The sequence below is a fragment of the Mizuhopecten yessoensis genome, unplaced genomic scaffold, assembly GCF_002113885.1.
Source record: "Mizuhopecten yessoensis strain PY_sf001 unplaced genomic scaffold, ASM211388v2 scaffold9409, whole genome shotgun sequence".
Taxonomy (NCBI): Eukaryota; Metazoa; Mollusca; class Bivalvia; order Pectinida; family Pectinidae; genus Mizuhopecten; species Mizuhopecten yessoensis.
The window spans coordinates 179,678-251,766 of NW_018408033.1; the positions used below are offsets into that span (position 1 = coordinate 179,678).

A 72,089-nucleotide genomic window follows, 5' to 3' on the forward strand; every position below is an offset into this window, starting at 1 on the left:
CGTCTTTCTTCTTTATCTCTGAGGAAACAGATATCTTCTGCATCAGCACAAAATATTATTACTGGAAGTCATAACATTTCAAACATTGTAGCACATTTCACAACCTATCGCCCAACACAAGCAGCTGCATAATCGATTTATTCCGATTTATCAGCAATTAAAATATGTATTTAAATCACATTAAAAGCCATTTTCGCACGTTCAAAGGGATTTTTTCCTTTAATAAAGTACATATCTGTTGAACGTATCTATGTAAGAAATGCCTTTAAGTGGTGGTCAACAGTCTTCATGATATCCGGAACAAAATGTTCCGTCATCTCGTGTTTGATCATTAGATCTAGATCGCCACTTCCGATAGACTAAAGCTCGTATATAAAGTTACGATGTTTGAGCGCATGTGCTAATTTTTAATATCATCATTGCAAATAGCTTTGCTTTGCAGTATCATAATGATGTCTGTAACATATGCAGATTAATGTGAATATAAGCTGCTAACAACAGCCTACACATCAAACCATTACGTTTTTTTATATCTAGATTAGCTGATTACACATGTGTTAAGTATTTCTATATTTCTTACTAACTTTTTAAAATACAAATTCAACACTCTTCTCTTAACTGCTGTTGAAGTTTTATATTTTCATGGTGTTGAGAGAAGAGTATCAGTAGTTTGATCAAGGTATATAAATCAGTCCTGAAGATGTAAACGTTTGGCAAAGACGGACCGACGTTTTGTTAAAATCACGATGGAACTGAATTTGTAAACTGGGTGTTTCCTTGTCAAATAGCAAGAGAGATATTGAAAAGCAAGTAATAGGCAATTTACTGTAATTAATTCGGAGAACAGTTCATCGTTTGGGAAAACGGTATGATAAGTGTGGTTAAATTGAAAATATTAAGTTCAGTGTCAAAATACAAGAGGACCAAGGTCATACATTATTTGTTTCATGTGATATGCATTTGAATATTTAGATTACCATGTATTGTCACCTACTAAACTAGGTCACTGCCTCATCACCACAACCTACACACTGTATATATCTTATCTAACCGTATGTTCCTTTATAGCATCATTATACCTGAGATCCTACAATGTGTCAGACCCAACAATGTTCCCGTATAATGTCACTATATCTCAGACCCAACAATGTTCCCGTATAATGTCACTATATCTCAGACCCAACAATGTTCCCGTATAATGTCACTATATCTCAGACCCAACAACGTTCCCGTATAATGTCACTTCATATCAGAATTAACAACGTTCCCGTATAATGTCACTATATCTCAGACCCAACAACGTTCCCGTATAATGTCATTCTATCTCTGACCCAACAACGTTCCCGTCAAATGTCACTATATCTCGGACCCAACAATGTTCCCGTTTAATGTCACTATATCTCAGACCCAACAATGTTCCCATATAATGTCACTATATCTCAGACCCAACAACGTTCCCGTATAATTTCACTATATCTCAGACCCTACAACGTTCCCGTATTATGTCACTATATATCAGACCCAACAACGTTCCCGTATAATGTCACTATATCTCAGACCCAACAATGTTCCCGTTTAGTGTCACTATATCTCAGACCCAACAATGTTCCCGTATAATGTCACTATATCTCAGACCCAACAATGTTCCCGTATAATGTCACTATATCTCAGACCCAACAATGTTCCCGTATAATGTCACTATATCTCAGACCCAACAATGTTCCCGTATAATGTCACTATATCTCAGACCCAACAATGTTCCCGTATAATGTCACTATATCTCAGACCCAACAATGTTCCCGTATAATGTCACTATATCTCAGACCCAACAATGTTCCCGTATAATGTCACTATATCTCAGACCCAACAATGTTCCCTATAATGTCACTATATCTCAGACCCAACAATGTTCCCGTATAATGTCACTATATCTCAGACCCAAGAATGTTCTTGTATAATGTCAGTATATCTCAGACCCAACAATATTTCCGTATAATGTCACTATATCTCAGGCCCAACAATGTTCCCGTATAATGTCACTATATCTTAGACCCAACAATGTTCTCGTATAATGTCACTCTATCTCAGACCAAGCAATGTTCCCGTATAATGTCACTATATCTCAGACCAAACAATGTTCCCGTATAATGTCACTATATCTCAGACCCAACAATGTTCTCGTATAATGTCACTTTATCTCTGACCCAACAATGTTCTCGTATAATGTCACTATATCTCAGACCCAACAATGTTCCCATATATTGTCACTATATCTCAGACCCAACAATGTTCCCGTATAATGTCACTTCATATCAGAATTAATAACGTTCCCTTATAATGTCACTTCATATCAGAATAAACAACGTTCCCGTATAATGTCACTATATCTCAGACCCAACAATGTTCCTGTATACTGTCACTATATATCAGACCCAACAACGTTCTCGTATAATGTCACTATATCTCAGACCCAACAATGTTCCTGTATAATGTCACTATATCTCAGACCCAACAATGTTCCCGTATAATGTCACTATATCTTAGACCGAACAATGTTCTCGTATAATGTCACTAAATCTCAGACCCAACAATGTTCCCGTATAATGTCACTTCATATCAGATCCAACAATGTTCCCGTATAATGTCACTATATCTCAGACCCAATAATGTTCCCGTATAATGTCACTATATCTCAGACCCAACAATGTTCCCGTATAATATCACTATATCTCAGACCCAACAATGTTTTCGTTTAATGTCACTTCATATCAGATCCAACAATGTTCCCGTATAATGTCACTATATCTCAGACCCAACAACGGTCTCGTATAATGTCACTATATCTCAGACCCAATAATGTTCCCGTATAATGTCACTATATCTCAGACCCAACAATGTTCCCGTATAATGTCACTTTATCTCAGACCCAACAATGTTCTCGTATAATGTCACTAAATATCAGACCCAACAATGTTCTCGTATAATGTCACTTCATATCAGACCCAACAATGTTCCCGTATAATGTCAGTATATCACAGATCCTACAATAATCCCGTATAATGTCTCTATACCTCAGACCCAACAATATTCCCGTTTATTGTCACTTTATAACAGACCAAACAATATTCCTGTATAATGTCACATCATATCAGACCAAACAGTATTCCCGTATAATGTCAATATATCACAGACCTAGCAATGTTCCCGTATAATGTCAATATATCACAGACCTAGCAATGTTCCCGTATAATGTCAATATATCTGTGATCCAACGATGTTCCTGTATAATGTGTCTATTCCTCAATCCTGCTATGCTCCCCTATAGCAGCGCAACATGTCCCTCGTGGATGATTTAATACCCGACTACATAGCTAGGTTATATAACTTAATCCTACGACTAATTTCCTACCCCGGGGGGCTTCTAGTTCTCCCACGCCCATTCGCTTTACCCCCTCCCGCCTTCAAAAGTTATAGGCCTATTAATACAGTGTTATATTAACAGCCTGTGTGTCAAAAGCATCGTCAATGCAACTATCACTACCATCTGTTCTGTGAACAAACACTTTTGACTTTTAGTCAAATTAATAAATCCTGATTGTTTTACTATCAAAATACTGAGTCATTGAAATCCCGCTGGTGAGTTTAACAAATTCTGCTTGTCTTATAGACCCGCTTGTGATTGTTTACACACTGTAGGTTTAATTCCAATCCCTTATGACGGCATTGTGTTACTAACAAATCCCCTACCACTGCGCAGCTCTGCACGAGCACAGCACGCGCAACACGGGGAGCGCGGAAGAATCTCTCGGAACATGATGAGTGAGGCAGATAACACTCGTTGCACTTCTAACACCGCGGGGAACTTGACAATATCCGTATATTTCCACCTGCTTCCAAAATCTTGTCTGTATTTTATATGTCACAACTTCAAACAGAATCTCCACACTGTGTACGAGGAGTGAACAAATTATAGTTACGCTCCTGCCCGAACAGATGCGTCGAGACTGTTACATTTCGCCCGACAAGGTTGATATTTTACATCGTAATAGGTTTGAATATGCGCGTGGTTTTGCTTCAAAAGTGCTCAGATATTTGATTATCAGTTGCATAATTGAAGTATGCATCTGCCGTATGTGTTATCGTTGTCCATGTCAGGCGATGCAGTATCTTTATTAGGAAAAGGCCTCTCTGATCCCAAGCAAGTCGAAGTGTTTTAGGTTGTTACATAAAAATTATCTACATATTAATTTTACACAAAATATTTGATAGCTATCAGCTTTAAAGTACTACAAGGAACAAGGTAGCAAAGCTTAATGTTTGTTACAACTTTAAACTGCAATTTGATATGAGATAATTTACATATAACAAACAACTTGTATATCATAAGCACATGATGTCTTAGCTAAGTCTACATTGTTGTTTATATATTATACAATGTAACTCACAATACCATTGACATTATGAACAACCGTTGTGACTTAGATAAGATACATAATTAATAATGACAACAACTATTTGCACACAACATACAATTTATAGTTATTACATGTGAAGGGCGTAATTAACATTAGGAGAACATTGAATTTACTAGCCACGGGCGAACATTAGACTGGGCGACAGCTTCCTAGTAGACAGTATCGTACGTCACAACGTATGTTGATATTATAAAAAAAAAAATTAGTTTTTTTTTTAACTTGTGCGCACCCCTTCGTGTTGGCACTAGCACAAGTTTGAAACTGTAGTGTCTTGAAATAATTTCCGTATTTACCTGTTTTCTGTATTTATATTGATACATTCTGTACAGCATAAACAATGATAAGGGTGATTTCAGATTCTCTTACACAACGATAGCATCACGTGAACACACTCTTGCTCCCCCAACTTGACGATTTGGGGGAAATGCTAAAAAATTACGTCCTGTATTGTTACTTGGACAAATCATATCATAGCGTTTTCATGTAATTGTAATGCTATACAATTCCATCAACAGGAAATGCGTGTTGTAAAGTAGATTTAATGCTGCAAATATACGTAATTTTAAAGTAATTGTATTTTGTACATAGTGCATGTCAAGCAAATAGGTTTTGGTTATTTGGTAATGTTTTCTGAATAACAAATGCTGTTGAAAACACTTTTTGACTGGAGTTGCAGGTCATACAAACCTCTTGGTTATTGCGATATTTGCTGAAAAAATGGTTCCCGTTTTCGACTGGAGTGGCGGGTCGTACAAACCTCTCACAAAGCAGAGTGAGCAGTGACACTCTTATGTTGTTTATAGTTATTCTAAATATCTTTCTCGAAACAACGGCGTCCAAAACCATTAAAATAAATATGTTACACAACCTCAATATTAGGACTTCGTAATGGAACCTTTTGTTTCATAAAGGAAAAGATCAAATTAGAATGATTCACATTGATAATGGCGACAATTATAAGTCAATTTACGTCAGTGATGGGGGATGATAGATCGAACGACGCTCAGACTTCAAGCCAGGAAAACCAGCAATCAAAACACCCTACACAAATCACAACATCTTACTCGCCATCTTTGATTAAATGAAACTCAATATGACTGAGTTTGTTCTAGCTCGTCAGGGCGGTGTCGAGCCCTTCACTGCAGCGCACGTGTTTATGTCGAAGCCTAATTATAAATTATGGGAGTCATTAAAGATTTATTCGTTAACTATATACCGTTGTAAATTTAGATGCAAATAATGGGGTTCGTTGCCAAGTTAATGAATCGAATTCCAAGGAGTTTCGACACCCTCCGTCAAAGTGAATGACCGACTAGTAGCCCGCTATCATTGTTGAAGGTAATTTGACTAACTCATCTCTCAAATTGTAAATTGGCAGAAGTGATATGCACCCGGGGAAATATCGCCATTTTCTTTCAGTGAATTTAGTTTCGATTCCTCCCCTACAACAGGATGGATACGGTTTATTCTTTTCACAGCAGGGAGACCGCAGACGACACACATGCGCACGTGCAGCCTCGATTTGAGGTGTCGTCTGCTCCTCTCGGCGATTCCTACCTGTCTGGGTATGATGTATCACCCCTAGGGATACCGACAGGGCTTGTTCTCTGTCATTGTAGATAAGACCTCAGTCAGATCGATCGCCTTCTCCTCTCCTTTAATTTTTGATATTAGAGATGGGTCAGAGAGCAAAGGAGAAAATCGAACCCATACCATCCACACACAACGAAATAATCATACCGTCCACACACAACGAAATAATCATACCGTCCACACACAACGAAATAATCATACCGTCCACACACAACGAAATAATCAGACCTCAAAGTAGACTTAACAAAACGAAGACAAAATATTAGATACACCACAGTGTCAACACACAAGGACAAAATATACCATAGCATCAATACAAAAGGACAAAATATACCACAGCGTCATCATACCAGCACAATATATACCACAGTGGCAACACACAAGGACAAAATATACGACAGTGGTAACACACAAGGACATTATATACCACAGCGTCAACACACAAGGACAAAATACACCACAGCGTCAACACACAAGGACAATATATACCACAGCGTCATCATACCAGCACAATATATACCACAGTGGCAACACACAAGGACACAATATACCACAGTGGTAACACACAAGGACATTATATACCACAGTGTCAACACACAAGGACAATATATACCACAGCATCAATACACAAGGAAAATATATACCATAGCATCAATACACAAGGACAAAATATACCACAGCGTCAACACACAAGGACAAAATATACCATAGCATCAATACAAAAGGACAAAATATACCACAGCGTCATCATACCAGCACAATATATACCACAGTGGCAACACACAAGGACAAAATATACCACAGTGGTAACACACAAGGACATTATATACCACAGTGTCAACACACAAGGACAATATATACCACAGTGTCAACACACAAGGACAATATATACCACAGCGTCAACACACAAGGACAAAATACACCACAGCGTCAACACACAAGGACAAAATACACCACAGCGTCAACACACAAGGACAATATATACCACAGCGTCAACACACAAGGACAATATATACCACAGCGTCAACACACAAGGACAAAATATACCACAGTGTCAACACACAAGGACAATATATACCACAGCGTCAACACACAAGGACAAAATATACCACAGCGTCAACACACAAGGACAAAATACACCACAGCGTCAACACACAAGGACAAAATATACCACAGCGTCAACACACAAGGACAATATATACCACAGCGTCAACACACAAGGACAAAATATACCACAGCGTCAACACACAAGGACAAAATGCAATGAACGTTAACAATGACAAACTACATATCATCGTAAACAAACGAGATCAAATAATCACAGAATCAACACACGAGGACAAATAATCACAGAATCAACACATGAGGACAAAATACACCACATCGTTAACACACGACGACCAATAATCACAGAATCAACACATTATGACAAACTATACCACATCCATAACACCCGAGGACAAATAATCACAGAATCAACACATGAGGACAAAATACACCGCATCGTCAACAGACGAGGACAAATAATCACAGAATCAACACATTAGGACAACATACGGCACATCGTTAACACACGCGGACAAATAATCACAGAATCAATACATGAGGACAAAATACACCGCATCGTCAACACACAATGACAAATAATCACAGAATCAACACATTAGGACAAAATACACCACATCGTCAACACACAAAGTTAACAAAGTATATACCTCGTTTCTTACATTGAGGACTTTACATTAGTAGAAGTTTTAGATGTACATAGCGGGTGTTGTCGATTAAGCTGAAGGTTGTCGATTAAGCTGAAAATGCTAATATTTTTGGAACAGTTTTATTTTCCTTTTACGGTTTAAAATGTCCACGTGTGCAAAGTTCCTATGTTCATGTTTTGTCCCATACTCTCCGATTTGGAGTTCTGATAACTATTTTGCTTATATTTCAGTAATCTGTTGTGTTTTGTTTGCCAACGAACAAGGACAAAACCAGCTGTAATACTGGGAGCTTCGTTGCGTCACTGTTACACCTGTTAGACTAGTACTTATGTTCTGTCTGAAACACCAACGTGATGGTCGCTTTTCTGAAGTAATTCATTTAATCTGTAAATGTTGACCCTGTTTGTTTGGTCTCTAAAGGTTAGGTTCTTGGTTTGGTAAAATCTTTTTCAGTTCTATTTGCTAAGATTTCATGCTCTTCACAGGAATTACAAAAACTGAGCAGAGTATTATTTTTACAAGAACACAGTCGCGCCATCATCAGAGAAGTTAAGCGGAATGTAAAACGCATATAAGACGAAAATTAAACATATAAAAACTTATCAGAATTAGCTTTTCAACAAACAACAAATAAGGATTATACGAAACCGTGTCTGAACTAAACTAACGAACAGACAAGAGCAAATAAACTGTGGGAATGTCCACGTGACAGAAATCTGAGTCGCACAAGTGCTTTACGACACGGTTTACGTACTTTAAGATTATTTGTGGGGACTTCATAAAGAAAATACGGTGTTATAAAATATTGATATATAAACGATATTGTACATAATATTAACAGATGTTTGCTATTAAGTCAACTCTATGCTGCATATCCGATGAATCAAAAGAAAATTTCGATGATTACTGGATCAACAAAGCTATCCCGGGCAGCTGTTCTTTTAGCGTAATATTCCAGATTAAATTTTCTTTATCACTAACAATCAGCTATACTGGTTAGGACTGATAAGGAAAGTAAGAGCGGGCTGGTTTTGGGATTTTATGTCTGTATCGTTTGAGGTAAAAAGAGACGTCTTGGACTCTTGGTGATTTTATCGGCGTATATTTTCAAAAGAACATTTCTGAATATGATATGACGCGAAGATATGGTAGTCTTACTATGAAATTCAGTCTGTGTTTTCTCTGTTCCCGTATTTCTTTGAACACGTATGAAGAAATAGAAAAAAACCGAGATTTTGGTTTAAGTATATGTAATTTTGGTTTAGTATCACCACGTACAGGGTTTATGACAGTCAAGCTTGAGTTACGGACGGTGTTTATGGATCTCGGTCTGGTAAATCATTAAAGTACAGCTTAAGTATAGAGATGGTGCTCAAACAACGATCTGTTTGAAAGTAGTGTTTTATTATCGCTGAGTTGATATTTTCCGATTTTATTGGATTAAACAAATATGTTTCCTATTAAAGCTAAGACAGAGGATTTAAATCAAGTGAACGTTAAATGTGTACGAATTTACTAAATAAAAAAACGATTTTATTAGTTTATTGTTACTTTTTGTTGAAAATAACAGAAAAAAGGAAAAATTACAGAACGGTTTTTAAACATTAAAAATATGTCTGCAGAATATGAAATTATATTATTGAACCATATAGTTGGAAGTTACACACTCGTCCTTCGCTAATCATGACTTAAAACGTAAGCAATGTGTGCTAACGTTTCGCATTATAAGCACTTCTGTATATAAAGTATTATGATATTTCCATCGGTATGTTTCATGACAAGTTTGCCGACATTCTAACAAGCTATAGAGGTAAACAGTTGATCACTCTAAATAGTATCAGTGTAGCGGTCAGAAACCCTAAAACACATACTTGCTATAACATGGTGTAATAGTTAAATATCAAATATTCATACTATTTATTATGTAGAGGTTAAAATTTAATCATTCTTAATAAGACGCGGTGTAGAAGTAAAAGCGAAATGTTCTACGAATAGCGGCGAAGAAGCTAAAAGTCAATCAGTAGCGTTAACTCATTAACCCCTGAAATTTCATATTGAACTATTCCAACCTTTGAATTGGAGTAGTTTAAATGTGTCTTCAGGGGTGATTAAGTTAATATTGCAAGTTCAACATTCTAACAAATAGCGGTGTGGAGCTTACAAGCTAATCATTCTTACCATTAGCAATATAGAGGTGGAAGTTCTGAAAATCTAACTATATTATCGCTGTGAAGGTTTAAAGCGAAGTATTATAACTTAAGTGGCGGTGAAGATATTATATTATTCTAACTAGCATTTTACAGAGGATACAACTTAACTCTTTCACCACAATGGACCACAATGGACTCACCATGCTAAATGTATGGTAGAGTCTACTAAAGTTACCTAGGGGTGAAAGGGTTAAACATTCTAACTCCATTTGTATATGTAATGGCTGCGGTAAAGAGGTCGTTGTGCCTGAGACTACTGGGCCGTTCGTGTGGCCTTTATCCTCCAACTCAGTGCCGTCATCAAGCCCGTTCTGGACTCTTATCTTAATTCATTTATGAAGTTTATAAACCCCTGTTCCACTTCATCGACGAGATTCGGCGAGATTATCGCAGGACGAGATCTTGATCACCATCAGCTATCGTACAAAACATTATTCATTTAAATATCCGAAACGAAATGTACATTTTTTATATATCTGTATCAGCCGCGGATATCTGTTGTCATGTTTCGTCATTTGGCCACAAAGATTTTAACGGTAAAACCCGATTTCCTGTCCCGGAAACATGAGAGCTAGGTTTTAGTCTTATCAGTCATTTTCGTATTTCTTTCTCTTAATCCAAGGGGGATGTTTTCCATCCACGTTTCTTATAGAAGTTATACAACTGCACATAGCCGACATCGTTTCTACAAGTATTATAAACCGTGTACTTTAAGATTACAAATCATGTGCATTTATTACCAAAAATCTCTACATATCTTTTATATATATTTCTGATGTACGATTGTAAAATCCAATTTGACTTATCTGATTAGCTTACTCCCAGCGACTGTATCATTATAAAAAGTCACTTCGAATGTTATATAAACAAACTACGGCCACATCAGGTTACACGTATACAAGGCAAAAATCCTGACAGGGGGATGTTGATAAAGTGTGACAATTTGAATCATAAACATTTACACAGACCACTCTTTTACATGGCATGTTTTGTGTAAAAAGTTCTGTTTAAAGAACATTATCAGCTAATGGCAATTTGTATTCCACAAAAATCCGGTGTTTCCCCAACTTTGTGTTTATAGTTAACTATATTGTGTCAAGAACAAGAAATCGTACGGCATTACGTTTGGGTATATGTACATAGTACTTATACAATTTTGGGAAGAATGTTCAGAAACGCAGCTGCAGAACTGTACTTGGTGGAAATCACTTTAAGATAACGTCTCAAAACGAAAATAACATAATAGATTGAGTAAAGGTGATGAGTTCATTCTAGTTTGTAGGTGAAAATTGCAAAGGTTTTATGTCATTACCAGTATTATGACATTCATACTTTAAAAAATTGTCTTTTGATATACTCGTTTGTCTCTTCTTAGCATAACACTTTAACACGGTGCCTTTACCATAGTTGGGATAAGCAGTGCAAATGAAGGAGATACCGAAATGAACTGCAATCTGCGCATGTCATGAAGATCATTTGCAGATTGACCTGCGCGAATACAGGTGACTTAGCAGGTATGCAGGATGTAATTATAAGTTAAGCAAATTAATATTTTATTGGGAAATAATACATTTATTGATAAAATTAAATAAGAAAGCCCAATAAGAAAGTCGCATTTCCAGTACAAGTGTTTTTCTGAACTAGTTCATATTAAAATATTTCACTGTATCAAATATGTTAACAAATAGCAATAATTTAAAACACTTGTTTGCATGAGCCAATACTGTACCAGCATTTAATTGAAATTGCCATTCAAAAACAGTGATTTATTTTGTCTATTTTTAAAGCCGAATACAGACAGTTCCCCCATGCAAAAAAGGGCTTTGTTTTCCCAAAATGAAGAAAAAATCAGAAGTTTCTTCCAAATTCCAATACAAATAATGCTATATTTCCTGATTAATGACGGAACAGGCTGTTGTAACATTTATTCTAAAAACCACTGAAAAATAGACTTGATAGGCATTTTTACAATAGTCACAATTAATGCTGTTGAAATCTTGAACTAAATTGACATGAAAAAAGGTTAAATTTGGAAAAACTAAATTGATGTCTGAGTTGAGTATGTATTACTGTCGCCTTAGATGTCGCATCTTAGTTGGCCTGTTAATATAGTTGAGGTTAATGTTAATTTAAAAGAATAGTGCGGTATGCCCGGGTTTTATTGCAGAATGAAATACAGATGATTTTGCTAGAGAAAATCTGGAATCGGAATTCTGTAGTGAAATATTATAATTTTGTTTCCTAAAACTTATGGATCGTTTCTCGTACTGTTTGGGGTAATGTTTCGATAGATCATTATGAGACACATGCCTTTCATTTTGTATACTATTTTAATTGCGTTCTATCTGTTCGATCAGAAAGCAGTTAAAATCAACTTACCTAGCTGATGAAGGTGATCCTGTCATAATTCTAGCTGCTTCTTGTTGAGCCCGCTTTATGTTTTCTAAATCTACCAAAGAACAGCAATCCTAAAACTTGCATGGATAGTCTACAACTGGTGGACACCAGGACATCTCTCCTCTGATCCCCCTTTTCACCTTTTCCCTCTCTCCCTTCCTCTTTCTATTTTACATATCAATTATGAAGTACATCATATATTTTTGGCTTTTTTATAACGTGATATTTGTATTTGTTGTATATTGAATTGTTGGGAGAGGGCATAAAAGGTTGAATTTTTAATGTCAATAAAATATGTTTGAATGAATGAACAACTGGTGATATAAATATTTGGTACATTTTACTGGATCTTCACACTTTAACATACTATTATATTGTCTCCAAACATTTTTTAAAATAGCTTATTTAGAAATTTCATTGTCGTAATCTAACCACTTTGCAGCTGAATTTAAATGTGCCTCAAAGATGTCTTTGTGAATGGTACTGAAATTAAGTAAGTCTCCTTTTAAGATATTTGTTTACATAAAATTCGTTTGAATTTGATATAAAAACGATCTAACTTTTATTTGGATTGCAGTTGACAAGTAAGGTTTTTTCCTGACTGTTCAATTACTCCTAGTCCTGCTTAAAGCTGTTTCCCTTTCTGATCATGAAGAAGATTGGCGTGCTATAGATTCAAATAAAGAAAGGTCCGAATATTGAACCTTGTGGAAGTCCAGCCCCTTTAAAAAATATAACCAACAACACAGGTATTTATAAATACTTTCTTTTGACTGATGCTTAGAATAGTTTTATCCGGTACAATACGTCACATGTAATACACGTGACATATGATTTTACCTTTACAAATAGGCTTTGTATGCCAGACTCTGCCAAGCGCTCTAAAAATAACACAGTATACCATTCAAGAGTGTTTCCTTTCTTCCAAATCTTGACAAGTGTTGTGATATGTTTCAATAAATTGATACATTGTTGAACGAGTTGTAAATGTTTGCATATTCTAATCGTGTTTGATAAACTCTAAGTATTCGACTTAAAATTAGCAACATCGGTAAATCAAAGCGACCAACTCTAACAAACAGCCGTTTGCGCGGAGATATGATCAACGCGTTCAAGTTTATGAATGGACTATACGATCCGAATTTGGTGGAGGGATTGATCGATCTCGCTGCTTAAGGAAAAACTCGTGGACACAGTAACACAATACTCAAACAACATCGTCATTTAAATATTACAAAACACTACTTTACTCAAAGAATATTTGATATCTGGAATAGTCTCCCACAAGATGTTATTCATCTCGTAACGTGTTGGACTTTGAGAAAAAAATTAGACGAATACTGGAAAGATCTGGAGTTGAAGTACGATCATACAGCGCCTTATATTATAGGCTTATTTTATGTTTACCACAATGAATTAAAAACTATATTAATGTGGATATAGAGGCAGAAATGCCTGCGTCCACTAATGTCTTATTAAAAATCCTATTAATATTAAGGTAATAGGATTGTGTTACCATTTCTCAGTAGAATTTCTTCAAATTTTGTAGTTATATTGCTTCCTGTTTCCGTTTATTAATACACTCCAATGACCTTTACATCAGTATTGGTCATGCTGCATTAACCAATAAAAAGCTTTGCAAATGTAATACATAAATAATTAATAGTTTCTTAATGAATATTATTGTGATTTATGTTTAACTGGACAATGTTAAAAACGCCTCGATGTCAAAAGATTAAAAAAAAACATTTTAAAGTGTTTTACCTTTTTTTGTATTTTTAACATTAAGAGAATATTTTACACCACGGGTTATCAAATGTATACTTTATCTACTTTTTAAAAATGAAATCGAAGAACTCGCCCTACTCTATGAGATATATAAAGCTGAATGTATAAATTAAAAAAAACCAAAAGACAAAAAATCCTTTTTAAATGGGAGTACTGAACTTCTATAATATTCACCGAAGTAACTTCCTATCAAAAACACACTAATTAAAAGTAATTGTAGCACGCGATGTGTTGATGATACGCATACCGATGACACAGACACAATAATCATATAATTTAGCGGAAAATTTTTCAAGAGAAATATTGACGTTTTTATTTCGTATTTGCGTCGAAAGAAAAGCAAAGGAAATTTTGAACTACGGTTCAAGCATACTTGCCAACTTTTTGAAATTTCCATGGTGGGGATTTCTGCATGCTCAAAATGAAAACATAAATAAAATGTGTGTATACACCCCCTTGAGACAAAATAGCCATTTAAAATGAAATATTTTTAGTTATCCTTTCTGATGAAATAACAAGATTTCAGAATATAGAAACAGTTTAGGAAATTCACAGGTTGAGAACGCTAAATTTAAGGGTCCAAAATCGAGAGTCTACCTCCTGAATAGGGAGAGTTGGCAAGCATGGGATAAAGCCAATAAAATAAGTGACGTCATCAAATTAATCTCATTTTCTGGTATATCGGATGATTTTAACCGCGATAAGTAGGGAAATGTGTATGATGCTTTCGTTATAATGAAAAAAACCATGATAATCATGGTCTACCAACACTAAAGGGGGATAACTTCTGGTTAAACGACGTCCTAGCGCAGAATCATTGAGGAAGCGGGACTAGAGGACATAGATAAAGAGGGTGTATATAGATACAGATAGAAGGCGATCGATTTACGCACGTGTATTCTAATCCACACGTGCTTTCTAAGATAGCACCAAAGCACACGTGACATATTTCACAGCAGCCGCATAGCATTTAACGGAATACAATGTTGTCCATAGTCACTGTATTGTATACGTCCACTATTCAGGGGACCGACGTCGCGCAGGAAGGTGCTCAAGGGCTATATGCAATTGTGTTGAATAAATGTCATTCACAATTTTCCTGTCGAAACTACGATCTTGAGACTTTAAATCGATGTAAGCACGAAAATGCAGTCTATAAAACTCAAGCTCACTCCAAATAAATTGAATCGTTCATTTCGCTCCATTACCGCTATTCAGTCCACCGGCATCCCTTAGTGCCGTAATGTTCTCTTTATGTGCGAGAGGCGACGTTCTGCCTGGGTGATTTTTAAGGCGAAGATGAGATTATTCCCGGATGAATGACTTGTGGAAAATAGACTTTATTCGTTGCCTAATGAGACTTCAGAAACGATTGATATGAAGAGCTATCGATGGAAGTGTTCTTCCACATTTATGACATCCGCGCCGGAGTCATGTTTGCGTTTTCACACGATGTTTCAACTGTTTGGGGTATTTTAAATAACTCCGACAATGTGCTGAGTCTGCCCCAGGTTTTCTTCATCATTTACATAACACGATTTTCATATTCATGCTCGTGAAATGATTATTCCTATTATAAATAAAACGATAGTAAATTGTGACTTTGTGAGCTTTTTATCGTGACCTATTGCTTACTTCCGGTTGTTGATCCAGATCGAGCAGACGCTTCACTGATTCATGTTTGGGAGAGAAATGAATTCGGAGGTTGAGGGTGCCAGTGGGACATAAATTGTTTAATTATTCCCAGAAATGTCAACATAGGGTCGTTTTCGTAAGCCGTTGGCCATTGTTAGCGGTAAGTGACACTTGTGTCAGAAGGGGCTTTGTGGAATTTGTCTGATAAGAATAGTGTAAGATCAACATAAAATGAATAAAAGCATCACAATGAATGGACAAATCGTAAACTTCAGTACCTCGTAACGCACGGCTGTTAGCGAGAAGGCCGTTCGAAAGAATCAGACTACGAGGGACAGGAAACACAGTGTATTAAAGGTGCTCTCCCGCGAGGAACTATGTACAGGAGAGTGTTACAAAATAAACGATTTGTTCTGGTTGCCAAACATTTTATATCTTTAAACAAGATGTATTTTACTATGATTTTGTTTGGTCAGTCGCTGAAGAACTAGCAGGTGGGGCCGGTTTTTAATTGATTCCGCAAAAGGGTCCGTAAGATCTGTTTTGCTGGTCACGTATGCTCAAACAGGTCGTACACAGCTACAAGGTATAGATATAGGATAAACAGCACCGGGGTCGAGAGACTGAGAGGAGAATAACTGAAGGTTATTGTGATGGTTGAAGCAGATCAAGAAAATATACCTTCAACCCTCTGTATGAGGCGGGAACAAATTTTGTGTAAATTACAACAGAATCTATACTTATATTTTACTTTCCACAATGAAGAAGCAGTGATATAACAGAAAAACTATTTTACAAAAATCCAGCCTTGATATATCTTTTCACCATTTTTGGGGACAATGTGGCTACACAGTCTTTATCTTGCATGGGATATCTGCTTTTTTATTCAGATCTTTCCGATTATGACCGTTTGGTTTCTAACAACACACTAAAAGTTAAGCACTGACGGTTAGAAACAAAGATGTAACTCTGTAGACGACCTTACCTGGGGTTTTCGTTTTGGGATGGTTACTTAAAAAGTCGACTACCTGGACACTACTGTGACGGTTGAAGCAGACTAAATCACTAGATCCTGAAACTTTTGTAGGAGGCGAGACAATTTTTTTGTGATTTGGAATAAAATCTATATCTTTGAATAATTTACAAACCAGAGAAATCTAATTGAATAATTTATGAACCAGAAAAAATGTAGTCGAATAAATTGTTCAGTGGAGAAAACCAGTAGAAAAATTAACGAATAAGAGAAAAGTAGCCGAATATTACATTAAACTAGAGTAAACGAATAGAGTAATTTACAAACCAGAGAAAAATAGTCGAATGATCGACTAAAACTAATCGAACAATTTAAAGAAACCATTCGCCAGGTCTTGGATGGATATCAGTCTGAAATGAAAGAAAAATTATAATGTAATTCATTAGATAGTCTTCCTTAACCTTGTATTAAGCAGTAAGCATGGTGAGGAGAGGCAGACTAACAGTTTCACGAATACATGTAAATCAATTAAATTTAGATAAAAAAATGCATCCATACATTAGAAAGAATTTCTATACTATATGTTCCTTTGGTACAAGTTAAAGTTATACTTCATACCTGTTTTTTTACATCCTCATTTAGCGAACCAGCGATTTAAACTGGCCACGCCCACCGAAACCCTATGGAGTGGATATGAGTGAGAGATTACACAAAATTGAAACACCTTTGTCCCTCTTCACAAACTGAAAGCATAAAATCCTCGTAGAAATCAGATTTTACCATTTAACATATTTAACATCTGAATAATTAGCATTTGAAATTAAAAAACCAAAATAAAATAAAATCCTGTTTGTGTCAATAAAATCCGGGCGTGTACACATAGGAATATAGCATGTAAACTGTTACAAAATGTGTACCTAACGCGTCTATAGACACGACCGCCAGGGGGCGTGGCAAGTATCCCCCAACTCCAAATGGATCTTAAAAGTACAATAAACAGGACGGGTTTTGTTGTCTGAGGTTGTAAAACAGATTTCTATTCAGGCTTTTTACACGCTAAAGAGAGGAAGGTGCACTTTGTAAATATCTTTATCGCCGTGTCGGCCCGAACTTTGATGGGTGTTTACATCACGTATTATGTTTCGTAATTTTAAATTACTATCCGTAATTCATTACTATTCAATAAAGTGGTATGTGTCAGTTTGATAGATAAGTTGAAATGTGAGATTTATTTGTCCTTCAGGAAGAAACAAGACTAATGTTAATTGCTAATACGTTAATTGCCATGGTACAAAGCTACGAGGAGGAGGATAATATTCATGATTTTCCTTTGAGGTTAAACTTATTGAAAATGTTTCCAATGCATTTGATACAAATTTTTAAAAACCACATGCTTTTGATTTGATATAATTTTGAATTAGGTTTGTTTGCGCATTGTTTAAATACAAAGTTGTATCAGTCATATTAAGTTTATTGATTGCATTTATCATTTACGATTATTATAATATCAAACAAATTAAAATCTGCTCTTTGAAATTCAAATTAACGTATGCATGTATCGTGCAAGTTATTCAATAAATAAAACAAGCATCATCATTGATGGGCCAGTAGTATCCAACGTAATAATTATGACGTCATAATAATGATGACGTCAACACGTAGGCCGTGATATTTACCGTCTATATGAATGTCATCCAGATTTAATAGGGTTATATATTGACCAATGAAAAAAGCGTTTGGAAGGGGTTGGTCGTACGATAGATGCGTGCATTGGTTGATTGTCTATACATACCGAACTGTAAATACGGTCGTCAGTTATGTATAATCTTACAATTCCTGAAGAAAAAACAGAGAAAATGTGCATGATAACTTTTGCTTTCCTTTTGACTTAGAAGCCTATGTGGGGCAGTCGTTAGGTACTAGTCGCAGGTTGGTGGTCTTTCTCCTGGTACTCTTTTTCTCCATCACCAAAGCCTGGCACGTCCTTAAATACACAAACAAACCAAATATTTCAAGCGATGTTTTTTTAACAATTTGAGGTTGTACGAATTCTGACGGGCTCGATTAACGATAAAACTACCCATAAAGTTCTATATTTGTGACGTCACGTAATTAACAACATATGGTGGGATTACGTTAGTGTGAACATATAAGTCTTTCATTGCCGGAAAAAATGTGCAATTTAGATGTCTTGTTTTTGACATTGTTATTTATGGGTATAAGTAGTTGGTGATATGGCTTATAATGGGCTTCACGGCCAACGAGCGCATAGCATACCGTACAGGGTAAGCTTTAGATATAAATTGATTTTTACTTCACTAACACAACATTATATTTTGTTAACGCTTGCTGCCCATATGCATTGCGCTGTATTTAAAGTAAAATTCAAAATCGGGAAAAAATATGGAAATGATATTTTGGCAGAAAGAGACGATCTGAAGTATTATTTCAAACTGACAATTCATCTTCAGAAAAAAAACGCCAGATGTGCAGACGGTCCTAAATAGCCAAGATCCATCAAATTCAGAAATTATTTCAATGTCAGATGTTTTCATATTTTAATCACGAGAAATAATGAAAAACTGTCGTGGTACATAGGAGAACCCTTTTATTAGGAAAATATGCCCGCTGTACATGTAAAACATATGTGTCTATTTATAGACGTGGGGGAGGGATACGTTTCGACTTAATTAGATTTCAAAGGACATAATTGCTAGGGGAAGTAACTCAATTTGCATTCAGATTTCTTTCTTAAAGATTCCTGTCCTCCTGCAGGCAAATAACTAGCTAATTCCACTAGTTTTTTATACATGCTGTTTAACCCAAACTTAATCGGGACATGATTGCAGTTGCCAGACTGTGCCAGGGAACAATCGCTGTTACATGTAGTTAAGCGACCGCATTGTGATCGGAGGGCCAGTGTTCGAAACTAGGTCTTGCCTGCGATATTTTATACTCTCAGAACACTTTCATTGATACATCATTGTATTCATCTTAAGGTATTTTTTCTTGTGATTCCTTTCAGAATGAATTCATTAAAGGAATTGTCATGCCGATAAACAGTTTCCAATTCACAGCTACGGTTTCTGGTATAGCACGAGGATCCATGAAGGACCCGTCAGTCAGGAATACGAAGGAGTGAGCTTCCAGATGATTTGGTACTTTTCTCTAGCGGTTCAAAATGGATTTTGTTTTAAACGAATTTGATAAAGTTTGATGGATACAAGTTTGATTTTGTTATAGTCAAAGGCGAACAAGGGAACATAAAAGACAAATATTTATCTAATAAAGAAACACAAGAACTTGTTTGTCTTTGTTGCAAGTTCATGACGTCTTGTTATATTTTGTGACGTCACAGAAAGTGATTTTACGCACGTTACATGTACATTACATTGGATTTAATAATGTGGTTTGGTTTGGTTTAGTATTGTTTAACGTCCTATCAACAGCTAAGGCCATTTAAGCACGGCCTCCCCTGTGTGCAAAATGCATGCGTGTGGTGTATGCGTGTGTGTTTTGGGAGGCTGCGATATGTTCGTGTTTGTCTCCTTGTGATAGCGCGGAACTGATGCCGACATAATAGTGCTACCTTGCTAAAACATACTGCCGAAGACACACAGCAGGACACCCCACCCGGTCACATTATACTGACAACGGGCAAACCAGTCGTCCCACTTCTGAATTGCTGAGCGTTAAGCAGGAGTAGACACTACCATTTTTACAGACTGCTATGTCTCGGCCAGGAACAGAACCCAAAGCCTTCCTCACAGGGGCAAACGCTCAACTAAAGGCCAAAAGTGAGGCATTGTCAAGGAAGACATAAGGAAGAAAGTTGTTTAGATAGAAGAGAAAAGTAGGATCCCAAATTTAGTCGCCTCTTACGATCATGTAATAGTACAATTCTTACGCCCTACCTGCAGGGACTCAGTGTTTAGTATTAGACATTACTTTTCCATAGGGTAGTATCCCTTTAAACTAAAACCTCTCTATAACGACATTGACAGGGACTGAAATACATGGTCAGATAAGAATATAAGTCGGACAAGCCAGTCGCTCGAGGCCAAACATAAAGTAGGATATAATCAACGCAAAGTTTAGGTGAAAGTTACGTTTCACTTTATTAATCTAAGCATGATTTAAAAGTGGTATTTAAATAAAACTGTGTCAAGGTCATTTTCTAGTTTAAACTTATAACAATATGCTTTCATTTGTGTATGATAAAATAAAATAAAAAATTGGCAAATATTTGTCATCTTTTTTTTTGCATTTCATCAGCAGTGCGATGTTGGAGATGTAATGAAACTAACATTGTAACACTGATATTTCCAAGCGAAATTTAACTTGAGTTTCATATGAAGACAGATTCTATTTTTGAAAACGTATATCTTTTTTTCAATTGTACTGATTTAAAAAAAACACACTGCGTTACATGGTTGTTATACAGTAAATATGTGTTGTTTCGTTTTCCCAAGATAGAAACCTATTCGACATACATATTTTCAAAAATACAAAACTGATATACCTGTATCTTATGTTAATGGAAATGTAATCCATCACACCTGCCTTGCATAAAAAAAAATCGAACTTATGAAATTGACACCGCATCAATCATTTCGCGGGAAACCGACACCTTCGTGTTTATTAACCTCCTCGTTGAAGAGCTCCCTAACACCCAGCTGGGAGAGGATAGCTTATCAGGGAGCCCCCGGGCAGTTGTAATACCCGACGGACTAGCAAAACATACCCAGACAAAATTGGCTCGCTAAATATTTACGATAAAGCACGAATATACTCTGTGAAGTTAATCCTAAAATATTCTGAAACTCCGCGAAAACTTACTGAAGGGTTAAGGCAGGGTCGCGAGATTTCTCACTGATTGTTAAATTAAACTTCAAAGTGCCACTATTCGCGATGTGATATGTATTTTATACATAGATATGATATTTTATTTAATTTACCTAGAGGAAGTGTCAAGATCGGAATACGATACACATCAAAAGTCATCAGAAATATGTTTGTATACATTTAGAAATAACTAGTCTAGATGTATTTACTCAAAGCAAAGTAATTACGTCTCATTTGCGTAAAAGTAAGTAAACATAACATAAAACTCCAATTTGTTATAACCTTAAGGACGAGTTCAATTAATGTTGGCCAATATTCAATATCCATATGGACAACTTTCTAAGTAGTTATCATAAATGCTTATTGTTTGATATGTACACGTTTTCATACGAAGATCACATGAATTGTGGAACTTTGTCAAACCCGAATTTCTTTTTGTTCGATAAAAACACAAACAAGCACAAAAAGAAAACAAAAATACGACGGAAATTATGTGACTTTGAATTACATTTTTATAGTCGAAATGCAAAATTTCCAGAGTTTCCCGGGTACTATTCATTGTTGTTTAACTCTTTCTTAAAGACTGTGTTCGTGATTCTTGTGTAGCGAGTACAATGTAGTACGATGTGTTAACCGGGATGGGTTGGTTGTGGTTTTATATTGTTTAACGTCCTATGTACAGCTTAGGTCATTTAAAGACGTGTCTCCGTGTGTGTTGTATAAGCGTGCATGTGAGTATGTGTGCCGGAGACTGGGTACATTGGTGTAGTTGCCTCCTTGTGATAGCGCGATCTCACTCAACTACTATGCCGAACGCACCCAGGACAGCATTCCGCCCGGTCACATTATACTGACAACGGGTGAACCAGCTGTTGCCGTTCCCGTAAATGCTGGACGTTAAGCAGGGAATAACACCTACCGCTTTGGAGGACTTTGGTATGTCCTCGGCCTGGGGACAGAACCTATTGTCTTCCTCACCTGGTCTAATCGGGATGTGCATGAACCTGAACGGTCAGTTAGTTGGCATGCAATTGATGCATACCTTATACATGTATGTATTGGTTTGAACCAGGAATGCCATGCATTACATTTTTCAAACCCAAGTCCAGTGCCAAATTGATGTACATATCCATTGTATCTATCAAAAGAGATTTTGTACACTCAGATGAAATGGATTCTCAACCCCAATGTACTGATATTTTTAAATACAATGGTGATCGAAATTTAATATTACCTTTTGTCAACTTAGAAACTGTGCCAGTAACCTGAATTCAGATCTATTTGAATCTCACCTAAATGATACCCCTGCCTGCTTATGTAGTTCTCCTGTTGAGGATTGTGATCACTTCTTCTTCCATTGTACTCTGTATATTGATCAAAGGCAAATTCTCCTGAACTCCATTCCTGCTCTTAATGACATTATTTCATTAAATACTCAGACTTTTCTTTATGGATGTCGAAGACTCGATATCAATATGAATATAAGTATCTTGGAGATGGTTCAGAGATTCGTTAGAGATACAAGACGCTTTTACTAGATGACACTTACTTGTTTATCTTTTCACAAGACTTTGCTGTATGGAATGATACCAGTACATAATTGTACTATGTGCTGTCCACCAGCATAATTTTAATTGCCATTTTTTTTGTAAAATCTAGTTTTTGTACAAACATTATCAAACAAATTAATAATGACATGTAAATATCAAAATTCATGTACATAATATACATGTTTTATCATTACTTCAATTCAATATGATGTGTGTAAACTGTTTATAACTGTAAGGAGAGGGCTCACACAGGCTTTGCCTGTTGCCCAATTCCTTTGTATCTAAGACCTGAACAATAAATATTCTGAAATGAAAACATATCTATGACGTTATTGGCTGGGGTTATGGCATACAGGATTAATTTGTTTAAATTAATAGTAATATATCGGTACCTGTCTGAAACCATCTCCCTAAAAGTATGCCCAATCTCAAATAATCTGTTTAAAAAATTGCTTTTAAAAAGCGTACCTTTTTATGTAGATGCCTTTCCAATTCCAATAATATAATAATGTACATGTAAGTAAAACTGATACTTCCAATAATGATATGAATTTAATTATGTTGAATTCTATTACTATTGCAACATAAAACATAAATAATCCAAACGCTATCGTTAATGAGCCATGCAAATAAACATCTAGCTAGTTGACAAGATCAGCATCCGTTTGTGTGTACTACGGAACATCATCTTATTGTACCTCTGTGTACAGTAGAACACCTCTGTGTACAGTAGAACACCTCTGTGTACAGTAGAACTCTAGAAGGACGTACAATGTACTAGTTTGATTCTGCACGATGTAGTAACGTCAGTGTGGACACGTAGGATTCTGTGTTCTATGGGACCTCGTTGTTGTAAACACATGGTCTTTATGAAGAGTCGAACTTGATACGTCAGAATACTGTATACCGGGAAATTTTCGCCGCAGTTTAATTTTGCCTTTTTCGCCCTCCGTAATTAGGGCGACTTTATCAGAAAGGGAAAATAGGTACATATCATACTGAACATTGTAATGACATGTAACGGACGAAAATAACACTGCGCGGAAAGGGATTCTCCTAGTGAAGGGCGCGATTTAGACTGGGCGAAAGTTTCCCGGTTTACAGTAATATCTGACCTACATATACAATTGTACAATAGAACCTCATTAGAATGATAATGTCAACCCCTGTGTACAGTTGAACCCTATTCGTAAGAAGGATACTGACTTTGACCTCCGTATTCAGTTGAACTGCATTCCACATACTATTTTGACTTACATGTACATGTACAATTTAACCTCATCAGACAAGATAGTTTAGTGGTGTGTACAATAGATTGGCGTAAGTGTGGTTTCTTTAAATCTCTGTATATGGTGGAACTTCATGTCTTGACACATTGAATAACCTTTATAATACAATTTCGTTTTTCTAGATAAATTTAGATTACCTTATTGGTCTGGACACGTTTGTTCGTGTGTGGTATGGATTTGTCTGGTTACTACCATATATTTGTACGATGGAATTTGACTAGATTGAGAACTTTGGCTCTATGTGCAATAGTATTTCGTTACTCTGGACACCGTCGATCTCGAACGTTGGAAAAGCTACACGTAGCTATCCCTATTATATCAATATTTCTCCCTCATATTCCCTGACCTCTACACTGTTTCCCGCTCGGACAAGTTCCGTCCAGAGACTTGGAATGAGGACTCCCGTGGGTCCTCCCTGTGCACCAATTCACCTTCCCTAGCTATTGGAACAAGAGTACAACAGAGTCATGATGCTGCTACCAAATGTAACTTGCACGCACGCACGCACCCATCCGTCCACTAAGCACGCACGCACGCACGCACGCACCCATCCGTCCACTGAGCACGCACGACGTTGCTGAAAAACTGACGAGCCCGTTCCATAGTTATTGCATCTCCAGAAAAGATGGCTGGTCAGTGAGGCAGTGTTTCCACCTCATATTCTTTGGCTATTACACCTCCACGGCTGAATATCCAATATTGCCATTTAAGAAGTCTTTTAAGAAACAAAAAAATAATAATAATATAAGAAATGCAGTTCGCTTAGCAGTTGATTTGAAAGATTTCTTCAAAGTGTTTTAGGACTCATGGAGAAAACTCCTGAAACAGAACATGAACACGTGTAACATAACAATTTTATTCTTCAATCTAACCCTGACAACCAAACAGTCTTTCGCAGTTGAAATGTTTGACTGCCAATGTAATTTTCCTAGGCAATGTTGACTTCCGGTTATCTTTGCTGGATTTGGGGATGCTGTATACCGCGGAGTTATCGCTGCTGTGCAGGGCGGAAGATCAGTGCAGGATGCAGGTTGCAAACCTGATCCGGGCAGTTCCGTTTTCATTCTCTGACATAGACGCGGGGTCCCAATATAAACTCTCTCGGATATACGACAAGTGACGAAACTAGAGCAAGACGATGTACCTGAAGTAGTGAAAAAAATCGCTACTGCCAGGTGAAAATTTGAGGTAATATTTTGATTTAAAAAAAAAGTCTCTGATGTCGCATTTTTATCAATGTACATACATTAACTTGAAACGTAACAGATCTGATACGATCGTCTACTCCCTCCTCATCAACGACCTTTCCTACTTCGTCAATCGATAAAAAGTTAAGAATGTGGTATCTTGGCACCCTGTCTAAAACCGTCTCTATAAGCGCTGGGTGAATTCTTGTAGGGATTTCCGAACCTGCGTTGTAAACAGTATGGTCTTCGGGGCAAAGTCTTAGAAAAAGGAGTGAGGAACGTAGTGAAACAGGAAGGATTGGCCGAGAGGTTAACACTTCGGCCTTCCACGCAGGCGGCCGGGGTTCGATCCCCGAAGTCGTCGTAAGCATGGAATATCAGAGAAAGTGTTTTTCTCCTGCCCACACAACTCCAACAACTCAGGTGGAGTATAAAATGGTCTGTGTGGATGTTGCGGTATCTGTGATGTAGCATTCAAGTGAGGTGGCACTATAAAAGATGCCGTTGGAAGCACGGTCCCACTATAAACAGAACACAATACAGTTCAGGCACACACGCAGGCATGCACAGGCGTACTGTAAAGCGCTTTAGAGTGGCGTATGCTAGCTAGATAGGGCGCTATATCAAATGTTGTATATTATTATTATAATTATAAACAAATCATTTTATTATAGGAATATTGCATTGTCATTGAATGCATGACGTTAAAACCTTCATGAAACAAACCACCTTGTGCTAAAAGTTGTAAGGTAGAAAGTGTGATGGATACCTCGACTACCTACTTACTGTGACATCGCGTGCAGCTGCTGCATCCAAACATTAGCCATGTCTATAAACGATTGCCTTTGACAAAAAATATAAAAGTACATCATTTAGTTTGCTTGCTGTTCTGTCAATTTAGCGAGTCTCCAACACGTACTGTTAAGCTGATATTTTACTTGCCCACATAAATACATTGTTTTTGTTCAGCTACTGTTTATTTGTAGGTTTTAATCAGATGCTGCCTTTTATGATGAATTTCAATTAATGTTTATGTATATCGTACTTCCGTTACTTTAACGTCAATCTAACTATGCGCCGTTTAACGACTGTCCAGATGTTCCTTATGTCGTTATAACGCACACATTTCACTTTTGTTGACAATGAGTGTTATCTGAACTAACTTGTCCGAGTTCTTTGTGGTCGTAAGTGTTGCTTAGTCAAACGTGATACATTCTAAAACATATGATATTTTAAAAACACAGTAGCCCAACTAGATAAATGTCTGTTGTTAAACAAAAATGGAATCTAGTATCAATGCATATATAAAACGCCCGTACGGCTAGATCGGAAATTACCATTTGTAATTATTTTGTAGAACGTTCGTCCTGTGTTCATAAACACCAATCTCCATGTCTTTGGACGGTTTGTCTCGTTCAACCAGACGCTTGATTTCTTCTGTTCGGTGCAGCTTGCGCAGACATGAGTCAGATTGAACGAGGCTATTACTAGGTATGCACTGCCCGGAGAGTTGACTTCCGGTTTAACATTTCTCGAAGACATATCGGCTCTTACATTAACCGTGACTTCAATGAAAAGAAGAACTGACTTTTTTTTACCACTGCACAATGAAGATCTATCTCGTAGAGAAGAATTTGACAGTGTACGCTTTAGGAGATATCCAACAAGAAACATCTTACCATAAATATTTCTAAATGGCAACATCTAATGAGACAATTATAACGAGAAATATTGGATAAGAGAGATATTAAACGGAAAAATATAAAACGATAGGAATAACAAATGGAACGATTCCGGCCACGGAGATTTTCAACGTGAGAAACCATGACAGATATAATGAGAATTACCCAACAAGAGAGATATCCAATAAAAATATATAGAGACTATTTCGTACTGCTCTAGGCACACGTTGTTTTTACTATTGAACGAAATGGCTGTCGTGTATGTGGGGTAGTTGTGTTTGGCCAAAGTTGGACACTGTTTCAGTGATGCAGGTATTGTTTAAACAATGGCATTGTCTGAAAATCCAATGACCTTTTCTTTATCATGTTCATCAATCATTTTTCTCACCTGGTTTACCTTGGTACAGCTGTACCTCGTGACTAATCCATGTGACACCTGGAAACTGAGGTAGCTCCGAACAAATGAAATCACAGCTACAGTGCAAATGATAAAAACAAAACCAATATTTGATAACAATATTTTTTAATAACATCAATAACACATTTATAAAAGTAATTAATTAACATCTCATAGACAATGACGTCATTTCTGATTTATTGACTGAAACATTTTTTTTATATTATTGTAGTCATCACTGTTTTGTAATGGCTGCCGGACAGACAAAAGTTATAAAAACATAATCAAAATCTTAATTTGTAGTTTTGTGATATTTATTTAAATTTTAGCATGAATATCATGAATTTTACCTTGTCGATATCAATAATACAAAATGCTTTATTTCCCAACGTAATGAATGACCATTAAACAGCTAAATTAAATACTTTTAACATCCCTTGGGATTTCTTTCTTTACTTTTGAAACTAATTTGGGTCATGCTATATCTGCAAGTTCCATCAGGAAGAGTATGCTACATTTTGTCAAAAAGAATATGGCATTTAATACTCCAAGGAAGATCGCAAAATTATTAGATATATAGTATATATCCTTAAAGAATAAAACAAAATTGTCAAAGAGATAAATTAATTTATAATAGAAAAAAAATTAACGAATTAAAAATAACCCGTAATGTAATAGACATCTTTCAAGAAATTTTGTTTGTTAATTTAAAGATATCTACCACATCGTGTATCTCTTCTTCATTTAAAGAGTACATAATAAAAATAATTGACATCTTTAAAAGAACACTTATAGTAGAGATATCGCGTCTATTTAGGTGTACATTATATGTAGTTTTTTGTTTATAAGATATCTCAAATTAATCGAGATATCTCCTAAAATATATTAGATATCTTTATAAGGTATTCAACAAGAGTTTCCGACGAATTGTGACAACACAAGCTCCAACAACAATAATTCAAGTCCTCTTACACAGATTCCGTAAGTTCAATTGAAGAAATAAAATTGTACTGGCCATTTTAATTATGAACGTTCTGTTCGGACACCTGGACATGTACGTCATCATGAGTACTGTACAATAGACGGAGGCTGTAGACTCTGTAGGTGTCCGAGCGAATTAAACGCCTGCTGTTCGGACAGGTGTGACGATGTCAGATTGCCCAGTCCCGTAGACCCCTGACAAACGTACCACTCACTGAGATTAGGCGGATGGGAATGAGGCAAACAAGAAGTGATGCTAGGTGTCAAACCAGAAGTAGATAATGACGATGGTGTTGTGAATTGACCCCGACTTCCGGGGGAAGTTGAATTTTGTGATGACACACTAGTCTTCGATAATGGTGAACTATCCTGAATATCAATACCACACTTTTCATCATCAGAATATTTTTCCACGAATTCCGAACAATTTTCGTGAACTTTCATATGTTTTCTAAGTGAACTTGGATGAGTATAACTTTTTTCACATCCTTTTATCCGGCAGTTGTACGGCTTATCACTCGTGTGCACGTGACTGTGCTTCTTCCGGTCGGAACTGTTCGCAAATCTCCGGTCACATCCTTCGAATTCACACTTAAACGGCTTTTCCCCTGGAAGAGACAAAAACATATATATAAAACGTGTTAAAATATATTTAAAAAGACTTCAATAATACTGTGTATTAAACTGGACCGCGAAAGGAGACTACATGATATAAAAAATGACAGAACCGCGAATCTTATACAGCAAAATATGGTTTGCCAGTGGCGGATCCAGAGGGGTTTTTTGGGCTTCAGGAAAAAACCCCACCCTGAGAATTTTCTTTAAAAATCATGTATTTTCACCATTTTCCTCAATTTTTCCCTACATGGAAACCCCCCCAGGAAATTTGGAAACCCCCCCCAGATAGGTCTCTGGATCCGCCACTGGGTTTGCAAATCGCACAAATAAGGCGACGGGAAATCAAAGGATCGTTTATCTTAATACGGTATCTTTTGGAAAAACTCACTTAATGTGAATAAAAAGTAAATATAGTTAATGAATCGGACATTGCGAAATAAAACCTTTTGATTGATTGCATCAAAAATCATTCAAATTCAATATATATTATTTCTGTTCAAAATAGAAATTGAATAAAATCACATATTTGTGGCTGATAAACATTGTTTTGTTTAAAAAATGAAATATTTATTAATGGTTTATTCTAATTGCAATATTATTCTCGTGAACAAATTGTTTGTATTTATCACATAAACATTGTGCTACCTTACTTATTACTTATTAACGATTCATGACTTAGTTATTTTTTAGCATATAGTTTTACCTCGCATTAAACACACACTCCCATTTGATTGATTAAAATTATAATTATTTATAGAGAAACTGCCCGAATCAATTATGGCGGAGATCTCTATTCATGACTGCTTCGTAATCGATCATATTTTTCGCAGACGTATCTAATCATGGACCCGGATGGCGGTAATAACTGTCACGCGAAATCCGGATCACAGGTAATTCATAATATATGTATGCAGGTAGTAATTATAGATAACAGACGGATCGTACGTCCTGTAAAAGAAAATTAAATAATCTAATATATTAGACTGAATAATATATAAACGATTAGATTGTCATGATTAATCAAATTGTATAGGTGTCGATTTTCGGATTAATCCCAATAGTCATGCATTCACGCCATTATAATTCAACAGTCTCGATATCGAGTTTTGATCAGACAATTCACATTTTACGGACTTGTATAATCATGGGATTACCTTTTGATCTGAAAGTGTGATAATGGAATGAACAGAAGTATAGACATTCTTTTTTTTTTTGCGATAAAAGAAATTCCGACATCGGGTTAGTCCGGACTATTTAGTTTCCAAAGCATGCCTGAAAAGTATCTACCAAAATTTGAATTATGCGTTTAGTCGTCAACAATAAAAAAAGATGGTGAAACAGCACGTTTTTTCATAACTTGATAAGCTGAACCATTCTCCTGTTCAATTCCGTTTAAACTAAATTGGGAAAACAATCAATAGGTATTGTACAGTTGAACCGCGTTAATCCTAAAAGTCCAGTCCCCAAACAAAATACACGGATAACCGAACAATTGGATAAATGAAAACACGACAATGTATCTTTGATGTCCCAAACAAATATCTGGTGGTAAAATCTTGACTTTCAGTTCACCTGTGTTCTACACAATAATGTATAATGTAGATCACTGAAAATTTTATCAGACAATTTCACAAATCATCAGCAGTGAAATTTCACTGAAAAAAATGTCATTACGCTCAATATACAAACGATTCTTAATGACTTATCACGGCTGTTCGGCTAGCGCTTACTTATCCAAATTGATTTCGGGATGGTGATGTCTAATTATCATCATTGTTTATCATCGACGTCATCAATGATACCGTCAGAGTCTTACGAATAGCGACGTGTTCTCGTCTTCACTACTTACACTCGCGAGAATGTGCGAGAGTCCTTGAAGCTAATCGAACAATTAATTTGTTTGCAGAAGCTGACGGTGTCTTATTGGGGGTCCAAAAGGGGAATCTCGAATAACTATAAACAAGATATGTCATTTAATCACTATTTAACGATATTTTTTCGCAATTTATTAAAATCGTAAAAAGAATCGATTCGTGCAGTGACATGCTGTTGTTCTGTGTTACGATTAAGAAATTATCTGTCCGTGTACATCCCTATTAGACCCCAATCACCACAACAAACCATGCAGATTTGTGAGCACTAAGTGGCCCGAAGTGGTGAAACAATCGACTGCTTGGCATGTAAGCCAGTCATTTAGACCCTCAACAAGATTACATTTTCCCATCGAGTGTCACTCGTCGCCTCGGTTGATCTATTTCAGCATCACCCATAGACTCACAGCATTGTTAGTTTGGAAGGACTTTCCAAACTGGTGATATGCTGTTGTGTATACAAAACAATCCTTTATCTTGTCGTCAGGACCACATACATGTATGTACAGAAGCAACGCTCCTTAAACTTACTCTTCAGTCTGAACTAATTCATAAAACGTATGCCGGTCAACTTATCCGGAAGAAGATTACAACTAATAAAATGCCCCCCCCCCCCTTAAATATATACAACTGTATGTAGTGTAATTCAAAATCACAAAGTTACTCGTGATGTTGTCGTATCCCTAATGTAAGCTAGAAAGAAAAATGTTCGAGCAATTAATTACCTGTGTATAGCCGTTTTAATGAGATTTATTGCATTTGAACAATAAAACAATTAAGTTAAATACTAAATATAAAACAAGTGATAGTATTTAAATGTGTAAGAAAAATGTTGGTAAGGGTCGATTTAGAACGATTTCGCCCCTAAGATCTCTGCGGAAACGCGATATTTTCACAAACATTGTCAAATATGAACAGTTGTTATGGACTAAGTTTAAGGTACCGGCGACGACGAAGTTGAGCCCACGTCTACTTATCGACAGGGGATCAGAGGTTGTAAAGTCTTAGCTTCAAGTTACAGACGAACAGATTTACTGTAAAAGGGTGACTCCGCTCTGGCCATATTTGACCAATAAAATGTTTCCGAACAGACGAGACAGAGTATATAACAGATCATTTGACAAATGACTAAAGAGACCTTACTTTTATGGCCAACCTTTCGTTGTGTGTTATTGGCGTGATTTGAAGCTTATATAGAATATTCAATCTTGACCTACCGTTCTAGCAAACCAATGTTGATACACAATAACGTGTCTCATTAGACTTACAATGTTAATTAGTTTAATTTTGACATCATGATGGGACAATTGCGTAGTATGGATATCTTTCGCTAAAATGACAGTTAAATTGTAACTTTTTCAGGTAAATTAGTATCCTTGTTATTTTTATATGTTTATATATTATATGAAAATGTTTGGTTTGATTTTGTTTGACGTACTATTGACAGCTGAGGTAATTTAAGGACGTGCCTCCATGTGTGTTGTGTAAGCGTGTATGTGTACCGGAGACAGTATATGTTGGTGTTCTTGCCTCCTTGTGATAGCGCGGATTTGATGCCGAATTTATAGTGCTATCTCACTTAAATACCATGCCGAAGGCACCAGGCACAGAATTCAGCCCGGTCACATTATACTGACAATGGGTGAACCAGTTGCCATTACCCCAAATGCTGAACGTTAAGCAGGAAATAACAACTACCATTTTAAGGACTTTGGTATGTCCTGGCCAAGGGACAGAACCCATTGCCTTCCTCACCTGGGCGAATGTTCAACGTTAAAGCCAAAAGTGAGGTTTTTCCAAACAAGTCGGTATGAAATATAATGAAGTAAGAAGTAGAGAGAAACAACTATTGCAATTGGTGCAGCAGATTTATTTTGATCCCGTTTGTGTCCCCAAGAAAGCAAATCCAGGGGGTTCCAACATTACTCGCCTCTTACGATACAAGCTGTGGGTAACAGCAGGTATATTCTTATCTCAATCCCCGACCTGCAGGGTTGGTAACAAGATGGCTCTTTTGTGTACATAACTATGATTGCAGACGTAAATAACTATCGTTGATTGGGTGGCGCAGTGGATAGCGTACTCGCCTTTCACCATGACCACAGCCGGAGTTCGATTCTCCGTTTGGACGTGAAAACGTATGTGTCACCTGCCCGATCACGCGGGGTTTTCTCTGGTTTGCTTCGGTTGTTTCAACATTAAGACCTTTTGCTTGTGATTGATATTTATAAGTTGATAAAACTTGTTTCAAAATTGTTATAAGACATTTCTTTTCTATTTGAATATCTCGCCAAAGACCGGTGTCATACAAACACACGAATTGACGCCTAAATATGACGACGTAGATTATTTTAGTTTATTTTTCAACCCTAAGATTCAAACAGCTCTTAAGATGCTTTAGAAAGTATACAATAATAATAAACTGGAATTCTAGCCTATTCGATGACGTGTTTTTTTCTTATTTTATCTTCTTAAACCTCAATTTGATATAAAATTTCCAACAAGTATAAACACAATTGTTTAATCTCCACGATACTGATTAACGCAACACTATAAAAGGACAATGACAAAAACAACTTCACGAGAAGTCCAGATGATTGGTTTTGGAACCAGGATAACGCTCATACACATAAAATCTAGACAAAATATTTAATAAACGCAAATTTTAAAATTATGAAAAGCTACATGCATATGAGTGATGAATGCATTACTGCATAGCTAAGTCTATACATTAACATAGGCGGATGTGGAGAGGGCTAATTTGTGTCTCGGCATGTAATTATCATTGATAAGGCTGTATTAATGTTTAGACAGACTGCCTGCCATTACTTATCTCAATGTCTCGTCCGTCGGAGTGAACGATGCTATCTCTCTATCACTGCTCATCCGATATAGGACCAGTACTGCCTGACCGATAGGGGAGGGGTGGCAGGGAGGGGGATTATTGTAATTTAGGGGGGTAATGAGGGCAGTGCAGTCTGAAGGGCCGAGGACAGGATAAGCGATAATGGGGATGTATGGTATTCAAATGGACGTGTAAAGGACGAGGCACTCCGAAAGCATGAGTTTGTGCAAGGGATCCGATGGGAAAAGGGTTGGGTGAGGGATGGGGTGGGGGTATAGAGGGGGGTCGATAGCGTGGGATAAAGGACCGATTGGAAAAGGGGAACATAGGGAGGAGTGAGGAAGACATTTGTTAGTAGGGGCTGAATAAGAGTACGTTTTACTTTCTAAGCGAGTCTATTGTTTCGCTTAAGTTTTTAAAAGTTTTCTATATATGTCAGGAGAAACACGTGACCTTAAAGGAGGGACCAGCGCTTTATGGTCACGGTACACACTGTACACTAGTGAACTACTAGTATTGTGTCATCGGCTGTTAATCCCGTTTAGTTCACATGTTAGTAAGTCATATCGACTGTTCGAGAATGTTTTTAAAAAAATTGCAGATTATAACATAAATTGTTGCTCTGTACATACTTCTAGTAGTTGTGTGTGTCTTATTCGCGTTATAGATCGACGTCACCGTCTACATGTAATTCTCATATTTTTTCATTCCTGTTATTAATAATGATTTGCTATATATCCCTTGTATTATTTCGAAGAAAGAGGGCGTTGATAAGTAGCAATAATTTGTGTCTAATCTTTGTCCATTGCTACATGTATTACATTAGAACTATCACGCGTGAATATTTCATAATCGGATATAAATCGTGTCTTTCCGACATTCTGTTACATACTCAGGAACCAATCATATCTTGGCAGCGGACTTTAACGGAAATTCCCGAAGGGTCTTCGATGTTAGCTGCCAGACCAAAATGGTAACTATAGGAAAGCATGGCTGTGTTCCCACAAACTTGACTGACTAGTCCACCATTTGGTAAAATAGTTTGTTTGAAATGTATCACGCGCTTAATTTTCAAAGAAACCACACAGATATATATAAAAAAAAACACCATACATCATGGAAAATGTTTGTAAAACAACGGGCCAATATTTATGAAACTGGTCTCGTGCTCAAGCATGGATTCTGTGCACAAACTGATTTTTCTTATAAATCTCTTAAATCAGGTGACACAGTAAAAAAATCATTGATGAAATGTCAGTTTTCATTGATGTGTTGACAGTAGAAGGACTTTGACTTGAGCATAGAACCTGAGTTTGAGCGTTAGAATGGTTTCATGAATACGGGCCCTGGTTTATTGCAATCATAAATGTGAACAATATGCAATCAAACGCTTAAATTAAAAATAGGCTTAAAAATGTGTTACCTAAAGTACAAATATGTACGGCACTTTTATCGAGTTGCTCTCTTCACAAGCTCGGACTTTTGTTTCAAGCATGTTACCAACTCCATGATAAACGAGTACTAGTCATTAATCAATTCTGCAGTTCACTATATCAAGACAAATACATGAGGATCTACTTATTTTTTGGGGGTGAAAATTTAAATGACAAACTCGGGACGAATCTTGTTACATTTCCGATCTTTGATAATGTACCTTTGCAAACTAATGTTACCACCATATTGACTCAGCTCCTGCAGGGCGGACGCTAAAAGTACATTACCAGGCCAACTTCTTATAAAAGTACACACTTCATATCCGATATTTAAATAAAAAAAGATAAAATTGGAAAACGGTTCATTAAACTCCTGTAAAGTATCAAGCCTTTATTCTATGGGAATAACAAGTGCAAAATGTTAGCCACTGGGATACACATTAATGAAAAATTTTTTTTAGATAAAAACAAATATTTCATTGAAGACAGCACTGTAATTGTCATATCAAACATCACCTTTGTGTACTTACTTACGTTAAGGTGCGAGTTACACTCTGGAGTATTTACAATATTGTAGCACTTTTACATATTGTACGGGGTTGTATCCTTATCCAAAATGCAACGAATCAATGAAGAACAAGAAAGCTGACTCGCAGTTACGGAAAACGAAGGGAAATAATGGAAGATTCGAGAGGCTGGTTAAATCTTTCTTAGCCTAGAATTGATTGTGTTTAAAAACAGAAACATTCTAAATATACAAAACACCAAAAACTGTATTGTCACATACCCGTAATTATATCTGATAATCGAGAGAGTCAGGGCAAATTATGAACGAAGGAAAACTTGAGACCCTTAGAAAATGGAATAAGTAAGGTGTTCCGAAAGGGTGATCGTTTGAAAAGACGAAAGCTAATATACCTGAATCACCAATTCGAGAACATGTATACCAATCATAATACCAATATAACAATCACCATTATCAATACAGGAGTCACTAATTTATGAAGTACAAACTATAAATACCAATCAAAAATACCGATATACCAACTACAAAAATACCGATATACCAACTACAAAAATACCGATATACCAACTACAAAAATACCAACCACCAATACATATCACCTTTATAAATATATCAACTACTGTGTCAATACACATCACCCATACACATTTACTAACTACTGTGTCAGTACACATCACCCATATAAATATACCAACTACTNCCAACTACTGTGTCAATACACATCACCCATACAAATTTACTAACTACGGTAACAATACACATCACCCATACAAATTTACTAACTACTGTGTCAATACACATCACCCATACAAATTTACTAACTACTGTGTCAATACACATCACCCATACACATTTACTAACTACTGTAACAATACATATGACCCATACAAATATACCAACTACCAATACCAATATACAGTAAGTACCAACTGTCAATAAAATTCAAATATATCAATCACAAATTCAACTATACTGTACCATGCTTCAAAATAATGGTCCTCGGATTCAGCGGTTACGGTTTAATACTTTCACTTCCGGTTACAATAATCATTTTACACAACAGCTGCATACAGGCATGCGAACTATGTACTCCAGCTTTCTATAGTTAACTCTGCATAATCTGTACTTCGACTATATATAGTGAACCCTGTATAATTTGTAGTCCAACTATCTATAGCGAACCCTGTATAATCTGTAGTCCAACTAGCTATAGTGAACCCTGTATAATCTGTAGTCCAACTAGCTATAGTTAACCCTGTATAATCTGTAGTCCAACTAGCTATAGTTAACCCTGTATAATCTGTAGTCCAACTAGCTATAGTTAACCCTGTTTAATCTGTAGTCCAACTCGCTATAGTAAACCCTGTATAATCCGTAGTCCAACAAGCTATAATTAACCCTGTATAATCTGTAGTCCAACTGGCTATAGTAAACCATAGATAATCTGTAGTCCAACTAGCTATAATTAACCCTGTATAAGATGTAGTCCAACTAGCTGTAGCGAACCCTGTATAAGATGTAGTCCAACAAGCTATAGTTAACCCTGTATAATCTGTAGTCCAACTAGCTATAGTGACCCCTGTATAAGATGTAGTCCAACAAGCTATAGTTAACCCTGTATAATCTGTAGTCCAACTAGCTATAGTAAACCTTGTATAATCTGTATTCCAACTAGCTATAGTTAACCCTGTATAATCTGTAGTCCAACTAGCTATAGTTAACCCTGTATAATCTGTAGTCCAACTAGCTATAGTAAACCCTGTATAATCTGTAGTCCAACTAGCTATAGTAAACGCTGTATAATCTGTAGTCCAACTAGATATAGTGAACCCTGTATAATCTGTATTCCAACTAGCTATAGTTAACCCTGTATAATCTGTAGTCCAACTCGCTATAGTAAACCCTGTATAATCTGTAGTCCAACTCGCTATAGTAAACCCTGTATAATATGTAGTCCAACTAGCTATAGTAAACCCTGTATAATCTGTAGTCCAACTAGCTATAGTAAACCCTGTATAATCTGTAGTCCAACTCGCTATAGTAAACCCTGTATAATCCGTAGTCCAACAAGCTATAATTAACCCTGTATAATCTGTAGTCTAACTAGTTATAATCTAAAGATATAATCATAAACTAATCAATATTTAATAAGCTATTTAATGAAAAATAATCACACTAGTTTTATAACGCCTATTACCACCTACAAATCGGTGTATGCAATTGTAGTGAATGCCGTATCCTGCTTGCCGTATCCGATTTTATTATTAGTGACAACCCTGACAAGTGAGAGAGAATTCGTGATAGTTTATTTATTTTCTTAACGGTTAAATTGATCCAGTGCGGAGATCAAGTAGCTCAGCTTCGAAATTTCATATCAGTGCAGAATGGTTTTCATTAGCATTTAGGTTTCATTTGGATGTTCCTGAGCAAATTGAGCATAAACAAAGTGAAAGGCTAATCCACTATATATCTATCCGTACCCACAACCTGCCAGATCGCACGGGGGCAACAGTAGAGGAGTTTTTTTTATTTAGGGTCGCATGGACCACTATAAAATGTCTGATGACATCGCTTATGTCACACATAAAATCCTAATTGGTGCCATGTTGTTCTCCATGACTTTTTTGTTACCTGAATATGACAGCATTATTATTATTATTATTATCAGCAGGGTATTCATGTACATTAAGTGAGTATAATCCCTGTTTTTTTTTTTGCTTTTAAAACTATTTCACAGAACATATGCTATTGGGATCGTAAATATAAAGTTTGAGTAGACACTATGACTCGAACGGACATTTCTGACACTTTCGTAATTCTATTTCCGGTCCATATGTGGTCATTACTCTTGCATGTAGTTACAATCTGAAGTTATATTTTATATTGAAGCGAAATGATTGTCAGAATTTTTATAACATTTGTGTAACCTGAACGCAAACAACATTCCCAGAACATTTAAGAGTCATAAATATGTTTGCTTCTTACGATCGTCTCATGTTATTCGAGGCGGGAGGAGACGCGTCGAAATGACACTGATCTCGATGCATTCATAGTCCTGTGAATTAAATTCTTCTTGAAACTCCGTAAATGTAAAATAAATACACGATTAACACTGCAATTAACAAAATAGGGTAATTATGTATATTTCCGTGCACTCATAGGAAAGGAAAGCGGCAGAAACGAGGTGAAATTATTGTGCGAGATCTTAATACATATCACTTGCTACACCCAAACTTGTAATTTCAACTTAAGAAAACATCATGATCTGGACATGCGCACAAACAGTCCACACCAGTATCAGATGATTCGTCTGATGACACAGAAAGATAAACCATAATACATTGACGTTTGGTCTGTAAAATATATTTTATCTACAATATCAAATGCCGAGTTAGGAAGGATACGACTTAGTCTATTTGAAGTTTACACAGACAACAAATCGTACAATCTCACGTCGACTAGTCTTACTATCTACCGGTGATTATAACGCTGGAATTCTGTCGGGAAAGAAAAATGTTTTACGATTGGTCATCAAAGATGGAATATTCCACGAAACCTTTACCATAGACATACCTGGTACTAAAGTGTATATCTTCTGTTATCTTCAGAAGTACGCGAGTGTAGGATTCTGTTCATCAATGCGATAATGAGATTATATTTAATTGTAATTTATCCAATAGCTCAGCTCTTGATTCCATTTTTACGGGGACTATGATGTCATTTGAAGAAGATATAATCGAAGATATATTCACAATAGGAATATATATCTATACATGTCAAGTACAGAATGGTGGTCTTTTCCCATAAAACACCAATCCATTTAACGATTTCTTTAGGTTTTTTTTTGATTTTTTGGGTTTTACGTCCTATTAACAGTTATGGTCATTTAAGGACGTGCCAGGTTTTGATGGTGGTGGAAAGCCGGAGTTCCCGGAGAAAAAACCCACCGACATACGACCAGTACGTGGCGACTGTCTCACGTAGGTCTCGAACCCGCGATCCAGTGGTGGAGAGCTAGTGGTAGCAGAATGTCAGACGCCTCAACTACTTGGCCATCGCGGTATCCTAACGGGGTTTAACGTCCTCGTAACAGACAGGGTCATATGAGTACGGGTGCCGAGAAAAACACCGCCTAAAGAGAGAGTAGTTCGAAAAGAAGGCATGTAGAAAAAAAGGAAAACATAAAGACCGCAAGTACTTGTTGGAATGATGCAACAAAACAATTCTGTTCTATTCAATAACCCCTATTAAACACAAGAGAGGGGGATGAGATTAGTCGCCTCTTACGCATTTAAGGGTGTGATGCATCAGGTCTATTCTTGGTTGATCTAATGTCCAGTTGACAGAAGACACGGAAGAAAGCATCCTAGATTATGTAAGGACCACCATATCAGTCGGCTCCTACAATCATGTAGTGGAATATATCAGACATGTCCTTTCCAAAACCTGTACGGGCTAATTCACGATCACAACATGTCTTGCAGTTGAAGATATCTTAAGCAAATTAAAAATAGAAACCGTACAAGCTTCAGCAACATTGCAAACCTCGTGATGGCCTCGTTCTCAATTACTGAAGAAATAAAATGACTTAATTTAGAGGTTCAGACTCCCGAGATAAATGAACCATCCCTAAACGAAAGCAATCCAAAGAGATGTAAACATACAATGTAATATACACATTCTACAATGCAATGTACCCCTGAGGTTCATTAGCCCCGCCCATACGTCAATACATGTACAGTGTGTAAATGAGGTCTCGTCGAGGTTTTAATAACCGTGAGAATACAGGCGTTCGTGGGTGATGTATAGGTACATTATAGGGGATCGGTGTGGGCATGTTAAACCTGGTGCTCGGGTTTATGATGAGCCATAAACATATATTTGTGACTAGCATTAAGTTGTTTTATGTAAACATGTTCTCTCGCGCGCACTGGGGCTCCCTAGGGGGAGGGACTGACACAATTATTAGAGGCATTATTATTAAAACAAGACATGTTATACTATATCTTTTTTTATGAGAACTACCAGTTAATCTAAAGTTTTTCTGCTGTTTTTTCATCTAGGGACAAGAATAATTGCCCATTCTTATTGAAGACAATGAAAATGGAAATAAAGTTCACCTGAAATTACAAACAGGGTATGTTACTGGTAACAAAATCATGCTTTGCTTGTGCTATAACTGATATCAACAAGCATTGTTTTTCGTTATTTTGAGAGTGACAACTCTTGTGAAATTACAAATGACGTCACAGTTTAAAAACGTGCTTTGATTATGACGTCAGAGCCAAATGACCCGAAGCAACATTTTTGAAAATAAAATTTAAAAGTTTCAAAAAAAAATATGATATGTTTATTATTTTCAATTGATCACTAGTGTTAGCTTGCATGGAGGCGCAAAAGGGGTCTTAAATTGGGAGGAAACTGAAACATCTTTTAATGCAGAAAAAAGTCCGAGCTAGCCGCCGTGTGTGAGGGACGTGTGTATAGATTCGGGAAATTAAACTGGTACACATTTTTATCGGGACGACATTACCATGACGTTACGCCCAAGACCCCACTGGATAAACACCGGATTGTTTTTAGGATGCACTCATATTGCCTATGAAGGCCAACTGAAAGCAAAAGTAACGGAGTTAAGGTAGAAGTCTGCAAAATTAACAAAGCATCGCAAACGAGGCTAATCCATTTGCGTGCACAACAGTATATTGACAGCTTGTACCATAGACTTCATTGTAAGCTTGTACCATAGACTTCATTGTCAGCTTGTACCATAGACTTCATTGACAGTAACGTCGTACTCTATCAACTTCGTTCTCATTCTTTCATTACATGGATATTTTCTTTTTCCACAGACAGGCAAAAACAAATGGCTTCTTCAGAAGAGATCAGGAAGTCGTTCGGGTGTCATGGACTATAAATAGTAGACGGTGACCTTGACCTTGGTCGTAATACATTGTTCGAGATAAACCATACTTAAACACCAGTATGGTTAGGAGACTGACCAAAGTTCATTCAGAAAGGAAGTCGAGTTGTTTACTGGCTGCTCGAAAATGTTTTATTCAAATGAAGGCCGGATTTCTAAAACACCTAATTCACATGTTTTACATCTAACTGTCTTTTAAAGGAGGATTGTATCAGTAATCAGCCTCTATTTTCACGTTTAATATCAATTATTTATGTCGTCGAAATTGTTACCTGTTGTCTCTTTATCAAACAAGTCCGTTTCGTGCGTTTGTGTAAATTCAGTAGTTTTGTTTTTCTCTCATCCTTGTTTCAAAATGCTTATGTGCGCCGACCATTCTAAAATCTGATATACACATACGTATTTTGTTTTCTACTTACTATTCAAGCATTCAGTTATTTTACAAATGGTGATTTTATAAACATAAATATCTGGGTCATATGTTGCTAATTACTGTAAACAAAATAAAAGAGCATATACAACATATACATGTCTACGCTTTCAGTCAAACTCGGAACTCAAAAATCAGCGACGATTATCAGAGCTTATTTACAAATTACCGCCATCAGATACTCGTAGTTTCTGATCCCGCCTGAAGTGAACCGTTTGAAGCTGAGGATTTATTGATGTAAGCGGAATTTTGTCGAATTTAACTTATGAATTGGTGGATCTGACGTGTATTTGACTGTTCCTGACTACCTGTTAGAATTAAGGGGAGGGGCATTTGTTACATCAAAAACAGTTTGTTTTAGTTAATTATAAACAGAATCATGTAAAGATAATCATAGGCAGTATCATGTTAACATTTCATTAACTTTTGTAAAATAAAGATGTACACTGTATATCAGGGTTTTAAGGAATTTGTATCGAGCACAGCAATAAGTCAACCAGCGTTCATCTTTTACTCCGATGATCGAAAACGATTGTTATTATCATTATTAAATGTCGTCAGAACACCAGTGGCTTAATTCAGCGGATAATAAACTCTAATTTATAAAACATGATGTAACATTCATACAGACTATCGGTATTGTTTGCCCTGGAAAGCATTGCCCAAACATTTAATTGGCAAAATGTTGTCTTCTCAAATACATCCCTCTGTTCTGACTAGTTTTCAAAAGTTGTATTATTCAGGCTTCCAATTATTTGATTCGTGTTTTGCTCTCTTTTTATTTACGGCTTTTAAGGGGTTAACTCAATAACATTACTTCCAGATATATTAAAGTACAAGGTCATACTTCTACTACAAACAACACATGATTGATTTTTATTCAAAATGTATACGACTTGTCTGCCATACTACCACAGTGTAGAAAACCAGTAGATATAAAAATGAACCTTGGGACGGTTGCTCATATTACGTCATTTCCGGTTCACAGATTGACCATCCAGCGATGATCTGAGTTAGCTTCATATACCATGCCAGAAGTTTCATAAAGATCGAAATGGCAACAAGTTAAATATATTCTTTTGAAAAGATCCTGAGGTACTCATTTTGACAACCTCTATAAAACCAAAGGTTACTTGAGGTCAAAGTAACAACACTTAATTTTCTTGCCATTATTTAATTTCTCATATCTAATGTTTACAAGAGTTAGATATCAAAATTCAACGTTGATAAAAATTATCATTACCATCGTATTTTAGATGAGGTGATTATGCATTTTTCCAAAGATGGATTTCAAATTCTTTTTCTCCAATTATAATAAAAATATTCATCATTGTGACCCCCCCCCCCCCCCCCAATAAATTTCGTTGCAATAAGTTCGAGGTTTAAAGCTAAAATAACTGGACTATTATTTGTAACCATGTCACTACTGACTTCGCCCTGTATTGAGTACAGAGTTATCTCCCTTTTTTCTACTCCCACTCTTACACTTACACATCTGTCCCGCACATGCAAAAGTGCTTTGGAAACAAAAAGAAAAAAACCTCACACAAACACTGGTTGATTTGATTTCCGTACGTGTTAAGTGTATTTCCCGACCTTATATACCATATATTTCTCTGTAGTCTTCGGGCTATTACTCGCGGACGACTAGCACTCGGTCACAGATCACACTTCCCCAGCCGACTTCAGGCCACATTTACCACCGTGATGACGATGTAGCTTGGTTTTTTTTTACTTTAAACATATTCCATACGCTGGCCATCTTGTCAAACTATGTGTAGATCTTAGTCAAGTTTGACTTTAATGCATCACGTTCTTTATCATTTAAATTCTATCAGTTTCAGCGTGTTTTCATCAAGTGTGTGTGATGGTGGGGTGGGGAGGAGTGACGTACGTCCTAGGGAAGGGGGTTGGTGGGGTTTGGAGGAGTGACGTATACGTTCTAGGGAAGGGGTTGGGTTAAACGTAGACGTCATCAGGTACGTCGAAGTCGTACAGGGGCGAATGCGTGTGACGGGTGTGGTTAGGTAGTATAACTGGGGTGAACAGTGGAGTGAGAGTGGAATACATGGAATGGAAAAAAGTATGAAAAAGTGTTGTTGGGGTACCAGAAGGATTGTTATTAGGTTACCGGAGTTAGTGTTAGTGGGTTACCAGAGGGAGTGTTATGGGGTTACCAGCGGAAGTGTTATGGGGTCACCAAATGGATTGTTATTATAGGTTACCGGAGGGATTGTTATAGGGTTATCGGAGTTAGTGTTTTTGGGTTTCCGGATTTAGTGTTATTGGGTTAATGGAGGGAGTGCTATTAGGTTACCAGAGGAAGTGTTATTGGGTTATCAGAGGGAATGTTATAGGGTTATCGGAGTTAGTATTTTGGGGTTACCAGAGAGAGTGTTATTGGGTTACCAGAAGGAGTGTTATTGGGTTACCAGAGAGAGTGTTATTGAGTTATCAGAGAGAGTGTTATTGGGTTACCAGGGGGAGTGTTATTGGGTTACCAGAGAGAGTATTATTGGGTTACCAGGGGGAGTGTTATTGGGTTACCAGAGGGAGTGTTATTGGGTTACCAGAGAGGGTGTTATAGGGTTATCGGAGTTAGTGTTTTAGGGTTACCAAAGAGAGTGTTATTGGGTTACCAGAGAGAGTGTTATTGGGTTACCAGGGGGAGTGTTATCGGGTTACAAGGGAGAGGGCTATATCATAAGAAAGGGTGTGACAAGAAATCGTAACGAATTGGGTAACAGGAGAGACGGATGGAAGAAAAACCAAGAGGGAGGGGTGGGGTGTGTGCTAAGGAGATGGTCACGGAGAAGGGGGTGAACATGATTGCCATCAATTTCCCTGATTACTCTCAGATGACTTAGCAAGTCATCATCACGAATGTAAAACAAATGTTGCGGAGTTCTGTTTTAACGAGATGTGTCTTCAATTATCTTTAATGTCCATCACGCTGGATGTTCCTGTAAAACCATACAGTATGTGGTAACAAGTCATTATTAGTGTGTCATCTTTTGACGGAGTCCAATCTTATTTTTATCAGTGAAATATTGAACACGTGGTGTGTTTAGCTTGTAAGAAATTAAAGAGCTTATAGTATTAATTTTGATTTGTAAGCGCTGAGGTAACTCATTTACAAGTGATTATAAAGTTTATTGTGAAATAGGAGTAAACACTGTTATGTTAAAAGTCGTTTCGGTGACGTATGTATTTGTTGATATTTCATGATCCATATTGACACCAGTGAAGCAAAGTAGTGGTCAATATGGCACAGCCAAACTGACCAGTCAGTGATAAAGGCAACGCTACTCAATTACTTGACCACGAATTATCACCCGTGTCCAATTGAGGCATAATCAAAATGCCCAGAGTTCTTCTCGAGGTCAATTAGGCTACTAATTGATGAGTAGGATACAGGACCAAATTTCCGGATTCAATTAAATAGTGGTTACTGACATCTTTATCCGAGTTTAAATATTCGGCTAGGATATTTGTAATCTCTAATATTGCCACTTTAGGAGTCTTAATAGTAACTTATATATTGTTTTATTAGTAACTGTTGTATCTTACTAAGGTGATGCATACAGCCACAAGTCAGGTCATGCAGTGCAAGGCTCTCTATTTTACAAGATTTTGTTTTCTACGGAAGCCGGTACGGGCCACCGAGAAAACAATGTTGAGTCGTTATTGAGTCGTAATAACGACTCACTGTCTCGTAATAACGGCTTACTATCTTGTAATAACGACTAACTTTCTCGTAATAATGACATAGCTATGTCGTTATTACGAGATATTACATTGTAAGTCGTTATAACGACATAACATTTTTTTTTCTCGTTGACCCGAACTAGCTTCCGTAGTTCTCCCCTAGTAACCAAAAGTTGTGACGCACTGAACCAATCGACGAATGCAAACAACAATAGGTCCCGATTATTTCAGCGACATTTACGCTACAGTAAAGTGACGTCACTATTCCAACCTCGTTGTCGTTTTGATCGTCATTTCTGTAGTCAGTTCAAGTGTTCGTGCGCAAATTGAGCACTATTACGGGGAAATGATGAGAAATGTATTACAGAAAAATATGATATACTTATAAATGACAGTTATAAGCTTGTATTGAAATAATGGATATGTTTTACTCGGGCTAAGACCCTCATGAGACACCGACACATGCGCAATGCACTCGTGCAATCTGAAACATCATACGGAAAGAGGATATTTGGAGTTGGGCAAAGATATATGATAAAAATAAAATTGCAACAATAAATGAAAATATATTGACTTTATGTGTTTGAGGCTGCGTAACTGTCCCCGGAGTACCCGGAGAAGACCCACGTGGTCGGGCAGGTGACCCCAACCTTTTCACGTCCGATCGGGGAATCGAACACCGGCCGACTTGGTGAAAGACAAGTGTGAAAGGCAAGTGCGCTATCCACTGCACCACCCGATCACTTTTGTAATGGGAACAAACCCATTAACAGTACAGGGCCGGAAAACAATAGGTAAGGAAATCTGACGAACTGCAATATAATACGGGACTAATGGAAGTTGTAGACTGGTGTCATGAATTCAGGCCCGGATGTTTCTGCTGTTATACAGTTCCTAGAGTAACATTACAACACGGACAGGGTTTAAAACATCGGCAGTACTAAAACCACACACATAATTACCAAGTGCTAATGTGTAACCGGTACTAAAAAGCATGGCTGTCATTGAACCAATATTGCCGCATTATTATACATGGTGTATGTTTCGTTTTACGGTATATCATGTGTAATCGGGTAGTAGAAAGGGTTTTACCTAAACCAATACATATCATTAAAATACATAGTACTTTTTTAGCTGTATGTGAAGATTTCTTTTACCCTCGACTTTACTAGTATTATATGTATAACTCTACCTATCACACCTCTGCTTGGTTGGACAAAAACGTACATACTTTATATGAAAATAATGTACTCTTCCAAATACCCAGAGTTTATTATTTCATTTGCACAAATAAATCAATATTTACTCCTGCTCCAAACTGTTTTTTTGAGGGGACACAAAATCAATACAAATATCCGATATATGAATATTATAAATAGTACAAATATTTGATAAATCAATAGTTCATAAGGTATGGTTATACATTTCTGTATATCTTTCTTGCAAGGCTAGTACATTAATTCAATTTCAGTGAAAATATAGAAAAATATTGAACTAATGTCCTTCAAATATTATGGTTAAATTCGAAAATCATAATAATGATAATATATATATATTTAATCCTTTTTGTTATCTACAGCTATAACAGTATCAACTATGTTGTATCATTGTTATATAAGTTAGTCTCTCATTACACTTGAAATTCTGATAATATCTATGTTTAAAACTCATAAATCTTAATGAAATTCGCTCTCCTTCCTATCTTGTTTGCACACATTTATATCATCCCAAGTCTTATGTTGTAAATCATATATTATTTTGATGCCCTTAAAATACAAATTACATCATTTGAACGAGAGGTACCCCCGAGTCATCCTCAAGTGCGAGCACTTAGCGCCATGTTTGTAAACGTTATGTAAAACTAGCTAATGAGCAGATCACCTGCCCTCACGAGCTTGTAGCCATACTTCTAGGGTAGTTAACTCAGGCTAAAGAAGTACCAGAAACACCTTTTTTAATTGCTTACAGAAGAATCCTTAAGTGCGGACCCTCAAGCTCTTGTGTTCGATCCCACAGTTAATTTCCTCAAGTGTGAAAACTTGAATAGAAACGCTTGTCTGTATTGAAGATTAAACGTTTGACTTTTTATTGGGTGACAATCTTCCTAGCTAACATTTTTGACAGAATAAAAGAGCTGCACTTGAGATATAGCCGACGGCGGTTAGTTTTGGACTCGATTGTGACAACCTCCACTTTCTCTTTAAATACTTCTGTATTGACCCAATTCCATTATTCAATATGTGCTAAGGAAATAAAAAACGGATGTTAAATAAAAAGTTGTATCAACTTACGACTAGATATCCTATTTTTTGTGTCTAGCTATTAAGAAACTTCGCATAAATCATATAAACGTGATTTGTTGAAATTGGCTATCCGTCTGTATTTTTTTGTTTTTATTTAAGGGTGTTGTTTTGTACGATGTTAATATGGGGTCACTTTAGATAACCGGTGTTGAGGTTAGTTCACCAGTCCTGTTACAGTTGATGTTTAAATACAGTTAATTAAATAGGAAAGCAAACATTCGATACTATTTATCCTGGTATTGACCTCCTTATTAGTCATAAAACATCTCTGTTTATACAGCACAGAAAATACAACTCAGAGAATACAAACACAAAAGTACATTTACGGCTTAAATTATTTTCAATGAAGATATTTATGTGTTTATAAAGTAAAGTATTTATGATAGGTAATGAAAAAACGTTAACAGCCCAGCTTTGTTTTATTTGTAAGCATTGACTAAATCTAATATATATTTGAGATACCCACAGGTGTGTTTTTCCAATTAATGATTTTTCAAAAATGCTTTCCCCCATGTACCATACATAAGTATCTACATGTAAAGAAAACACATATAAATCAATTAGAGATTCTGATAATTCACAATACATGTTTACTCGTTATCTTGAATATTAAAATTATTGCCATATTTAAGCTACTTTCTTTTAGTTATAATACGACGCGCAGATTTTTGTTTTAATAGCAAAAAGTGAAGTAGTAAATATGTCGTTAGACGTCAGTAAATATTTATTTAAATATTAATCCAATCAACTTATTCTTTGTATATCGATGGGCAAAAGAAATAAATATTAAACGGGAGGGAAAACACGCATTAGAACTCCCGGCATGATAGATTAGTGTAATTCGGAACAGAGGAGAAATATAATTAGGATTTGCCGTGTACTGTGTTCAGTTGTTTCATACCCCATTTCAAACCATTTCCTTCTCCTCAAACGTGACTATTTGTTTTGACATGGAAAACTATACACTTGACATATTTAGACCTCTCATTTCTTTGAAAGAGTTATAAATAACAAATCACTTTTAATCGAAATCATGTTTTGCAGCTCTGAGAATTTATCTATAATTTCTTGTCATTAAGCAAGGTTTCAAGATTATATTTTAATTTGACACATTTAATTGTGTATGACTCCGATGTGCCTTAAGGATTCAATATTCAATATTCAAGGAAAACAATACACAGAATAAAATTTAGATATTATTACACTGATTTTTAGCACATTTATAAGTCCTACTCAAACCAACAATTACAATTTGTAGATGCAGTATTATAGAATATGCTGTTATAAATATAAGGTCACGCACATATTTGTTTACGTAATTCTAATGAACGTTTTTATTAGTAACGTTTAATTTTCATGTCATACCATTTTACTTACAGCAGTTAAATATTCAAAAACTAACAGTCACGAAGCATGTCAACCACCCTAAATCCCTTGGACATCTCTATCAAATTTCCATACCGACTTTTTCTAAACTTCTTATTTAGAAATTATTCATCTAAAATCGAGGATAATTATTGAACAAATGTCGCAGACAGACATGTAGCATGTGTTCTGTTAGGAAGGTAATTTTGTGATTATTTCGAAGGGACATGAATTGTCGCTACACGACGAACAGATTGTGGAAATTATACCAACCTGTATGGGTCCTCTTGTGGATCTTGAGATTCTCACTGCGGGCGAACACTTTACCACAGCCCGGGAATGGACAGGGAAACGGTTTCTCTCCAGTGTGGACACGGATATGGTTTACTAGTTTGTACTTGGCCTTGAAGGGCTTCCCCTCACGTGCACAGTTTTCCCAGGTACACATGTGCGTATTCTGTTCGGCACCCACGTGCTCTACTGTCAAGTGCGACACAATTTCGTGCATGGTACAGAAGATCTTGTTGCAGGGCTTTTTCGGGTCCGGTCCCTCAGGATCGATCCATAGACACGTGTGTTCCTGCTTTAAGGGGGGTCTCATGTACCTGAAAAACGCTCCGGGCCCGTGGGGGCCCATGTGGTTCATGGCGCCCATTGGGTTCACGTTGAAGGGTTGTGTGGTCCCAAAATGGTCCGCGCGTGGTCCTGTCATGTGATTAAACTGGTCCGCACGTGAGTACATATCTGTGGCCCCAAAACGCATGCCGCTGTTGACATGGTGACCGGGGTTGTGATGTGCCGCAGCATCATGGATACCTGGAAACAGCACGTGGTTGGAACTCGAGTCCGGATGATGAGCGGAGTGGAAATTTCCAGAGGACGGAACAAACATACCCGGATGTCCTGTGGTGCCGGACTCGGACAGTCCAATGTCCGGTCTCCGCAGAAGAAAATCCCGTGCAGCATAACTACTGACGTGGGAGTGAGGTAACCCGTACCCGTTAGACTGCGCCCCAAATTGGTGGCATGTCTGTCCATGAACTCCCCCACCCTCGGACATGGAGTGAGGGGGGCTAAGCTTGAGTGCCCCGGGTGGTAGGTGGGGGGCGTGTGGTACATCCATGAATGGGTTTATCATTGTCCAAATATCGGAATTCCAACAATAACAACATATACAAAATCCAATATCACTCTTGTTTGAAAAACCGTAAAACAGTTAATTGGGTTGCGTGACCTGTTTGTTGTCAGTAGGTATAAATAAGCTGGCACTGCCTTCAAGTTCCCGTCAGTGATAAGTCGTGTTATGGTTACATGTAGCGGTGATGAGTTTACAGCAGTCTGAATCCCGCGGTGCCCCTGCTAGGGAATTCCTTGGGGTCCTCCCTGCTTTCGTCTTGAGCTAGCCCTTCCCACAGTAGGACCGCCACATTTAATAAAAACCAGTTCCTCGACATAAAGGCAATCTCCTGTACAGTAGCGGCGAAATAAACATTACCCCCTTAGATTTCTAGTAAAAATCAGATTAAAAGTTTTTATTCCTTGCAGTATCTTCATTAGTAACCGTTCCAAAGAGTAGTGATGTCAGGAGAGAAACGCAGGACAGAAGGCGTGTCTCTGATTGGTTGATCGACGTAAATGTAGGCGGCGCCCAAATATGCATGAGTAGGCGTGGCCAATATTGACTGGGCGTGTCTCGTTATTTCCCCACTTGTGGTTTTGACAGCTTGACAGACAAACCCTCCGCTCATTTTGGTATTATTCAATGACTTTTGTTGACTTTGATTCCAAGCTGACAAAGAAACACATACTGTATCGAGGTGGCAGCGTTAGACGTTTATTTGTTTATTTAACAATAAAACTCTAACAGGGGTAGAATTCAGGATAAGTGTAAATATAAATTTTCTATTCATTTAAACAATAAATGTTCTCTCTCTGTAAAATAACGTTTACGTTTGTGTATTTAATTTAAGGTATTGGTAAACAATACAATATTGATTTAACAATGTTTTATCGACTTGAAATATCATATCAAAACAAAGCAAAAAAATATATACATGTTGACAATAAGCTACACGCCTGTATCAGTTTTTTAAAACATACAATTAGCAGACAGAGACATTGAGTTTTACTTCAATATTCATTAATGACCCGGGACACAGTTTTGAAGTAGTTATGGCAATATCAGTACGATGTATTTTATATAAGAAATACCAAAGTTAACGGAATTAATAACTGTTTTAGTATTTATGAAAATTAGAAAAAAAGAGCGGAAAAGTTCTTTTTACGTTGTAAAATGACTTCGTTAATTGATGTTTTGTATTTGGAAGTTCGCTGCGATGTGTCTGAATTAAATGATTGTTGATTGTTTAGTTAGTGTTCTAAAATTCTTAACATGTAACTTTTGGTTTACGGTTTATACAAATCAGAGAAAGGCTTCATACCATTATACCATCTGGAGCTATCCGTTGCTTTTACAATATGTAGGGAGAAGTATTACAAACGGTTGTACTTTATAAACCCTTCAGTTTCTTTTTGTTTACGATAGTTATGACGACGATGCACATTGCATTGTTTTTACTTCCCGGAGATATTTTCGGCAAGGTTTTCTGTGACTGAAAAAACTCACTAAAACATTTGTACTTTTCAGGGAATGTTTAAATATCGTCAGCATATGTTTCTTTAAATTGATGTTGGAACATTGAAGATTACGTTTTTAATTCCTTTTTGCCATCACATATACATGTACTACAATTGAATGCTTGCAACATTATTCTCTGAGCTGTAAGCTAAAGTTCATTTATCATAATTCAGTACAGTTACAGCCTCCAGTAAAAAAATCACCAACATAACAGGTTAAAGAATTATTTAGAACTGATTCTTTATAAGCTCAATATTAGAAATACTACGTATATAAAACTGTGTGAAATTGTCCAATTCATTATTGTTGTCAACCGTTCGAGTACGTATATATTTTATATAGTTAACGTTTTTATATATTTATCACAATCATAAAAATATCGAGAAGGCTTAATTGAACTCGATGACTGACAACAGCATACATGAAACATTTAATTCATTAAAAGTCAACAAGATTACAGAGAAACATGTAATATCTGTGGGTTTGTATTCAATATTGGACGAATTTCACTCTTATGTAGAAACTTCACGAAAGGGTGTGTATTTCATGGTATATGTACATTTCTGTACATTTTCAGGGAGAGATTCGGACTGTTAGTTCAGTGCAGTTTGGTAAACTTATTTGTCAGATTGGTACATTATGTTTGTCAGTTGGATACATTCTGAGTGTCAGTTGGGTACATTATGTTTGTCAGTTGTGTACATTATGTTTGTCAGTTGTGTACGTTATGTTTGTCAGTTGTGTACGTTATGTTTGTCAGTTGTGTACATTATGTTTGTCAGTTGTGTACATTATGTTTGTCAGTTGTGTACGTTATGTTTGTCAGTTGTGTACATTATGTTTGTCAGTTGTGTACATTATTTATGTCAATTGTGTACATTATGTTTGTCAGTTGTATACATTTTGTTTGTCAGTTGTGTACGTTATGTTTGTCAGTTGTGTACATTATTTATGTCAGTTGTGTCCATTATGTTTGTCAGTTGTGTACATTATGTTTGCCAGTTGTGTACATTATGTTTGTCAGTTGTGTACGTTATGTTTTTCAGTTGTGTACATTATGTTTGTCAGTTGTGTACATTATGTTTTGTCAGTTGGGTACATTATTTATGTCAGTTGTGTACGTTGTTTATGTCAGTTGTGTACGTTATTTACGTCAGCTGTGTACATTATGTTTGTCAGTTGTGTACGTTATTTTTGTCAGTTGTGAACATTATGTTTGTCAGTTGTGTACGTTATGTTTTTCAGTTGTGTACATTATGTTTGTCAGTTGTGTACGTTATGTTTTTCAGTTGTGTACATTATGTTTGTCAGTTGTGTACATTATTTATGTCAGTTGTGTCCATTATGTTTGTCAGTTGTGTACATTATGTTTGCCAGTTGTGTACATTATGTTTGTCAGTTGTGTACATTATGTTTTGTCAGTTGGGTACATTATTTATGTCAGTTGTGTACGTTGTTTATGTCAGTTGTGTACGTTATTTATGTCAGCTGTGTACATTATGTTTGTCAGTTGTGTACGTTATGTTTGTCAGTTGTGAACATTATGTTTGTCAGTTGTGTACGTTATGTTTGTCAGTTGTGAACATTATTTATGTCAGTTGTGTACATTATGTTTGTCTTTTGTGTACATTATGTTTGTCAGTTGTGTCCATTATTTATGTCAGTTGTGTACATTATGTTTGTCTTTTGTGTACATTATGTTTGTCAGTTGTGTCCATTATTTATGTCAGTTGTGTACATTATGTTTGTCAGTTGTTTACATTATGTTTGTCAGTTGTGTACATTATGTTTTGTCAGTTGTGTACATTATTTATGTCAGTTGTGTACGTTATGTTTGTCAGTTGTGAACATTATTTATGTCAGTTGTGTACATTATGTTTGTCAGTTGTTTACATTATGTTTGTCAGTTGTGTACATTATGTTTTGTCAGTTGTGTACATTATTTATGTCAGTTGTGTACGTTGTTTATGTCAGTTGTGTACGTTATTTATGTCAGCTGTGTACATTATGTTTGTCAGTTGTGTACGTTATGTTTGTCAGTTGTGTACGTTATGGTTGTCAGTTGTGTACATTATATGGGTCAGTTGTGTACATTATGTTTTGTCAGTTGGGTACATTATTTATGTCAGTTGTGTACATGATATGGGTCAGTTGTGTACACTATTTATGTCAGTTGTGCACATTATGTTTGTCAGTTGTGTTCATTATGTTTTGTCAGTTGTGTACATTCTGTCTGTCTGTTGGGTACATTATCTTTGTCAGTTGTGTACATTATGTTTGTCAGTTGTGTACGTTATGTTTGTCAGTTGTGTACATTATGTTTATCAGTTGTGTACATTCTGTGTGTCTGTTGGGTACATTATGTTTGTCAGTTGTGTACATTATGTTTGTCAGTTGTGTACATTCTGTGTGTCTGTTGGGTACATTATGTGTGTCTATTGGGTACATTCTGTGACAGTTGTATGCATTTTGTACATTAGTTGGGTGCATTCTATGTGTCAGTTGGGTACATTTTTTTTGTGTCAGTTGGGTACATTCTGTCTGTCAACTTGTTTTTTTTGTGTCAATTGGGAACATTCTGTCTGTCAGTTAGGTACATTATGTATGTCAGTTGGGTACATTATGTATGTCAGTTGGGTACATTCTATGCATGTTAGTTGTGTTCATTCTGTGTGTCAGTCGGGTACATTCTATGTGCAGTATCAGTTGGGTACATTTTTTTGTGTCAGTTGGGCACATTCTATGTGCATTATCAGTTGGGTACATTTTGTATGTCAGTTGGGTACATTCTATGTTTCAGTTGGGTACATTTCGTGTGTCAGTTGGATATATTTTGTGTGTTAGATTGGTACATTCTATGTTTGAGTTGGGTACATTTTGTGTGTCAGTTGGATATATTTTGTGTGTTAGTTGGGTACACTTTGTGTGTTAGTTTGGTACATTCTATGTTTCAGTTGGGTACATTCTGTGTGTCCCTTGGTTACATTTTGTGTGTTAGTTGGGCACACTTTGTGTGTTAGTTGGGCACACTTTGTGTGTTAGTTGGGTACATTCTATGTATCAGTTGGGTGTGTCAGCTGGGTAGAATTTGTGCACTATTTGTGTGTCTGATAAGTGATGTAAGTCAGGTGTTGTTTTTGCTCGTAATAAAATGTTTAAACAAATAAATGAGACGTCATGTTTCCGGAAAAATAGTAAACGGTTGTGACTGTGTTATTATACGATACAACAAACATGTTTACAGACAAATTACAGTATTTCGAGCATCATGAAGTAGGTTATTGTTTTGTGTACTCCATGTTAGACTTCACTTGTATAGCTACAGGTATAACGATTGTACGTGATACTTCCCTCAGTGACAGACCCAGTGCCCCCACTGCCCTCCAATACCCCCCCCCCCCCCCCCCCCCCCCAAACCCCCCCCCCCCCCTCCTCACCCCTAACACGCACCAACTGCATACAAATGTGAACCCCTCTCTCACCAGACTATTGTATGTATGTACACTTGACAGGCATTTATTTGTAAAGCAATAATACTAAAGAATCCCTGCAAAAATATCCATGCATATATATATATATATGATACCATCAGTTCTATCTTCTTGTAATATGATGTATATGTACATGTAACTGTTCTGTTTCACTGTGTCTTGATAAAGGAGCGGTCGCTCCGAAATTTGACAACCTAAACTTGTCCACACTGTTGGAATTACTTCTTTGCCCCATATCTATATATATGATACTAATACACCCAACATAGAAGCATCTGGGTCTCTTATAATTAGTCCCCCCACGGAAAATTTTGAACCCTTCGGATCCTTTCGAAGTTTACAGACCCATACCAATATAATCTTATATACCATACATTTTTATCTATTTTGTGCAATATTTTTATATTGTGACAAAGTAACCAAAAACTTCATGGAAAATACCAACACCGAGAAAAACCCGAGATAGGTAAGTACAAATCTGATGTAAAATATCGTGGGAAAATCGCCAATTAGTCCCAGTGGTTCGTCGCTAGCTCTAGTCTTCCTTCCAGCGCTTAAACACAATAGCGAGAGTCTTGACCACTGGAGAGAGTCTGAAAAGGAGGCATACTAGCCATTGTCCACTCCTAAATCCCTGTGGTCAATCTAAGAATGGCCGAAATGCTGACAGCTTTGTTACAGTGTTGAAAGCGAATTTGGTTGTGGTCAGCGACTAGGTCCAGTACTTATCGGGTATAGGACGAGGTGCTACACAGTCTAGCGAGAAAATCTCGTAATCGGCTCCTAAAGAAAACATTTTTGGAGATAATGACCTACCACTGGTATATTTGATATTGAGGCAAAGGTGGTAATTGTGGGACACTTATTGGATAGTCTTCATTAAATGGTCACTAAACTTTAAGCTTACACGACATTTCCTTATTTACAAACTGACAGGCCTCTCCAGTCGGTTGTAAATATCTTTATTTAGTAAAAGGCATACATGCCTTTGTGCATCATAACCAACATACATGATTGCATTTTAATAGTTACAAGTGGTACATTTTGAGTTCATGGACATTGTGACGTAGCCAATTTATCATTTATCTGGCTTGTTGTTGTTGTTGATACGGATTTAATTACAGTACCTGTATAATCAAATGTATTTTTTAAAATAATTTTGACGATTTTTTCATATAAAGAAATTAAAATCGGAAGACAAATTAAAACTTGTTCTGATATAAACGTGTCACATGAAATACAACAAGTAGTTTTATATGTAACATATCTTAACGTTAAATACTGTGAAAACGTAACGCCTTCCGGAAAATGTCAACGGTCGTGACTCCGGGTATTAGGACTGCCAACCATAAGCGGATTGCTACAGAAATCATTTATAGATACTTGGACAGATCCGTTATGTCTAGAAATTAAAGCGGATCGATGAATGAAACCGATTAGTACTGTAGAATACACTATATAGCCTTACGACAAAGGAGTAAGAGAAGTGTTTACTTTTGTTTACATGCGGATAACCTCGGACATAATAGAGAGACACCGTTTGTAGTCTAAATAGGCGTTTACAAATGATGTCATAATGCAGAGGCCTTAATGATTATTTTATGACGTAACACAAATACAGGGTATACAGACGACACACAGGGACCTGGGAATTTCTTATAGCTATGTTCAGAGTAATTGTATTCGTTTTAGGGGTTTATATAAAATTTCGGTAAAACCCCTAAAACGCGTATATGATCACTCTGAATACCGCAATTAAAGCCCAAATATAGCTGTGACAACTTCTCCGGTCCCTGTGCGACGACATACTGCAGATTTCTATTTTTCAATTGAATTTTCATTACAGTACACGTTGTAAACACAGCATCGCTAACCCGCCAATATTCTAAAAATAAATGTTACAAAACTTTTTCATCAATACAAAATAAACTTAGGAATTGTTTTCTGATTACAAAAGTATTTTTTGTGATAGCTTTCTTTGGAGACTCGGATAGGATTTTATAAGTGTTCTTACAGGCTATACAGAGTTCAAACTTTGTCATATGTTGTTATAAGCTATATGATTATTTGGACTATTTATTGTGTTCTGGTATCGACCGCTGTACAATTAACAATTTATTTATGAAGTAAATATATTAAATATCTATTTTGCATGATAATTTTGTTTCTTATACACCTGATTTGTAGATGAATTCGATGTCACTGACAAAGATTAATGATATTGATAACGAAAATTAGAAAATAATTTGCCTACTTTTAACTATGCAGTGAATTTAAAATTTATTCCGTGTTTATATATAAATATTTGATAAAAAGATGATAACTTTAATTAAAATGATCTTCCGCAATATACATAAATATAAACCTATGTAGGATATAAGGTTACTCGATATGAATTATGAAGTACCCGCCCAAACTCCGGCACAGCTGTTCGTGACCCCTATCTCCACGACAAAATACACTGTCGTCTTTGTCACGAGGAAATAACAAAAGAGCTCTAATTTATATCTGCGACATTCCGTCCTCCGTTCTAAAGAGTTCCATCTTGGTAATCACAGACTACAATTATTGAAATTAGACCCAAACAAACGGGACGATTTGGTGAAAGTTTTCCGCCGTTTGTCGCGTGTTTGTTTTCCACACAAGTAATTTACCATATTATGTATTTTCTCGCCCAAGTGCGCCCTAATTACCGAGAGTGTGAGAGTCTCAGTCGACAGAGGACACCCAAAAATTACTGGTATTTACCGTCCGGGTTGTTTTGCCCGAAACCGCTAATTGGTTTCCTTAATTACCTCCGGGACCGACAAGCGCTTGTCCCTAATGTTGATGCTGGGTGTTTTTTTATATAATTTATTCTGACAATTTGTGATTTTTTTTCGCTCTTTTAACCATACCCGATTTTTACATCTAAAGATTTTCGTTATATTTTCATACCAAACTTTATAATTTACCATCTTGTCACAAACTGTCGTCAACTAATATATATATGTGTAATCAGCCTAGAGGGACCCACTGTTGATGAACTTGCATACACACATGTACTAGTACATGTATATGTATCATCATATTAATTAATTTAAGAAGAATACATTTTGCAATTCAAAATAACAGAAACAACTTAAATAAATATTTTGATATATACGGGTAAAAGTATAAGAACGCTTACGTCCGTCTAAACTGATTATTTTGAATGGAATATTTTGTTTATTTAGATAACGAGATACAATGTACTAATTGCCATATCCGCTTCAATGTCAAGGGCGTCGACAGATACATATTATTTTGTTGAATCGACGCGTCGCGTGCTGTGACAAAGATAACTTTCCACATTTTGTACCAATACAGAAGGTATTTGAAAATCGACCCATTTTTTTAAACAAATACTAAAAATCGGGAATTATTTGGATAAGGAAAACAATAACGGACTGAAATTTCCACACATTTCTTCAATTACATTTCTATCCCTTTATATACACAAGACAAATGTTATGCATGTACAATACATTGATATACACTGAGTTTACATACAGTGTATACGAATTGATACCAATACACTGACGTTATAAACAAACTTTACAAAACATTGAAATCTACTGACATTCTAGACACATGTATAACTATTGATATTTAGAGAGACAGACTATTCTGACAGATAAAGTCAGACTTCAGTTTTTATATAAAACTTGAAAAGTATGACATCCTGAAATCTTTTTTTCATGAATGGGCTTAAACAGTTAAACAGCGTCTCTGTGTTAACCTAAGTATTAAGATGTATGATCTACTTAGGTCGTTTAATCCTAATCATTTTCGTAAAAGTTGCCGGTTTCCTTATGTGATGACCATAGCGATATAACGTACAGGAATAATTATATAAATTTGCCTGAGGAACGCGAGTTAGTGTCAAAATGAAAATAAAAATCTTGATTATCGCTTTGCCTCTTGTGCACTTTATTCATTATTTAATTACGCATCGGTTTACTTCTTTCCCTTACAATATGAATACATGATGGTATTTTAATTTAAGTTGATGAGTTAGCTCATTTTAAAAACATATATTTTTGCAATGAACAACTAATTTCTACACGAAACGAATGACGTTTTATATATACCGAGCGCGAGTTTTTCCGGTCGTAAAACTCGTTGATTGACAGTCTTTATCTACAAACAAAGTACACTAAAATGCATATGTTCTGTCGAAAAGTTGAGAGAATTTGGAAGAAACACAAATTTTAAACATAAATGCCAAGTCTTTTAAATTATTTTAATTAAATAATTCTGTCTGGAAAACAGACAGCTCAGAATAGCGGGATAGACTTTCATCCGTCCGGAAAATTTAGTTTCCCAATTCTTATTAAGTCATACAGACAATTTTTTCTGCAAAACATTTCCAATGAGTTGTATGGCAACACAAATGCAGTGATTATACTACTGTTTTAACGTTAGGAATCCTAAGGAACGCACTGTTAGAACCCCGACGTCGTTCCCTGGTCCTAATTTGTATTAACTAACAACACGACAACATCACTAACCTCTAAGGGCAGGTTAAACAGCACAACATAATAGCCGATGAACTGGAAAACTGCCAGGCTTTAGAATCCAAACAACATATTTACGTTAAATTCTTAAACAAAACCTTAACGATTTGTTTACGAAGAAAATGACTTTACTGAAATCTTCAATACGATGTGTATTTACTCAAAACAATTAAGCGTATCTGCTTATCACATTTTACGAAATGCGCATCAAATTAATTGCTCCTCCCTCTTTGCGGATAATGACTGCTCCCTGGAGAGCCCTGCCGAGCATCAGTATGTTACACAGTCCCCCCGTGGGGAGGGGCGGGAGACCACAGCTGAATCCCCGGGGATGAAATTATCTTCAAAGCCACCCCTACCATTTACGTATCGCTCGTTGTGTACGAGACTTGTAGATACGCCGTGTTTGTATGCTAGGATAAAACATACTATCCTCTCCGATAAAGATAGGTATCCGGAGCTTACGTAATAAACCAGGATGCCAGCCCTCCTATATCTGAGATTTATAGGGTTTTGTGCTTACAACATATTTGTAAACACCGCTTTTGTTGCACGAGATGTTCGTGAACGTATAAATAGTATTATCTCCCCTTAGCATGACACGCTCACAATCTACTAACGACTGGTTGGTATATTTTTTTAGACGTCGTTATAAGCGTTGCACCAATGCCAACAATTGTGTTATAGTCCTCATATTGCTTAACTAGTGTATATTTTTGTCTCGATATTATTTTTCATTGTAAAGGTCAGCAGTTCGAACTCTATCCAAGGACTCTCATTGTCCGACTTTCAATATGTTGCTTCACCATGTGTAGTTTCTCCACTGTTGCAACGATGTCCAGTTTTATGTTCAAATTTATATTCATGCTAAACTGTACAAACACACGTTATGAAACCTAAATGTATTAAAATACTGAAAAATATCAATGCGGCAAAGTAAAAACCTACCAACTCTCAGATGTTATACATACAGACACGCACACACTTGTATATTGATTCTCCGTGACATATTGTATTGTTATGAAGGGGAAGACTAATGCTAGAAAGAAAAGGTAATGGTAAAAGTAACTGATGGTGGAAGGATTGGCGTATGGGTGAAATCATCGAGAGTCGGACGAGTACTAGGGGTGTGTCGTTTCAACAGCCAACAAGATATGGCGTCATCAAACTTCCCAAACGTCACATATGATATACGATATATTCACGGTAGACACAGTGAATAAAGACCACCCGCCTGTTCATGTTGTCTGTGTTGTATCGAAATTCTTACAATAGAACATCGAATTATTTATGCACACATAGTCTTGTGTGTTATAAAATGTTGAATGGTGGACGCCAATCTGTTTTGTAGCTTTGAACAACACAAACACCACTACAAGAACGATAGCAACTACCGCAAACTACTAATCACCATCACCGCCGCCGCCGTCACCACAACAACACCAACCTCAACAACAACATCTCAAGAACGAGAGCAACCACTGCGAACAACCTACCACCGCCGTCGCTGCCACTAACACCACCACCACCAACAATACCACAATCATCATCATCATCATCATCATCATCATATCATCATCATCATCATCATCATCATCATCATCATCATCATAAGTATCATCATCAGCAGTAGCATCAGTAACAAAAATAACGCCATAACATCACAAGCAATATCGTTAAATGTGTGTTGTTGATAGAACAACAAAAATGGCCCGGTAATAAAGGATCCCGATTGTCAGATCCCAGAATAAAGTTCAAAAGCAGATTAAGACAACGAAAGCTTACACAGCTGGAAGTCGTTATGCCAGACTTACTGTACTCAGACAAACACTCGCGAGTGAATGATAGATTCAATTTCCGTGACAATCATCCAATATTTCAGAATTAAACATTTATACCACGAATCCAGCCCAACTATTGAACCGTATGTTCGTTCATATTGGATATCAGACATGATCATTTGCTTTTAATGTTGAAAAATGAACAATAATACTTTGAAAATTAGACCCTTTAAATCATTTACAATATCTTCTACTCAAGGAAGCTTAAAATCTAATTAGTGCCATATGATTGGTCAGCAATCAGCTACAGTGGTCAATTAGTCCTGCACCAAATGACGGCCGAAGCCAGAAGCATGTCATACTGATTAATGACCAACGGCCGCTGACCACCGGAAATGGCTGCCAAATATCGCGAGATTATCATATATATGACAGGAAATGACATCACATCAGTCATCACTGAACTAATTCAGCTAATCACGTGATTAATTCCGATATAAATCTATTACAGATATGCTAATAACAAAATTGAAATCAACATCTCGTCCTTCCTAATCTTAATTACATGATAACCGCGTATTCAGTTACCATGAGCATTCTGTAGGAACATATATCACTCCAACGGGCATATAGCACCGATGGGTTTTAATAAAACTACCATGCTGTCGGGCTTTGTGGCTAATTTCTACTCCGAAGGAAATCTCATTAACTTATAAATGTACAGAAAATGAACTATTTCAGTTAAAAAACCTACAATAAACCCAATACTGTTGAAGACATGGATAAATATGGAAATATTTACGTAAGAAAAAACCCCACTCACTTATTGATTTTTATTTGTATACACGTAGAACTACACATTCAATGTGATACTTTTTTGTTTGTTCTAAGCGGCTGATAAAACAAGTACCGAGAGGTAAGAGGCAAAACAAACGGTTAAGTGCATACTTAGGCCATTAAGCCAATCTACAATAGCCCTAGCACCAAACTAACGAAACGTAAGACAAAACTACGATGGCTGGAACACCAAAGTACATTACAACTATAGATAAAACATGTAGAATTATAGTAACGCCAAACTACACTAAAATAAGGATCAAAACAACTTCAAGTACAACGGTCGTAACGCCAAACTAACTAATGATCAAAACAACTTCAAGTACAACGGTCGTAACGCCAAACTACACTAAAGATCAAAACAACTACAAATACAACGGTCGTTACGCCAAACTTACTAAAGATCAAAACAACTACAAGTACAACGGTCGTAACGCCAAACCTCACTAAAGATCAAAACAACTACAAATACAACGGGCGTTACGCCAAACTAACTAAAGATCCAAACAACTACAAATACAACGGTCGTGACGCCAAACTAACTAAAGATCAACACAACTACAAGTACAACGGTCGTAACGCCAAACTACACTAAATATCAACACAACTACAAGTACAACGGTCGTAACGCCAAACTACACTAAATATCAACACAACTACAAGTACAACGGTCGTAACGCCAAACTACACTAATGACCAAAACAACTACAAGTACAACGGTCGTAACGCCAAACTAACTAAAGATCAACACAACTACAAGTACAACGGTCGTAACGCAAAACTACACTAAATATCAACACAACTACAAGTACAACGGTCGTAACGCAAAACTACACTAAATATCAACACAACTACAAGTACAACGGTCGTAACGCAAAACTACACTAAATATCAACACAACTACAAGTACCACGGTCGTAACGCCAAACTACACTAAAGATCAAAACAACTACAAGTACAACGGTCGCAACGCCAAACTAACTAAAGATCAAAACAACTACAAGTACAACGGTCGTAACGCCAAACTAACTAAAGATCAAAACAACTACAAGTACAACGTTGGTAACGCCAAACTAACTAAAGATCAAAACAACTACAAGTACAACAGTCGTAACGCCAAACTAAACTAAAGACCAAAACAACTACAAGGACAACGGACGTAACGCCAAACTACCCTAATGACCAAAACAACTACAAGTTACAACGGTCGTAACCCCAAACTACACTAAAGATCAGAACAGCTACAAGGACAACGGACGTAACGCCAAACTACCCTAATGACCAAAACAACTACAAGTAAAACGGTCGTAACGCCAATCCTAACTAAAGGGCAAAACAACTACAAGTTACAACGGTCGTAACCCCAAACTACACTAAAGCTCAAAACAACTACAAGGACAACGGACGTAACGCCAATCCTAACTAAAGGACAAAACAACTACAAGAACAACGATCGGAACGCCAAACTAACTAAGGATCAAAACAACTACAAATACAACGGTCGTAACCCCAAACTACACTAAAGATCAGAACAGCTACAAGGACAACGGACGTAACGCCAAACTAACTAAGGATCAAAACAACTACAAATACAACGGTCGTAACGCCAAACTAACTAAGGATCAACACAACTACAAGTACAACGATCGTAACGCCAAACTACACTAATGACCAAAACAACTACAAGTACAACGGTCGTAACGCCAAACTAAATGAAGAAAATGGAAAAAAGTCCGGATATTGACAACTAAGTCGCGTTCTGGTAATTTGCTTGAATGGTGTATATACCTCATATTTACAATTTAGGTTTTTGGAAACTGTTAAAACTATTATGCCAAGTCCATCCATATCATATTTCATGTATACATATACATAATGCATCATAAATGCTGTCACTTTCATTGGTATTACTGCGATACCTGTACGTACACGTGTTATAATAATACCGTTATTTGTGTTCTTGTAATTTAATTCTTACCAATTTTAATGTTTGTAAAATAAAATACGTTAAACCAAAACTAGTTAAGAATATTTATAATATCTGAGAAATATACCTGCATTAAATATTAATAAATCATATTAAAACGTCAACTATGTAAAATCGTAAAACGAACTGTTTCTGTACACATAACTATATATATTCGTTTCTTTTTTATCAAGGTGGCGTTTTTCCTGGCTACATTAGACCGTCTGGGCGCCCTATATTATATTCACGCCTGTCCTTGAAATCGACAATGTGATTAACATATATACACGTATATCGGATCAAAGGTTCCGACTCGTCTCGAATCATTAGCACATTCGCAACCTCTCTGCGTGATTGATCATAGCAATGCCTTCCTAACAACCTGGGTATATTCGTACATATTAACGCGCTTCGGAAACAAACCGGTCGGGGGTCGTCATACAAACCGTCCAAAAATGAGAAATATGAGCGACGTCTTTGTGAACAGGTATCCGGGTGTGATCAGGTATATTAAACATTCTCAATATATATACATTGTACCCTTACCGACTCTGTAACGTAATCGGTAGCGCGTCGGTTACGTAAACAGGAGGTCGCAAGTTAGTCGTGATATAGACCTGTTTCTATCAGAGTTATTTCCCCTTTGTTTATGTCTATCTCTGAATTGTACATCGTTGAAATGGAGACCCAGAACACTTTGACCTTTGGGTTTCCCCCACACTTTCCTCATGGCCTTGTTGGGTGCTATCCAATATAAAATCGCCAGCGAGAAGGTTGTAGGACAATACGTGAATATGGGAGTGCTGCAATAATAATTGTCATGTGCATTTAATACAGAATTTTAGAAAGGTCAAGAAAGAGTCTCTTTTTTATTTAAAATATGTTTTATTATAATTTATATACAATGGGAGTTGGACACACGTTTAACAACTTATATTTGGCACTTTCCATACACTCTATTAATATATATATTTTATTTCAAGATGGAATATACATTTGCTATGATTGAAAAGAAACAGAAACAGAAACAGAGAGAGAGATACTGGATTCGGTTTAGATTTATGTAAGTACATTTCGCTTAAATCCCATCCTCTAAAAGAAATTTTAGACGACAACAACTCTGGTCGTAACACCAAACAAAAACATCTAAAATAGTCTTTTGGGGCCATTCCTGGTGATACACGGGATCTATTTCCGGTTTTCTAAGGTACATATAACCACATATTCACCGAAATAAGAATCTCTATAATTGTTATAGAAGATGCTGAATAATGATTTTATGGTAAAAAAGGAGAGAATGTATGGAAACTGTGCCGAAGTAAAAACTTCATTTTGCCGAAAACATTGTGACGTCACAATTTTAATGACATGACGTCATTAAATGATTTTTAACCTGCTGTTCCTCAATATAGTAAGACCAAGGTAATATCACAAATTACTCGCAGTATTGTTTAGCAACCTGTCCTAGTGCAAATACTGTATAATATGTATATTATATACCGGAGAAAGTTGGAATATATAAAATTATTTTAAGTAAAATTTAATTGTTCAGATATCTTTTCTGATGAACATTGATTCGATACAATACAGCGTTTTATTGCCTATTAAGACATCCACCAAATTTAAGATAATTGTCTCCCCTCGTGAGAAGTCTTTTATGGAAACAGAAAAAAATACAAGGATCAATGCTTGTTTAACAAGAGAGTTACTGTCGTTTTTCATCTGTCTCTTTGGAGCTCTCAAATGTCAGGAGGCGTAATTATGATTTACGCGTCATCATGAATAATTTAACTTCGGCAAAATTAATCTCGTCCCAGTCGCTTACTTCATTTGTTTTGGTCGCGTGCAAATACAATACCATAACTTTTGTAGACAGTAAAAGGCTATTATCGCAAAGTGCCGTATGGTTTCCTTGTCCGGGGTTTTGTGACCGCACGCGGGTTTACTATTAGAAACAGTGAGTTTCCCGCGGTTTCACACACGAGAGTCCAATTTTTCACGTGAGCAGTTTTCAGTTGTATTTCCTAAACATAGGATAGTCATTCCTCGGTCAAATATTGACCACTACAATGGCTGGGCAGGAGTCAAACGGCCGAAGAGATTTAAACAATTATCTGTCACAAAGAACCATGAAATAAACATATTGAATTATTGAAATATCGTGTTATATTTTAAAATGAGATCACATTTTACACTCATTTTAAATTCATAACAAATTTTGATGATATTTTAATCCCTTTTGTAAATTCAATAGAGATACTGTAAATCACGTTAGCGGTTCTGTATAGCCGTAAGCAACTACGGAGGGAAATAACAGTCCGGGATAATGTAGTTCTATTGACAGCGCATTAACCATAATGGAACGGAATATTCCAGATATGAAATCTAACACTGGGCTTTAAGAAAACTCTCAGAAAACGAAATTGGCTATGATATATAGAATTGAGCGCGTATTATAATGTTTAATCCGTATAAAAGATCATTGAGCCGGTGTGTATGGGAGGGGTAAAGCGTGTTGCAGGGGGTCGTGAGTAGAGGACCGGGAGGGGAGTGTCAATTACCTATAACCGCTGGGTCACGACAGTGACTTTATTTTTATTTAAAAATGTACCAAACTGCGTTCAGTTGGCATTTAGTTATCTGAAATTAATTTAGAACCAGGCATATATAAATATGACCTGGTGCGTTTCGCTTGTTCCCCATAAACTATATTTTGGGTATTGCATTTCCATATTTTTGTTAGATCTAAAGAAGTGTAATTATATACCCAAACAAACATCATATACGTAGGGGCTCTGAAACTCGTTCAAATTACATAAGACTTTTAAAACAGACTTGAGCGAGTGTCATATGCCCAACCAAAGGATGCTAAATTAAATACTATGTGAATACAATGTATTCAGATTAGAAAACTATCAATGGAACTTTAGTCACTATTGTCACAATGTTACTTACCATAAAAGCTTGCAATTGAATCACGCTACATAACAACATACTTATTTGATAAATATAGAATGACACATGGATTCTACTTAACATGAAATTGATGGGAACATTGTGACGGTTTTCTAATATCTGATAAAACGATATTTTTTGTCACATGATCAGGAATTTCTATAATATTGTCATTTTTGAAATCTAAAAATCCGCCATCTTTTCCTATATTTACGGCGTGTCTCCATTGTGACGTCATGGTGTGACCTGAAGTATGTGACGTTATTTCTGTATTATTTTATGACGTCTTAATATGCTTAAGTACAGTAAATCATACTAATAATATTTTAAATAGATGACATGATCTTATTCACAAATGACATGGTAATCACGTGATCAATACAATTTCATAACCATTTTCGATATGAAACTATAATTATTTTGTTTGGTATTATTGGGTGTAATACCTTGTCAACAGTTAAGGTTATATAAGGCCAACCTGCCTTCCGATGTGCAATGCATATCATCGAGGCGGTATGTTGGTGAATTTGACTTCTTGCGATAGCGCGGATATGTGCCGATTGTTTCACTTTGTCACATTATACTGACGACAGGCTGACCAGTTACTAAACTTTTAACACTGAAGAACAACTACCAATGTTAAGGACTTTGGAGTGTCTTGTGACAGAACCCATTGCTTCCTCCGCCTTGGCAAACGTTCAACAGCCAAAGCCAGAAGTGAAGTATTCCCAAGCAAGGCACCAACATAACTAAATAGTTCGTAAGGAAATAGAGGGAAATATAGAGATCCAAAGTACAATGGATTGTTTATTCTATTATATGTTTATTTCCCGCTTTTGAGTAGCCGAGGTTGAGGACAAAAAAAAAATTCCCAAATTCTGCAGGATGTTCCACATTAGTCGCCTCTTACATATATATACAGTATTTGTTATCACTGCCAACCCTGGGCCTGTTAATACATCCACGTTAATTTAGACTTTTATTCAACACAAAATCATTATTTTAAAAATCACAAAAATACTAGTTGATTACTTTCCTTTCAAACGATTGATATGCTCATAATGAACAAGTTTATAATTTGTCTTTTTGTATAAATACAAAATTGACACATACGTAATTGTCATTTTTCTCACTAAATCATTGTATGGGACCAATACGGGGTGGTGGATGATCCAGAGCTTACCATCCCAGCATTACCTATCATACACTCTTGTAATTCCTGTTGAATTTCATCCAAACAAAAATCCATAAATGTTTCCAAATCTTTTTGACAGATCAGTAATAACATACAATTTGTCGTTACAAATTTTCCAATTTATCTAGATACATTTCGTATCTTTATTGAGTTATTACGTTTGTTCATTGTAACACGGGACGGAATCAATTTTCCAACTTTCACCAACAATATGCTTTTTTTTCCAGTGAAGTCAAGCACAGTTGGATATATTTTCGGTTAAACGTTTTCTCTACAGATCAAGTCAATATGGCAACTGTGTCCGTTAGACCATGTCAAACGTTTCAAAACAATGTTGTCCTTTTTATATTACGCGGTGTCTGATGGCAGTTGAGTCATTCAAAGACCTTTGTACAGAGAAGTACTAGAGTTTCACCGTGCTGAAATATTAGCACTTTAGAAGCACATGTGCGTGTTTTGTTAGAAGGGTCAGAAATACATACATAATACCTGGTAAAACCCCCGAATATAACTTTGATTATAACTGGATATGAGCCCGGATCTAGGGTACAGTACTTTCAGACATCAAAGCATATGGGTTTAATTTACAAATGTACAATGGTCAGTAAATTATATTCAAACACCATAAATATTGGTCTTATTGTAGACCGATACTTGTTGACGTATTTTGAATTTGCTGATATAGTACATGCTGTGTTCTAAAATGACAATATATAATTTTTTTTAATGTGAACCATGTTTTATTTTGATGGAATAATATCAATTATTCGTTAATTCATTTGAAAAAAACCCTAGAAATATAGAAAGATATGAAATAAATAACAAATGTAATAATATGGCAAACAGGGAATTTATTTATAAATAACATTTATATTTATTTTGTTACTTGTACGTATAATGTTATAGTGATAATATAACTGTTTGCAGGATTATGATTTGTTATTATTAGTTTTTTCTTAAACTTACAATTGTTCGGGAATGAGATATGCATGTGTTTGTCGTAAATCTGTATAATACCGTATAATACTGTTGTACGTTGTTTGTACTCTTTAATCTCTACACAACCAACTTAATATCTATGTAACAGCTATTGTCCCATTGTAATTACTTATTCATAAAACTTATAATGAGAAAGGAATTCCTAGATTTGTTTTCCATGTTTTCGACCTTTCAGATACAAATTTGCATTCGTGTTGATGATTCTGCTATACCTTCACCAAGGCCACCAGAATACTAGGACCATCAACTGCTGTGAAAAAGGACGTTATAATGGAGAAGGTACCCAGAGTATACACTATTGTAATAGCACCCATATGTATCTATACAGTTATACATTACTGATTATAATATTGCCATAACCGATTATTGTTATTAATCAAGTTTTACTTAAGTGTCACTTAGTACCAACAGATTGAATGTTATATTTAACAGAAAGTGCACAATCATGCAGCACATATTTTTTTGAAGCATCGATAATAAATAAATCACGGCGCTACGATAACACCTTCACTGCCAATCATAAATATGTACTAATTTATTATCTCGATAAAAGTGAGCTGAAGATTGATCGACAATTTCTATGGCCTTATAAAAGTGATGGAATCTTTCCATTTTGTTAATCTTTCATTATTTTCTTTTGTGGATACGTGAGCAATTTACGTTAAGTTTTCATGAAGAAGAGCTGATACAATAACCATATATTGTACTATCAGTCTAGGAGAAGAAAACCACATAACGATAACTGATTGAGAAATAGGTGTAGCTTCATGGTTTATGATTTTCATTTGAGGAGTGTAGAATTTCTTTTATTGAGACATATTCGGTACAAACACTCCCAGCTATTCGAAAGATATGTGAAAATATTGACGCCATATTCCTCATAAAACTGGTATTTCTTTATCTGTTTATCTCATATTTAAGGATTGGTCGCCATGGGAATTCCGGAGAAAATATGAAAATCCGTCGAGTGATTAGCTAAATCTTCACTTTGACGATTTCACATATGAATTCAATTTCCAAATCACTGTTATCAGATATACGGAGCGGTTTCATTTTGGCCAAATGCCCTATGACATTTGCAAATAGCCCGAGACGTATTTCAAAGAGTTTTGAGTTAATAAATACCACATCCATGAGGGCACATGTCAAATATAACATATTTTATATCCTCATGATCCGAAGTCGATGAAAACTTCAAAATGGTCTTATCAATTTTAGTAGCTGACCAGACGAATGTATCTCCCGCCATTTCTTATCGCGTGACTTATGACCATTCGTGTTTTCACACTACTGAAGAGAGACTTGCGGCCATTAAATGTCAGGTTTGATTCCGAGGGACAGGAATCAGGTAGCCTATCGCATATATGTGTGATATATCAACGGAATAATAAAGAATTCAACATGTACCGTAGCGGCTCATGTGCCAGAAAACTTGTTGAGAGAGGCTTATGACTAAATCGTTGTTGTTCGCGGAGTCAAGTGTATGGGGAAGCTATCGCAGTGGGGAGCTCGGTAGCCGCCATGTTTCCTCCCTTCCCCTGCTGACAAGCAATGCTAGGAACGATGTAGAAATTTTTGGCACTTTAGTATCCCTCTCCAGAATACTAGCCTGCTTAAATCCCGCCGTGAAAATCGTTGCACTTTAGTTGATAGCATGAGGATTGAAACCATTTTTAAGAAATCCGATTTTTACCCTACTTAGAGCGTAAGTAGTTTGATTGTGTGTTGCTTTCAAAAATGATAAAAAAAGTATTGCAGGAGATTTTGGTGTGAAAAAAACCCCTTTAAGTTAATTGACCGTGTGAAATCGTGTCACGTGTGATTTTTTTTTTATGAAAAGACATGCACCAAAGTATTTCTTCACAATTACAAAATTATTTCTTCAAAAACACCAACATGAAAGTAAAATACATCCCTTACATGAGTTAGGAAGAGACGACATTAACTTGT

The 72,089-nt window shown here is 36.3% G+C and overlaps 1 protein-coding gene across 1 annotated transcript; it reads right to left on the reverse strand.

The window, feature by feature from the left end:
- Positions 1-27,856: 27,856 nt before the first annotated feature.
- On the reverse strand, positions 27,857-51,383 carry LOC110458046 (zinc finger protein ZIC 4-like). Its single transcript, XM_021509591.1, has 2 exons — positions 50,013-51,383; positions 27,857-29,325 (listed from the first exon to the last, which is right to left on the reverse strand). The coding sequence occupies exons 1-2, from the start codon at positions 50,875-50,877 to the stop codon at positions 28,799-28,801; spliced, it is 1,392 nt and encodes a 463-aa protein (XP_021365266.1). The 5' UTR covers positions 50,878-51,383; the 3' UTR covers positions 27,857-28,798.
- Positions 51,384-72,089: the final 20,706 nt, after the last annotated feature.

What these genes read in the sequence shown, in the direction of transcription:
- LOC110458046 (XM_021509591.1), bottom strand. Translation starts at nt 50,877, where the DNA reads ATGATAAACCCATTCATGGATGTACCACACGCCCCCCACCTACCACCC. An exon ending in CCACAAGAGGACCCATACAG is followed by an intron (nt 29,326 to 50,012) that starts GTTGGTATAATT and finishes TGTCTCTTCCAG; the next exon opens with GGGAAAAGCCGTTTAAGTGT.